Source organism: Dipteris shenzhenensis, chromosome 14 (genome assembly GCF_047967505.1).
Source record: "Dipteris shenzhenensis isolate YYH24624 ecotype China chromosome 14, Dip_SZ_1.0, whole genome shotgun sequence".
In the NCBI taxonomy this organism is placed as follows: Eukaryota; Viridiplantae; Streptophyta; class Polypodiopsida; order Gleicheniales; family Dipteridaceae; genus Dipteris; species Dipteris shenzhenensis.
Genome location: NC_141609.1, coordinates 34,456,006 through 34,528,094, shown reverse-complemented (window position 1 = coordinate 34,528,094; position 72,089 = coordinate 34,456,006). Strand labels below are relative to the sequence as shown.

Sequence of the window (72,089 nt, the reverse complement as noted above, 5' to 3'; positions counted from 1 at the left end):
TTGTGTGTGTGTGTGTGTGTATTTGTGCGCATGCCCACACATGCACCAATGTAAGAGTGTGTGTCCGTGCATGCATGCATGTGTGCATGTGTGTGTGTGTGTGTGTGTGTGTGTGTGGGTGTGTGTGTGTGTGTGTGTGTGTGTGTGTGTGTGTGTGTGTGTGTGTGTGTGTTTGTGAACATGGGCATTGTGATGAAAAATTTCAAGATGAGGAATAGAAAAAGTCAATTTTAATAACATGATTAAAAAATCCAACTCTAAAAAGATGAATGTGGCCAATCAACTTATAAAATGAAACAACCGAGCGTAGAAGCAAAATGGCAGGGTAGAAGGAAAACCTTATGACAAAGTCATCGATCATCCACATGCTTTGGTGGCTTACTCAAAGTAGTCATAGCCTTCTCTAGCCTCCACTAGGTACTACTGAGATTGCAACTTCTTTAAAGCATTTTGAGCTCAACTAGACCCACTGCTTATCCAATGTTACATGGCTTATTCATTAAATAAAGTAGGTCCTAATGGCCAACACATAAATTGAATTGCTTTGTAAGAGGATAATGACTGTACCCCCTCATTGCATAGATATTGCTGGTGGTGTATGTAGACTTCGTATCGAGAGCGGCAGAGCAGAGCGACTACCCCATGGAGAGGTGCATATGCACATTGTGTGACATGCAGGAGGTTGAGACAGAGGAGCACTTCATCTTCACGTGTCCTATTTACTATGAGATCTGAGGGCGTTTCTACTACCTCTTCAAAGACAGCTATGGGATTTTGGCTCGATTCCTCTCCTACCCAGACCAGTGATGTTTAGCGGGTTTCATTCATGAGGTACTCAGACACCGTGAGAGGATACTTTGAGCATGGAGATAGGAGTAGACTTTTTCCTTGGCTGATCCCTCTCAGAGCTCTATCATGGAGTTTTTTCAGTCATATCACAACATGGACCCACATGAGACGAGGCCTTGACATGACCAGGACCTAGAGCTTGTGACCCGCCAGTTCAAACAGAGGGTTGACACACAGATCACACTTGGGGACATCCCCTACCTGTTTAGAGTAGGATACACATGGTATAGGGAGGGCAAGGGAGTGCATGGATTTGGTGGCATAGTAGTTTTATACATATCATCTCTCATAGGGATGATCCTTGTGGAGAGAAGCAACCCACATGCCAGATTAATCTAGATCAGGATCGAAAGCACCTGCTCTCCATATATTTTTATTGCAATTTGCTACTTTCTTTTGAAGACACCACATGTTGCTAGGGAGCTTCAAGAGGATGGAGAGATATTTCAATACACCATCCTATACCAGGATATCATGGATTCTTCAAGTCGCAAGGAGTTCCTCCTTCTTGGAGACTTCAACGCTAGGACCACCAACCACCAGGTGCCAATCATTTATCTTTAGCATGACTTGATTATGTTTCTTGACATCGATATACATGAGGTAGCTTTCTCACACAAGTATCTAAAGATCGTCAATCCCCAATCATCTCATATGGGCATGCTTTTATTGATATGGGGAGGATGCATGATTTGATCATACACAATGGTCTATAGAGATGGCCATTCTCTGGTGGGTACTGCGAAGCTGTCTCAGATCGAAACGCTAACCTTTGCTAAAGTGTAGCATCTGACGACTCCCACTACAAATGCAATGTCCGGTCTAGTAGCTATCATAGCATACATAAGACTCCCAACCGATGATGCATAAGGAACCTTGGCCATCATGGCTAGATCCTCATCTAATTTGGGACTATCTATCTGACTCATTTTCACATATGGAGGCAATGGAGTACTTAATGCCTTCCCCCCCTCGATATTGAAACACTGCAACACCTTTGCAACATACTTCTTCTGTGAAAGACAAAGAAGTTTCCTATACCGATAATGTGTGATGCGCATACCAAGAGTATGACCTACAGGTCCCAAATCCTTCATGTCAAAGGACTCAGGCAACTTGGCCTTCAATGCATCTAGCTCATAAGTGTTCTTGCTAGCCAATAGCATATCATCCACATTAAAATGCCAAGAGTATCAGGCTATCCTCCTTAGCCCTTTTAGTGTAGAGGCAGTGATGAATCTCACTTCTTTTGAAACCATGGGACCGAATGAAAGCATCAAACTTTTGATACCATTCTCTAGGCGCTTGCTTAAGGCTATAGAGACTCTTTTTTAGCTTTCAAAACAAATTCTCTTTGCCCTTTTCTTCAAAGCCTTTCGACTGTACCATGTAAATTTCCTCATGCAAATCCCCATGCAAGAAAGTTTTCTTGGCATCCATCTGCATAAGCTCCATATCCTCTGTTGCCCACAAGTCCAAGTACACATCTAAGTGAGGTCATCTTCACAGTTGGAGGAGAAGATCTCATCAAAGTCCACACCCTTCTTTTTCTTTAACCCTTTAACAACCAAATGGGTCTTGTACTTAGGCATATCATCACCTGTGACCATCTTGTAGACCCATTTACATGGCAATGCTTTCTTTCCATGTGGTAGAGAAACTAAGTCCCAAGTCTTTAATTTCACGAGTGAATTCATCTTTGATTGCATAGCACACTCCCACTTGTGTTGATCCTCCCGCATCTTACCCTCTCTATAGCAAGAAGGCTCCCCATAATCAGTAAGCATCACATAGTCTACCCTTGGAACAAATCTCTCAAGCGATCCAAACACTCTAGATGATCTTATCAAGGGCATTTCAGCTTGATGTCCCACCTGCATATTAGCCACATTTGGCTCATCATTTCCACAATAGATGATCCATCATCTGCCCTTGATTGTGTACCTGTGGGATTATCGGGTGGCACCATTTTCTATAGATTTGGTACATGGACAGCTTGCTGTCTATTTGCTGTCTATCAACATGTGCAGGTGGATTCACATCCTGAAAAGTGATTCTCCTCATTTCCACATCCCTCATGGGTGTCTTATGCATCTTCTTCTCATTGAAGACACATCATGGCTTCATATGATCTTATTTGCTTCTAGATCCCAGAGACGATAGCCCATCTCTCCACTTTCACCATAACCCAAAAAGATGCATTTTCCAGACTTAGGATCTAGCTTCTTCCGAACCTCTATTGAAATATGTGCATATGTCTCACACCCAAATATATGCAAATGAGAGTAAGAGGGCTTCCATGCCTCTTCAGAAATACCACCATCCAAACTCTTAATAGGTAGTCTATCGATCACATGCACTGCAGTCTTTATTGCCTCTACCCAAAAACCACCAGAAAGACTTGCATTGGAAAGCATACATTGCAACTGTTCCTGAATAGTGCGGTTCATCTATTTTGCAATTGGATTTTGTTCTGGAGTACAAGGAGACATGAGCTCCCTCTTGATCCCACGTGTATCATAGAAATGCTAAAAGTCATGAGCAAGATACTCTATACCATTATCAGTCCATAGGCATTTATTTTAAGTGTTCTACCTAACTGATTTTTAAGCCAGCCATTTCTAAAATACCTGGAACACATCACTCTTTCGAGCTATAGCAAAGCCCATACTTTCCTAGTTGCATCATCAATGAATGTCACATAGTATTTAGTCTCGCCTAATGACCGTGTAGGCATGGGACCGCATACGTCTGAATGCACCAAATCAAGAATTTCAAGCTCTTTCTTTTTCCTTCTTTTATGGGATGATTTAGTCTACTTCCCATAGAGACAATGCTCACAAAATTCAAAGTTATAAAAACTTAAATGCGGTACATAACCCAAATGACATAAGAGTTTCATTCCATTCTGGCTCATATACCCCAACCGGCAATGCCATAAAGAAGTACTTGGTTGCTTGGTTATTGCAACAGCATGATCAGACACCCCTGATACATGTAAGGGATACAATGTCCCACACTTGACACCTCTTGCTATAAGCATAGAGCCCTTTTAAATTTTCCAACTTTGAAAACCAAAGGTGGTTTGAAAACCAGCATCATCTAGTTGACCCGCTGAAATAAGACTCTTGGTCAGCTTAGGCACATGTCTCACATTTTTCAAAACAAATGCAGACCCATTTGCAAAAGAAAACTTTATGTCACCTGCTCCCACTATGTCACATGCATAGTTATGTCCAAGATGCACACAACTTGTCTTTCCACTATTATAAGTGGAGAATCATTCCCTATGGGGAGTAACATGGAATGAAGCACCAAAATCCAAAATCCAATCCTAGGATTATGAATCATCTGAAGTGGTAAGGAAGTCTATAGGTAGACTAGACATGAAGAGAATGTCATTGTCACTATTATCAATGAGACTACATTGATCTTCTCAATCTTCACTTTTCCTTTGTCCTCCCTTGGACTCTCTTTCTTCTTATTTTCACCCCAATTTGCATTCTTTTTCTTATCCTTTTTCTCTCTTTTCATCTTGTAGCAATCCTTTTTCATGTGGCCCTTCTTGCCACAATAGTAACACTTCAATGCTCTATGCCCTGGATTTACTATGAGACTTTCCCATTTCTTGGGACTTCCCCCTAAACTGTGATCTACCCCTTTGTGCATTTAAGGCTGCATCTTGCTTGTTGCCATCCATAGATTTTTGTCTCATCTTCTTGGCCAACAAGCTACCCACTCCACCAAGTGCAGAGTTACTGATAGCTATACAGAAGGTATCCCATGAGGATGGCAATGAACATAAGAGGAATATTACCTTAGTCTCGGCATTAAAACTCATCTTTGAGCATGAAGCTGTCTGAAAATAATATTGAATTCATACAAGTGAGAAGCAGTGGAGACCCCTTCCTTCATCTGTAGCTCAAACAACCTCTTCATGAGGTAAACTTTATTAGAGGCAGTTTCCTTCTCATAAGTGGCACATAATTTCTTCCACAAATCTTTCGTAGTTTTCTCATTTAATACTATGAAATAGACTAACTCTACAAGATGAAGTCTAATAGTAGACTTTGTAAAATGCATCCAACTCATTCTAATCATCCTCAGACATATCTACAAGCTTAGCCTCAATCCCTGACAAGGGTTTAATCTACTTCTTTTGAATAAGCACATCCTTTATTTGTTCTTTCCCACAAAGAAAAGTTTGTCCCATCAAACTTTTTAATGCTAAAAAAATCCTTTTTAGACATAGAAGAGGATGCCATGATGCAAATGAACAAAATCCCAAATGTTAGTACCTACAAGAGAGAAATCACACCAAGAGGATGCCATGATGCAAATGAAACAAAATCCCAAATGTTAGTCCCTGCATGAGAGAAATTGCACCAAATATAAGGTGCACTCAAATGTGTATGCCAAAATGGAAGGTAATATCACCAAACCTCAAAGGCTCAAAGCATAAAAATGCATCTGACTCATGTGCATATACTCTACATCCATATGAGCAAATATGGCCCAAAAGAAAATGCCAACTACAATGGCAAAACAATGGCAATCCCAATGCCAATAAGTGCCAAAATGCCTCAAGCATAAATGTTGTCCATGAGCATATGCATCAATGTTGTCCTCAAGCATAAAACATCAATAAAGCATCCCACAAGGAAATCTAGGCCTATCAATGCATCCAATAAGAATCGTAATGCATCCAAATGGCATGTAAAGCATCCACTACAACCCAATGCAAACCACAAATGAGTGCATACAGCTCAGACTACAACTAGAGTGATCTGCATAAGGTATATCCAAAGAATCACAACCTTATAGCAATGACCGCTAGTGAAAATAGAGCCTCGAATGCCTCAAAGTAGGGGCATCACTGCATGATCAAACTCAGCAATAAAATTTGCAAATATCTCTCTTCTTCCACAACTCGAAAATCTCATCCAAGAATGGAGTAAGAGTCAGTCAACCCTTGCATTTACTTGCAAAAATGAACCTTAGGAAACTTAACCTTAGCCAAAATGCCACGTGGCATTTGTGTAGAAATTTCAAGAAATCTACAACAACAGAGAAGAAGAAGGTCGACTCAAAGAATACTTCACCAAATCGCTCAAGAATTTGCAGATAACAGTTAGGGCCCGTCCCCATTCCACCAAAATAGACAAATCCAAAAATGGTGGCCTGTGCGAGCGGGTCTAAACCACGGGCATCCAGATGTAGGAAGAGCTTAAAGAGACAAAACTTCTCCAAATCTCCATAGAATCGGAAGTAGCTTCACAGGTAGAAGTTCCAGACCACTCCAAATCCACCAGGAGTGTCGGAACTACAAATAGTGGTCTCTATGAGCCGGCCCATCACACGAGCGTCGAAATATACAAGAGGATCAGAAACTCAATACAGATTGTTTTCTTGCTCCCAACTTAATTAGTTGTTGCTGGCTACTCATGCTGCTGCCCTCCAAGTGCAACTTGTTGCTTATAGCAGTAGAATCTCTCCAAAACGCAACTCGTTTTTTGTCTTTTGAAGGCCTAAAAACAGCAAACCACAAGTTGGAATCATGCTGTAGCAAGTCGTTTTTGCTTCCCAAGGGATAATAGATCACCTCCCGCTCTTGAATCAAGCCACAAACTATTTGGAAAGGAGGGGCAGCTTGTATTATACACAGCAAATAGCAAAAACGACCTAGTATATGTCAAAATACACCTCCCACGGGCAACCCATGGGTAGTAGGAGACTCCACGTAGCAACTACAGGCAAAGATAACCCTTCTTGGGCTAGAAACAAGCTCTAGGAAGCAAGCAATGGGCTAAAAATCACTGCTGCATCAAGAAAAACGAGATTCCTTCCTCCGTTGCAAAGCCACAAGCGAGTAGAAGCTCTCCCACAAGCTAAAGCAAAGGGTGGCAAGAGGGCAAGGCTCTGATTCCAATTGAGAGTGCTCTCAACGGAAGCGGAATGGAAGAGGGTGAGACTGAGGGAGAGCCACACAAGTTTTTGGTGGGTGTAGAACACCCTAATCTTCTATGTCATCCATATATATATATATGTGTGTGTGTTTGAGTATTGTACATAAATGGTGTTAAGGCAAAGTGGCCTTTAACCCCCACAGATGGTTTGTAGATCATCGGGATACAAAAGGATAGATTGCCACCATTTCAATATAGCCTTTAGGCTCCATCCATTCTGCTTGCATGTCACGAGGTGAACCAAGACATCAAAGGGGATCTCTTACATCTCTATACATTCAAGAACTAGTTAGAACCTACTGAGTTTTTTATGAAACTTAGCTTTTACAGAGATCATTTCTTATAAATCCCAGAGGATGGGTTCATTGAACTACCATGCTACACCCACATTCATCTCCCACATGCATTTAGGATCACGGTTGGTCAGTTTCAAGTATCTTCACATATGCTACGGGTTGAGACAGGATGATCAGAAGGCATCCCATGCAAGAGATAGGCTTGCACTTTATGTAATATGCAAGAGACTGAGACTGAGGATCACTCTGTTTTCAGATGCCCTATATACTATGAGATTTGTGGATGAGACCATTGCCTTTCTAGTCCTAGCTTCGGCCCAGTCAAACGATGGGTGGCTATTTTCCTCCTTGAGGCAAAGAGACATAGAGATCAACTCATATAAGTACAAAGGAAAGCACATGAGGGACCAGCCAAGCCTAGTCAAAACAATGTGAAGGGTCTTTTCTCCAGTGGCCCAAGCCAGGAACAGTAGGGAATCTGACGCAAAAGAGAGCATACGACATGACTCACCAGATCTAACTCTAATTGCACACTCACATGAGGGCTGCATACACACCTCTCTTTTTGACATGGGGAGATGGACCATTGGATTTCACGATACCACTTGTCAGTAAGAGAGCAGAGGACATGACTCACTAGATTTGACTCTACTTGCACACTCACATGAGGGCCGTATACACATCCTCTCTTTTTGACATGGCGAGACAAACCACTCTATTTCGCGATAGCACTTGTCAGTAAGTGGGCCATGTCATGGATACTATAGAGGAGGAGGACGGATGGACTAGACACAGACCGAGCGATAACAATGTTCTATCAATGATTTTCTCTCTCTATGCTAGCCTTCGCCAGATCCAGAGCCACTATCAGACAAGCTCCCTTATCTCTCCTCAGTTGTCATGTCATGTTGGTCCAGCACACAGCATACACAAGTCCAACCATGCAAGGACCGGTGACAAATTGACCTGATGACTCAGGATTCCCTTTGGTGTTTACTCCCCCTTTGTGGGTTTCATAGCCATAGCACGATGTACTACTTTTATTTATAGGGGTGCCTATTTTAGTAGCCCCACCCTTAGGTTTGATTGTATGTGGCTTCTTTTAAGTCTCATAGACTTGGGTCTTTGTAGATGTTAATAAACTCTTTCTCTCTCTCTCTCTCTCTCTCTCTCTCTCTCTCTCTCTCTCTCTCTCTCTCTCTCTCTCTCTCTCTCTCTCTCTCGATCTCGATCTCAATCTCAATATCCATCCATCCATCCATCTCTCTCTCTCTATATATATGTGTGTGTGTGTGTGTGTGTGCGCATGTGCACACGCTTGTGCGCCCCCCCTCCCCACACACATGCACACAAGCACACGCACACGCATATATGTATACATATATGTATATGAATGTGTATGTGCATATGGATGTGTAAATGTATATGTATTGTATATGTATATGTGCACGTGTGTGCATGCGTGTGTGTGTGTGCGTGCGTGCATGCACATGTGTAGTATATATCATCTCCTTGAAAGAAGGCATATTTAATCACATCTACTGATTCATATTTCTTTTATTTCTTTAATAAAAGGGATACCTAAATATAACAAATCCCATAATTGTGTACTCAATCCAGTTTGTGTTTGACATCGTTCTCACTCTCTCCAGCAAGTAAGCAAAGGGTTGCAAGGCACATATCTTAGGAATAGGTAAGCTTGTTGCTCATTGAAGACCCTTATTGCTAAGAAAGGGTATTAGGAAGACAACATAGGAATGTAAGGCTTAGGAGGAGCTTCTCTATAAGATTATGGATTGTTTTTTTTTTCTAAAGATCATGGATTGTTTCTTAGGTGCTTGATCATCATTGCAAGGAACTATGCGGACCTTTTTATTTGCAAATAAAATTGATGCAAATAGATAGTTATAAAATTCACAAAGCTACATCCATATTAGGTGCCATGATATCTAGCTTCATTGAGGTTTGGTGGTCTATTGAAAACAAATCACAAGACAGAGTTAGTCCTCTTATTTGTTTGTTCTAGGCAAAAAAAGTTTTGTGTATTATGTCTTAAAAGACACGAAGTATACACTTGAAGTTTTGATTACATATGGTTCAAGTAGTACATTTGTAAAACTAAAAATATACGAGAGAAAGAAAATGGAGACCATACATCACCTTTAGACAAAGGGCCTATTGATTTAGCTTTGAAGTCCTTGATCAATTCCTTACCATCTCGATACATAGCCCTTTTTCCTTCATTTCTAGCCACCTTCACCTTTGCAAACTTTGAGGCTTTGCTCTTCAGTTTTTTTGTATTATGTCTTAAAAGACACAAAGTATACACTTGAAGTTTTGATTACACATGGTAAGTAGTACATTTGAAAAGCAAAAAATATACAAGAGGAAGAAAATGGAGACCATACATCAGTTTTAGACCAAGTATCTATTGATTTAGCTTTGAAGTCCTTGATCAATTCCTTGCCATCTCAGTAACTAGCCCATTTTTCTTCATTTCTAACCGCTTCACCTTTGCAAGCTCTGAGGCTTTGCTCTTCAGCTAAGTTCTTCTGAGTTCCTCTACAATCCACACTAGAAGTCCTTTCAACTTATTGGATTGTCTAAGAATCCATGTTCTTTCCTCTCTTGTGAAAAATTTGAGAATCCCATGAGATCCATTCTGTCTAGTGTTAGGCAGGGTTGGTGCTACAGTTACAACATAGGAAAGATGCTACTCTAATTTTTTGCATTGCAAAACAAAAAATGATAGTCAACAGGGACCCCCCCATTCTTGCGATGCTAATGGCACCCAAACATAGAATTTGTTGGGAGGGAAATTTTTATATTATCTTTTAAGGAATGAAATTGATTTTTAGTTTGAAGTTATCTAAGCAAACTTCAAAGATTTATGATCAATTCTTTGTCTGTGAAAAAACTAGTCTAGAGCAACAACCTAGTAGAACTTTGGCTAAAGATGCACGTCGGCCAAAGGGAGACCTTCCATGGCTCATTCTGAGTAAGACTAGCTTGTTTGACACTCTAGAATTACGTCTAACCCCCTAGGCTGGACGATGGAGTTCACTCCAAAGGGGGACCTTCTACAATCTGAGTAAGACCAGCTTGTTTGATACTCTAAAATTGCATCAAATCCCCTAGGCTAAGCGATGGAGTTCAACCCAATAGCTAGGAGTGGGAGCACAAGAGGAGCAAAAGTACTTTGAGTTAGTTCGATGTATTTTTGATGTCACAGTTCGATCAGGTTGATTTAATGTCTCCTTTTCATTGGTTCTAAGATGCTTACTTGGCTGATGATTTTGTTTAACAAGAGCATGAAATTGTACTCCTCTCATGTCCATGTGTTTGGAAATAGTTGGAGCTCAATAGGGTCTACGTCATTTCTATGGTTATTTGTATATTCCCCATGAGAAAAAGGTGGAGAAACAAATGTATTTCTACAATTATAAACAACAATATAGTGTGTAGATGGAGTCTAATAGCTCTCTTTTTCACTTTTGAATAAACCCAATACATCTCAATTAAATAAAATCTTGTGGATTTATATGACTGATGATTCAATTTGTTAAAAAGGCATCGATGTGGTTGTAGAATGCGTGGGAAAATTGGTGTTAGTACACATGGCTAGGGTGTACATTCCTAAATAAGAAAATATAAACAATATCCAAAAGACGATAGAAAAAAGACATTCTTATGAGCTAACACTTAGAAGTGCCTCTGTATTACGATTCAAGATATTAAGTTCGTTCTCCTTGCTTTTTCTTTTTGCTCTACCACTAAAGAGGATTTTGGCCAAGCCCAGGCCATTAACCCAAGCGGAGGCCATTAACCCAAGCCGGTAATCACATGGATCATTGGCTACTTTGTTAACGGCTGCTTCAACACCTAGTTCAGATGTCGATCAACAACTCCACACATTCCTCGCATATCTCCATCCCTCACCACGAGGTAGAATTTCTCAGGCTCTAATACCAAATGAAAAACAAAAATCAATTTTTTGTACAACCAAAGAAACTTCACGAGTGATTGCAGCTGATTATCCTCCTAGCCAACATCTACAGAACCATATTCACGTTACAACACAACAACTCGATTTTGGTTCACGTGGTTTCTTTCTGCAAACCCCTGATTTCCTCAATGAGTCCAAAATGCCACATGTTGAATTCCTAAGGCCTTTCTTTGATGCCCTTTTACCCCTTCTTACGATATTTTAAATCATTTGCCGCTAGGCCCAATTTGCAAGTGGGATCACATGTGCCTTTGGCCTTTAGACTCATCTAATTACTGCAAATCACCTTCACTGATGACCTTGACATTAAAACCCTTTGACCATATACATTAAGAGCGATACAAACTCTTTTCAATTGTCGATCCTCTAAAGGGAAATGTGCACTGACCTTCCGTGGTCATGTTATCTCAACTTAAGCATAACAAATGGATGTGTGGAAGATGAGGTTGGTGACAAGAACAAAGCCAAACATAATACATGGCATGGTACCCTCCCTTCTAAGTTTCCACCATTATCAGGACCATGGAGATGATGCTTGGAGCTTAAGATCCTTCTTGTGTCTAGGTTGTGGCTAAATTAGCCTCTGTCTTTGCTACTCTAATCCAAATTAGAAAAAAGAGCAAAGGATTGATGTTTTAGTGCTCATGGTGGACTTGCTAGAGCATTTTGTCACCATACACTATCTAGGTCCCAACGGATGTTGTGGATCTCCCATCAAGATTGAAAGGAGGCGAGCCATGGAGATGTGTTAATCACACTTAGACTAGCTTACAACAGAACACTTGAGTTATGCTCACTATCTACTTTTTTATTTCAAGCCATGGAAATCACCAACTTTAAAGCAGATTCAGGCCTTGATATACGGCTAAACGCTCCTCACGAGCACCCAAGAAAATTGGCTCAATGCCAAGGACCAAATGATGACAACAAGGATGGTGCCACTAAGAAAGGCGGCCAAGTTGGCCTCACAACCTGTCACCAAGCCTAACTAAGACCATTGGTTCACAGACCACGAAAGCTAGGAGTTTGCTTGGATTAGCATATTACTATAAAAGACAGATTCGAGTATCCAAAGACGACTTGCAGTGTTTGAAGGCTTGTCTGACTGCCGCAATCTAGACAGAGGAGTGTACCCAAACAACTTATAGGGTACTTCAAGCTTTGACCGATGTAAAACATACACTCGGAAAGACGCCAACGATACGCGGCCAAGAGAGAAGAAGACCTAGGCTAAGGCAGGAGGAGTCAGCAAAATCCGGCTATGAAAGTAGGAATAGAATCGAAGCTAAGGATAGACAATCGACAGTGATAAGTGGGAGTCGCACAGGCCACCCAACAACAAAGAGCTCAAGGATGAAGAAGATCTAGCCACGTACATGACGATGCGCAACTGCATTAGGAAAAATCAGAGCTCATTTTGGGACCCTAAGAGAAATTGCTAGATGTCTTTCTTTTTTGCTTCAAAAATGAATAATATCAAAAAGCAAACTCACAAAGTACGTGTTCTAGGTAGACGTGCATTCAATGAGGATATCTGAGCTAGTTTATCATATCTGATGTAGGGTACAGAATTTGGTGTTTTTGCACGTCCGGAGCGGGCCAAAACTTCCAAAATGACTTTGAAACGTTGAAAACGGACAGTCGGAGGCCCGAAAAAAGGCCAAAAAAACCAACTGCGCAGAATAATGTGATTTGACAGGTCCCCAACTTGTCAAATTGCATTGTTCTACACAGTTGGTTTTTCGGGCCTTCGGCTATCTGTTTGCAGCATTTCAAAAGTAGATCCAAAGGTTTTGTCCCGCTTTGCGGCCGCGCCGATGAGGTCAAAAACGCCAAATTCATGCACCCTATGTCAGATATAATGAAGGAGCTTAGGTATGCTCATTGAATGCAAACTTGACGATCTTTCTTTTTTTCTCCTTTTTTGATTTTTTCCAAAGTTACATTGGCCCTCCATTGATTGGCAGAGGGCTATTTTCCTTCTAGGCTAAAAGGCCCCAAAATGAGCTTTGATTTTTCCTAATGACTACAACACTAACATTAGGAGCGAAGTAGTCTTGAGCTTGATCTGAGATGTCCTGAGGGACTTGACATGGAAGAGTCTTCGAGGCGGTGGTATGACGAATCTGAGTGTTAGTCCACAGAAAGTTAGGATTTTTAGCCATCCAACGAGTCCATCCATGGATCGAGCCACGAGCACATTCATCAACATAAAAGACATGAATCGAGTCCTAAGGATATACGTGCCTCGAAGCCTTAAATTATGAAAAAGAAGGCTTGCCCATGCTACAACGGTAAGAGCAAGGATCAAGCTACACCAACCGAACCACATGCTACAAGTTTTGCTCTATATTGGAGGACAAGCAATAACCTGTAATAGCTCGACCTCGTAGTGCCGCAGTAAAAAGTCGAACGCACGGCGATCATGTTCACTCATAGGTTCTAGCATGGAGTAGGTGGGCACCTGGCCCCAGTTCGTTGTCGAGCCACTAAAACCTGAGCGGTGAGTCCTATCTGGACCAGAACAATGCCACCACAACCCAAAAGTCCACTTGTACAACCAAATAGTCCCAAACTTGCCAAACCCTCAATTGGAGCAATAAGATCAATTTTTTTAACTTCAACTGTTGGTCGCACTGTTCATAGAGCCAAAACGGGGAGACCAAGACGAAGGCCACTCAAATCGGTAGATTTTGAACCAGCAGATGTGGTGCCGAAGCGACGACTATTAAGGAAAAGGCAACACAAGCAATCAAAGTGAAATTCTAGGACGTAAGGAAGCAAATGACGAGGATTCTTATAGCCATCTATAGAGATTTATGCGATTATGTAACATCAATGGTGCACCAACCAAGGAGTAGTATTACTTCCCTTATACCTTGACAAAGATAGCACATTGATGGTTTAACCGATTTCCAATTGCTTACTCCACAGACTGAAAAAAGATGTCCAAGGCTTTCCTTAGAAGGCTTAGACGAGAGATTAACGAGGATGCCCAAAGTAGGAAAAGAATGAGTCTATTGAAGCATGTGTGTTACCCTCATCATCAGCTAAAAAAACCACTGTGGATGACAAGTCAATGTACACTTGGTTAATCACAGGTTGCACCTAGGTGGATGTCTGATCCCCCAAAGATTGCCAACCCGACCAGAACGAGGAGAGTCATGAAGAAGATGCTTCATCCAAGAAAGACAAGATGAAGTCCAAGCTCTTGTAGGAACTAGGTATTTAAGGCAAGCCTGATCCAAATGAGAAGTGGTGCAACAATTGTTCTCAGTAAAGACATACTAAGGATAGCCTTAGACCAAGCATCGCAACACCTGTACCAAGATTGGACATGATGAGTCCGAGTGTTAGGACAAAAAAAACCGCATTGTGGATGTCCACCAAGTGACACAAGACACCAAAAGCCGAAAGATGAACACCCACAGAGGCCTAAGCAAGGATGCTGAGATTCATCCATTCTCATGTTTTCTATCCGAGTATGTCACGTTGAAGAAGAGCATAAATAACATTTCCTAATCATACGTTGCAAAAGCACCATTGGCTTATGAAGACAAGGTTGCAATTGACTAGCTCATTGTATTCTAAAGGAACTTCGACCAACAACTATAGACAATAAGCGACAACGGCCAAGCACACTGTAAGTTCGACCCACATCTTTTCATGATTCACCATCGGTTGGTGACTAGAGAAGTACCTTGGTCAGGTGCCTTGGCCTTCAAAGGACGACCTGGGCTCTCACTTCTTACTCTCATGGACAAACCAAGATCATTGGCCTTGGATGTAGAGAACTAGTCCACCTGTCCACCGATCCTCCATCTTGTCAAGCAGGTTCCCGACCCCACACCTCCTTCCAAGCCGACCCTATCTACTTCTAAGACAATCCCTCCTATCACCAAGCCATTCGCTCGTCTCTAAGCATGCCCTACTTGTCCCCGAGCCTGTCAAGCTAGTGCCAACTACCAAAGAGCCAACCAAGCCAATCCCCCTATGTCTGAGCCAAGTAAACCTCCCTCCAAAACTAAATTTATTTTTAACCCTTCATCATCGTGGTCTGTGCCTCTTCCTAGCTCCCCCCACTTCCTATGCCCCTACTTGCTACCAAAGAAAGCAATGTTGCGACTCCCTCGCCTATCAAGGAGAATATTGTTGTTTCAGCCCTCCAACTGAAGAGATTGCAGAGGAGCCTCACACCCCTCCGGATAACAACCAAGAGCCCAACAAGAATACCTATGCAACTGCAGAGTAGACCACAGAGGAGCCAACAGATGAAACCCTAGCCGAGCAAACCAAGCACAAGGGAGAGCAACCAAACAAAGTAGTCACCGAGCAAGGTTGCAAGGACATTGGAAAGGATACCAGATAGCAATCGGTTGTGGAAGCATCAACAGATCGTAAATGCAAGAAAGTGGTGTTCGAAGCCCACCTTGAGACTAGAACCCAATGAGCAACTGCAGGCCCTAGCTATTGTGCCTGATGTGAAAGGCAAGAAAATCCTCATTGAGTTGCCCGAGCTACCAGGCACAAGTCTGAAAGCTGCAGAGCTGAGCATTTATGGAGCTGAGCCCAAGACCAAGCAACTAGGTGACTCAAAACCTTGTTGGTTCCCTAATCCTCACGCAGTAGTATGGTTGCTTTCGCCATCTCGAAAAGTTCTTGCAGGAGAGGACATAGATCAACTATACTATTTCGACGGTGACTCCCTCCTAATGTCATCACGGCCAATTGGGGCCAGCTTCGTGAAGGGACTACTGCTTGCACCCTCCGACATGTAGTGAAGAACTTGGTTCCATCACTTACAATAAGTTGCGATAGTCCCTAGCATAAGCAAGTGGGTCCAACTTGTCCCCTACGTGCACTAATAAACCACTTCACTAGACAGAGCCCGTAGACGATTTACCACCTAAAATTTCCATTTATGATAAGGCCTGTCATAATTAAATTGATCGAGCAGTGAAGGATAAGGCCCAGCGAGACTAACATTCAGGGTTGAGCACCGAGCCATCATTGACAAAATCCAAGATTGGCCCAACCCACGATGGACACACTACCTGTATAGTAATTTCGAGCAACCTACAAGCGGGTTGAGAAGTTAACGGGCTTGGCAATAACAAAGGCCAATACTTACTAGATGTATGCAAAAGTCCTGGGGACAAGTGGATGAAGCCCACTTCCCAGTTCAAAAGATACAGGTACAAGTTCAAGGAGCTACGTATAGTTGATCTAAAGGTTGACCCAATCACTAAACAGTGGTCCAAAGGCTACCTCCAACATCCCGAGCGGGGACTTAGTTCACTTTACCCTTGGTCACCAGCACCAACACCTGGGCCCCCAGACTTCTTACGCAGGTTGACCTTGCCAAGTTCTTGGAGGTGCCTTGACCTTCTATAGCTCCAACTCTTCAAAGGCCCCTATTGTCCCTACAGCAGCGGGGCGGCCCCAGACTCCTAGGTGGCGCAAAATACATTCTGAGCCTCGCCATTGAGAGCCAATGATTTGGCCTCCGAGTTTTGGGCAGAGATTGACCTATGCAAGCTTGCAATCCTGAGGATTCCGATTCTAGTGAAGCCGAGGTGAAATGTTGGCCTCGAGTTACCCGGCCAACACTAGTTACGCCTGAGCACCCCAGCACCAATAATCCAAGTAATGTCACCGAGGAACCAATCGGAGCAATCTTGAGCACCCAGGACAAGCAAGCAAAGGCCACACATGTGGCCAATCTGTGGTAGCGTTTTACAAGATTCAAGGACCTAGCTTGGAAGCGGTTCTTGGAGCCGTCATCTAGAGTCCTAGGTCATTTAGGTGTTGAGTTTGATGTAGATTCATGTTGAATGGGCTTTTACTCACCCTCCTTTTGGTTTCATAATTCAGACTGAGTGGATCCAGGTTGGCTCACAGAGAGTGTGGTGCCTCAAGCCAAGGCAAGCGTCTGTGTCTCAAGTCATGAGTAGACTGCAGCTACAGATATTTGTACTAGATTCAGGCCTTTTTGTAATACAAGTATTAGTTTGGCATCTTGTTGTCCATTGAATTCTTGTAATGACTTGTATTTCCTTTATGCATGCTCCTCTACCCGTCTTCATACAATTTCGCCCACGCAACACAAACTCCGTGTTAGTTCTCAATGTCTAACTTCTACACCCAAGTAGGTCCCTCACACCAAGCAACCCCGGGAGTGTAAGGGAAAGCATCTTCCACCCAAGCACTAGCACTGTTTGCATTCGAGCACTAGGTTAACTAGTCAACTAAGGGGTGAGAGGAAATGACCGTCAACATTCTAATTGTCCCTCATTAACAAGGCTGCATACAACAAGTCTCTCCCTTAATGAGAAGAGGGTGGCTACTGCGAGCTGAAGAAGGGGGGCCAGAGTCCCTCATGGCTGACTTATGTAGGGGCTACAAGGGCTGCACTTGGAAGCTGAACAGCTAAGAATATGCTAGAAGCTGCTAAAGCTCTTGATGGATAGAATGGTCATTTAGTATGCTGAAACACTTCAATGGTCAGACTGGTTGGCCTGGTTAGCTTGTCAAAGGTCGCATTGACCCAATTGGTCAAAAAGCCAACACTGGAATAAATCAACACGTTAACTTTTTGACCAAAAACTCACCTCTGCATTGGACTTCATTTGTCGTCTACTACATTTGTAAATGCTACTGCTGCTCCTGCTGTATCACAGCTGCATACTCTTGGTGATGCGGCTCCACATCTATTTGCGCATAGTCCAAATCTGCAAGTGCATGATCCAGATCTTCAAGTGGCTATGGCTATACTGCATCCTGGCCATATGGCAGCCCTAGATCTATGGTAAGTTGCAGACAAAGGGACACAACATTATACATGCCCTTGGCAGAATAGTTGCGATTTGAGATACATAATCATTAATTGCATGTCCCAAAATTTGGCTGGGGGGCGGGCACGGTGGGGGGGGGGGGGGCATGCTGCTAATGTGTGGGACAAGGTCTTGGGGCCCAACATATTGGATAGGCTGTGGATACCGCAATAGGCTCACCAACTGAGGCTGTGAGAAAAAGAAGCCTAGCCAGGCTAGGGCTCACAATAATTGCACGTGGTCAGACTGAATGGGACATCTGCCTTCAAACTTACTTTGTAGGGCAAGATTGATCTGGTTCTCTCTTTTCTTTGCCTATGTTTGACTTCATACGTCAGGAAGGCCAAGTAATCTGTACCTTTCCTCATCTACAGCCACAGGGAACCTTTTTTTCCCCATCACACAATCATCCACATTTATTTAAGCAATCCTGTTCCATGCTAGTAATTTAATCATTTTGCTAAATTTGCATCAGAGCAGCCTTCAGACTTCCTTTTAACTATTATGGCTAAGTCTGACTGCCCCACTCCCACAAAACCACTTTCATCCTTCCCTGTTTCTGTTAAGAAGCCTTGTAACGCAGGCACCGGCCCCCAATCTAGTATACAGAATCCAAGTGCCTTATATAAAATTACAGCAAATACAAACTTCAAGATCTCATAAAAAAATTATCCAACATAATTCTAACAGAAAGCATTACCAGACATAATCATAAACATGAACAAGCTTACAGGACTGACGTCAGCCCCCCTTGGAGAGAATCTTTTCTTCGCAAAAGTTTACAAAATTTATGCTATCCAAAGAGAGGAAGTTTTTGGACAGGAGAATTGCAACAAGAGCACCGAGTCCATGCAACAATATTGACAAAAAGACCCAAAATTGATACCTTCTCCATGCAGAAACAGAGAGAATTTGTCAATGTACATATGCTCCAGAGGAGAGGTCCGAGTATTCGAAAGTGATTCTTCCTTCAAATGTGGCATAGCTTCATAATCATTATACTGCAAATTCCAGTGTGACATGGAAATCCTTCTAGAACCATTCAAAAACTCCCCACAACCGTAATTTACCAAGGTCTCCTTCTGGGGCTACTGTTCCCTCCATCTCCACATCAAAATCAACTCCAGGCATTCCACATTTAGGATTAATTTTCCTGAATGGCTTATTTATGTGCAAGTTACAGTAAGAAAATATTGTCTAAGGAATGACTAACGTTTAGGAATCAGTTGTCATCTGCAGTCATATGGCCAATGTATCTGATCTTTGGGCAGATTAGGATCGTTTTCAATTTGCAAATACAAGGCAAAAGAAGAAACATACAAATCAAGAGCATCACTACAGCAGCACCGTGAAAAGATGATGAGCAAAAGTGCTAGGAAAATCAAAGAATGCAAGACGAACACAAATTAAGAGGCTTTAATGTGATGCCCAAGACTTTGAGATGGCACTCAATAGGGAAACTGATAGCTCTCATAAGGGAAGGCTGAGTTAATTTGGTTCTTATCGAATGTACATTGTGATGCCTGTAAGAAACCCATCACTGATATTTTTTAGCGCTATGATGCGGAGTCTCTTGGGAACTTTTATCAGCTGATTGCGAATACTGGAAATGAGAGCAACTTGTCAATGCATCCAGTAATTCTGAAAACAAGAAATACCAAATCTGTCATGGAGGAACATTTAAGTCTACAGTCGAAGTTAGGTAAAGCTATTTTGAGTGGAACATGTGGGGACCTCTCAAACATGTGGCTGCTGACAAAAAAACAGCAAGATTTATTTATTTATTTTGTCTCTAAGATACCCACAAAGGAAATCAAATCTATGAGGAACAGGGTGATCATCAGATAGACAAATCAAATGAACTCAAAAGAAATTTTTCCTTTTCAATAATTTGAAATGCATATAATATATTTTATTCTTTACAGATTTACTTCCTTAGACATGAATAGTAAAAGAATTCCGCTGTTTTTATTTTCAATTTCTCTTTCACAGATTGATCATGCCAATTTTGCATTGCAAGGATTAGACTTTAGGGGTATTGGAAAAAGACAATGTCCACTGGAGCAAAAGAAGTACTAATTAAGAGTCTTCTAGATGATTAAACAGGAGGTATTTTGTGGTGGCTTGGATCATACACAAAAGTAACATTTAATAGCAAGGGATTAGAGTATACCATATGGTCGCTTTAAACAAACCAAACTGTCCAGCTTTTCGAATCAGACTTCATAAGGAAGGCAAATCACTAGGAGAGAAAAAAAGAAAGAAAGAAAGATATATTAACGTCCGCAGGAGGCCTCGCAGGCCTATGGGACAAAATACAAAGTACACCAAAAAGGTAAAACTCATACAAGCCTCAATGGGCTGGGGCAAAGGGCGTGCTAGAGGCGCACACACACACACACACACACAGACGTAGTAGTAAAAATGGGATGCGTCTTATTTGTTAACGAATAGAGAGTTGCAGACTACTGCAAGAACATCAATTAATATAGCTAAGGCAATGTCGAGAGAGTTTTAGTGGGACAAAGAAATTTGCAGTTCTGTCCATTCTTATGAGAAAATTCAAAGAGGCAAACTATGAATGTGGAAATCAGCCCTGTGAAATTTTCTTAAAGACTTAGAAAAGAACGCCAACCAATCTACGGAGGGGAAGAGGTACAGCCAAACAACATCAACAGTCTTGTATATGATATACCTTTGGGATGGGCCACGTCTATCTCAGCTTGTAAGTTATCATCATTATCAAGTACAGAAAGGATCTTTTTACATTTCACGCCTAGGGAATATCCACACAAATTTGAAGGAATCAATAGGAAACTTCATAAGAAGATGTGATATAAACACAAGCATTCTCATGTTCCTTTATGAAAAATGAAACGGTTGTTAAGAGATACATAGCTGAGTCATGGTAAATTGGTATTCCTACTTCATTTTGCATATATATATATATATATATATATATCCAGGAACATGCCCAAACTCATCTTCTAAAAACACAACATAGTGCAGTTTCAATCTCATGACAGTCACTCATAAGGTTCAAAACCATAAGCTCCATCACGCATAAGAGGGACTAGCTACTATGACATCCCCACTGACGTCTTCAACGCCCAACAATGGGTGTAGACCGTAGTATAAACATATGCTCTCACAAATACAAATCACCCACCACCACATACTTGAGCATCCATTTATACAAAGCCTTCGTACTGAGTTTTTGTCGGCACTCTAGAGGTGAAGGGAAGACTCATCCATGACGAAGGCTAGCACTAAAGGAGAAGGCTAATCATAGTCCAAAATCTCTTCACTCAAGCTATAACTGCTTGTAAAGACTACATGATTTTATTTTAGTCTCTCCCATACGAGCATCTAAATCTACTTCATTATCCTGATGTACTTTATAAACGTTTGATTCCTATGTTGATTTATGTTCATGAAACACAGTATGAAAGCCAAAAAGACAACCTTATTGCATTTTGTAGAAAGAAAAAGAATCACTCATATGACTTGTTATTTACATTATATGTGGGTCTCCGGCCTAATGGATTTGATGATATTGTGAATGTCTTTCAAACTGTTGAATTTGATACATTGCAAGGGTGGTCATAGCAAATGCTTTACATGAGAAGTTACCATGGCTTGTATTGGTTGTCCAATGCACATGCAATAGATTTACTGCAGACTTAATGCAATTCACAAAGCAATTGCTGAAGGCCATATATTAAAGATTGTTGATCCCCACAAACCATTTTTCCTAGAAACCAATGTGAGTGATTATGTGATAGAAAGGGTTCTACTTCAAGAGGGAAGGCCAATAGCATTTGAAAGCTAGAAGCCTTCTCCCTCTCAAAGAAATCAGCCAACTCACGAACAAAAATTTTATGCAGTGATACATGTTTTAAAAGCAAAGAGACATTATCTTTGTGGTTTTATGCGGATGTTGATCACAATACTCTGAAATATTATTGTAAACAACCAAACTAATTAGGCCACTAAGTTAGGTGGCAAATTTCATGCAAGATTTCAATTTGATATTCGGTACCAAGGTAGAAAGGATAATTTAGTTATTGATGCATGGTCATGCATCATGCATAATATGAGTTTTGCAGCATTAGAGAGTGCATTAATGACTTGAGTAAAAGAGTATTTGCCTTTGGCCCAAGGCTATTGAGATTAAATCCAGCATTGTAGATGACCTAGCATCTACAAACGACCATAGTTGTGCAAGATATACTCCCTAGATGATGGTATGCTTACAAGAAAGTGGCAAGAAATGCAAGAAACTCAAGGGAAGGCATCATGGACATTGGTAAGATTGAAACTGCTAGTCAAGAGTGATGAGGAAAAGGAGTTCTGAGGATGAAGCTTGACTCTGATGGAACAGCCCGACTTCTCCACCCTTCCCATCTTTCTTCCCTTTACCACCTTCCAGAACATCTGTTGGATGAGACTACCCAAGTGGATACCCATCATGAAGAGAATCCTTTGTCCTCCTCTTGCTAACCTGATTTTCCACCCTGATAAGACTTCACCTATCTCAAGATTTGAGAGCTTGAGGTCTTTGAGAAAATCATTGGATTCCCCTCCTCTTTTCAACAAAAACCTTCAAGATCATGGAGTCCTGCAAAAGAATGTGGAACAGCAAATGTGAGAAGTGCAGCGGTAATGAACAAAAATGGAGAGAGAGAGAGAGAGAGCACACCTCACACACACCACACTGAGAGGGAGAGAAAGAAACACGAGATTGCAAGTGATCTCTAGCAAAAGCCCTTCTACACCTAGGGGAAAACTTTTGCACAACAGGCTGCTCAAGAGATCCACAAGACTGCTCAAGTACCTCAACCACGAGATGCACACTGGTGTGGAAGAACTGCTCCACAACCCTGCTCTAGGAGATGAGAAATGAGGGCTGAGGGGGCCTGCCCCTCCCTGGTCGGTCAGGAAGAGAGGGACCCGGCCAGCCGGCTAGTGGGCTGACCCACCAGGCCTCCTGGACAACCCTCCTCCTAGCACACAAGGGGCTGCACAAGCCCTATAAGAAGGGCACCCCTCTCTGCCTAAGGAGCCAACTCAGCGACCCCCTCTGCCATCTATAAGGGCTGACTTCCTGCCCCAATTGGGCTGCTCCACCTGGCCAACTCCACCTTCCCTCCACAAGGGCTGCACACGAGCCACGCAGGGGCTGATCCCCTGCCTATGAGCAGTCTATAGATGGGCGAGTTGTCATTTATTGTGACAACATGAGCAGTATACACTTGGCAAATAACCCAATCTATCGTGCTAGAACAAAGCACATTGAGGTGCATTACCACTATGTACGGGGGAAGGTTCTAGTAGGTTTTATTGACCTAGTTTATGTCAGCACAAAGGATCAGGTAGCTGACATATTCACGAAGGCATTGGGTGTAGAGAAGCTACGCAAGTTTAGAGACCTGCTTGGTGTGCAGGAATTGGAATTGAGCTCGAGGGAGAGTGTTGAGATATCGAGCTCCACTCACATGAGGCCGTGGATATATTGAATGCATTGTGTGTGTATGTGCGCACGCGTGTGCACATGCATGCATGTGTATGTCTACATGCACACCTGTATTGGTGTGTGTACACACACACATCCTCTGTGCGGCCGTGTGTGTGTACACACACTTGTTTTTGAGTTCTTCTATCGGGCTCTCTTTCGGAGTTCTTTGCTAGTGTGTGGGAGACTTCCCATATTGTAAATTTATGAGGATATAAATACAATGGATTTTACCAAAAGAAGTGTGTACACACACACACACACACATACACACACATAGATAGAGAGAAACATCGTATTCAAAAGTTTTGGACTTGTATAAAGTCCAATTCCAAAAATGGACTAAATACAAGTCCAATGTGTTTGGATATCATAGATTGGACAAACGTAGACACAAACACAATGAAACAAATACAATTGCCCTCATGGAAGTTTTTGGTAAGCCGGCAATTTTCTAATGATAAATATTTAGCTCCCATGAACTCCCCTTAAGATATAGTCGTCACTTTAGAGTGAATGGACAATTTGTGTTTAGCCTCTAGATCAGTAGTCAATCATTCCAAGATAGGCCACTACCCATTTCTCCCTGAAGATCAGCCCATCCTAGCTCAAAAAGGATGCACCATACTTCTTGAGGGTAAGTTTTCACTTTGCTAGACATTCACATGGGCTTTGAAGTTCCATGAAGGATAGATGAAATTGTTTCCTTGATAAATTCAAGGATAACCTAAGCAAATGGAGATGTTTCCATGCCAACCTTGCAGGGAGGAACTTCGTGTTAAATCATAGTATCGATCCCCTCCCCCACTAGATTGACCAAGTTCACTATGCTTTGTAGATCCTTCCTTTGGGGCCACCCCCATAGGAGGAAGATTTCTCAAGTTAAGAGGTCCTCCTGTACAAAACCTAACATTGAACAAGAGCCACAGGTGCTTGAAATTCACTTACACTATTTCCTTCATGGATCATTAAAGCCGTAATTAATCCAGACTATATTTCAGCACAACTATTACTCGAAAACTTTAGTACTGATAGCCTCTTAGAGCCCCTAAGTGGATGGAAGAGCTATTCAATGCTTTCCACTCTTGGCAATTACAGCAACCACTCTAGCAGTAGAGAGGTATTTCTTTTGTCCACGGATGCGGAAAGATATACATCAATTTGTTACTGAATACCTTACGTCTCAGAAAGTGAAGTATGATAGACGGAAGGCACCTGGCCTACTTATGCCTCTTCCTGGGCCTCACGCACCGTGGGAAAGTATTACAATGGACTTCATTTTTTATTTACCAAGATCAAAGTTAGGGAATGATGGGATTTGGACTATCATTAATAGATTCAGCAAGCAAGCTCATTTCATTCCGGTTCGCAAAACCATAAAGGCAGATCATATGGCTAAGCTCTTCATGGCACAGATCTTTAAGCACCATGATATGCCTAAGTCCATTGTCAGTGATCGAGATCCCAGAATAACCAGTCTATTCTGGAGAGCTTTATTTGATAATATGGAGACGAATCTGAATTTTTCTTCTTCTTTCCATCCCCAGACAGATGGTCAAAGTGAAGTAGCAAATTCTACAGCATTGGATATGTTGAAATGCTACGTGGGTGACCAAGGTTCAGACTGGGAAAGGTATCTACCATTGGTAGAGTTTGCTTACAATAATACAGTACACAGCTCTACAGGGAAAGCCCCCTTTGAGGTCATCTATGGGAAGGTGATTCTACCACCTATCTTGAGGACCAAAGACAAAATATTTGCAGCTGACCAGTTTGTGAGAGACCTCTAGACAGCTTACAGCCAAGTCCGGACAGCAATTGAAAGGTCTCAAGAGAAGCATAAAAGAGCTGCAGATAAGCATAGAAGACAATTAGATCTCAAAGAATGAGATTGGGTACTTTTAGAGTTCGAGAAAGCTAGACTCCGCAAGTTTAAAGGCAAATAGAAAGTGTATGCAAAGTTATCTCCCAGGTACTATGGCCCTTTCAAGATTACAGAAAGAATAAATGAGGTTGCATACAGGTGAGCATTGCCACAGCATTGGAGGATTCACAATGAAACCATGTGAGTCTTCTAAAGAAATTTAAAGGGCAAGAGCCTACAGAAGCAATATCAGAGGATCCACCAAAAGTGGATGCTGGAGGAGGTCCTTCAGCCAGAGCAGATTGTGTACCATACCGTACGCAAAGGCCCTCAGGGCAAAGAATTTTACAGGTACCTCGTAAAATTCAAGAATTATACGGGTTTGGATGCCAAGTGGATGGATGAAGACATGTTGTCCGATCATCCACAGCTTTTGGACGTTTACAAGGAAGCTTTTCAATTGAGGTCAACTGAATAGAAGCCGAGGGGATGTCACCACAATGTAAATATCCTAACTCAAAGTACAGTTGACCATTTATTTGATCATAAATAAAGAGTTTTCCATCTAGATTAATTATGGTCAAAATAGTTTTTCTATTGGTCAAAGAATTGACTACGGTCAAAGATACTTGACTTCAGTCAAGTAAGCCTGATCTTGGTCAGGAAGACTTGGTTTATACTAAGAAGGTTAACTCCGGTTAACCAAGATGTGCCAACTTCGGTTGGAGAGACTTGACTATAATTAAGGCGCCTCGACCCTTGGTCAAAGCCCCTTAATTATGATCAAGAGCGTTGACTCCGGTCAACTAGAGAATAAATATATGTTTTTTATTTGTTATGTGTGCACATGTGTTCAGTGGGGACGCCCACCGTGACTAGAATTAGTCCACAGTGTGTTATTTTCATGCAGAGCGCTAACAATTAATGGGTGCCATGGTGGTGTGCTTTCATTAATTGTTACAGGTACTAGGAAGAGTTATTTTCCTAAGCGCTACGAGAGCCTAACAAGCATCTAGGAGGTGGTTCGCGTGAGTTGCCCTTAATGGCATGTAATAGGACTTAGTCTAGATTTTAGACAAGTGGCATGTTGCCAATTTGAAATGAGCTTGAAGCTCTTGTAATATGGATTCACGTTGGATTTTGTATAAGCAACTCTACGTTGAGCTGTGTACTCACTTTCTCTCAAGAAATAAAATACCTTCGGGGGGGTCCAGCACAACATGTTGTCCTGGGTCCTAGCTGTCTGGAGAGAGAGAGAGAGAGAGAGAGAGAGAGAGAGAGAGAGCTTATGAGAGTGTTTCTGCAGTAATTTATAAGCGGGAGGTTTCAATCCATGATGTACTGAAAGGAGGGGAGCCTATCCATTTGGATACCGTGGCTATCAAACCATGTGGACACTCGCGCATACCATGTTGTATCAAAGCCTCTCTCTGCCAAGCGTCGGGATGACTCCAATGCCAATCTCAGTAATCTCCACTGAGGTAGGGCCCAAACTGTGTGGAGAAACGTCACAGTCTGGAAGAGGGCGTTCACCTGGAGCAATGCCATGGCGAACTCTACCTATATGATCTGATGGGGAATTAAAGGCTTACTCCAAATCATCCTGGATCCCATGATCACCTGTAGCCTCTCAAATCCCTTCCAGTCAGTAGTAGCTGAAAGGTCACTCCCCCAAAAAGGTGTTGCATACATGAGAGTGTCAAAGAGCCAGCCCTTCGTCAGTGGATCCTGGAAATGCACCGGGAAGCATTGTCTCTCTAAACGGGCCAGGGCCCCCTTCTCTCATATGAGTCACGCTCTAGCGGCATGGGTCATCCTGAAGCCTGATCCCGTGAATACCGCCCCTAGGTACATGTAAGACTACAGTATCTCCACTGGCTCCCCACGGTATGTGAAACTATGTTGACGTCAATGTTGATGAAGCACTACTTGGGATGTGTTGAAGATCATAACCTTGGTTTTCCCAAGGTTGACTGTCAGGTCCCTCTCTCTACAGAACATCTCCAAGGGGGCAACCCTGCTTCACCCCTATGGTGCTCTCAAACCAATTTGATAACCCCCCAGAAACACGCACTCGCCTCTGACAAACTCGTATAGACTCATCACTCCCAAGATCATGACCTCTGCGAGATGCAGCCCCTATAGTCGGCCTGATCAAGCGAGAGCAGGGGACTGTGTCAACAGCCTTTCGAAAGACAAAGCAAGTATAGACCTTATGGCGTCTCAACTTCGCCTCCTCGATGATGGCTCTCAAGGTAAAAATATGGTCCAGTGTGGAGTGCTGTCTCCAAAAGCCTACTTGCCCAAGAGCCCAATGTCCATGATCCTCTGTATAACTACTAATTGCCCTCTCCAACATCGATCCATAAATCTTAGCCAAAGTGTGACCAATCATGAGTGCGGTAGTTCCTAGTATCCATAGGGTCCCCTACCTTATGTATCGGTACAATGGTCGTAGTGCTCCAAGTAGATGGGAACCCGTGACATACTGCATGGTTGAACAACTGCGCTAGAACCAGGCCAAGACCTTATGTCCATGTGCAAAGTGCTCTGTACGTAGCCCCTCATGGTTTGGTGCTCTCCAGTTGTGCAGACGAAGGAGGGCATTCCTCACGTTCTACGCAGTGAACAAGTGACAAGTAGTGGGTCTGGGCATAGAGGACATATCTGGTGGCATTTGACCTGGGAAGTCGTATAAGGAGCATGCATATTTGTGCCAAATCTCTAGGTCCATGATGGGAATCAGCCGCTTCCCCTCTGATAGGAGTCCCTAGCCAATAGTCGGGTCTCCTCCTCGAAAACATCAGACCACCTCATCAACCCTGCGAGTGAGAAAAGTCCGCTTCTTACGTCGTGTCATCCGACGTGAGATGCGATGCGCCTTAGATGATGTCAAGTGTCCGAGGGCCTGAGAGAGAGAGTGAGTGAGTGAGTGAGAGAGAGAGAGAATAAATCCATCACAACCCAACCTAACCCCAAAAAAAAAATGTAAAATGTAAAAGAAGAAGAAAGAAACAACAACTAATGTTCTAACACAAGGGAACAAAGACAAACCAACATACATATAAAAAACAAATGAAACACTGACACATACACAAGGAGACAATTATTATCATTATTTTTTTAATTAGTTCATTTTTTGTTTTAATAATAATAATAGATAATACGATAAGGTAGTGGGAAGAAAAATATTAAAAACAAATATAAATATACAAATATAAACCTATACAGGTCAGATGAAAGAACTAAACTAAGAACTAAAAAGAAAATCGGCTATGAAGCTCCCCACTTTGGATTTTGATTCTACGGTCAAGGATTCTAAGGGTACCCAAAGCCAAAATTCCGAAGATATAATGACTACAACAAAGGACAGAGCGGAATTTCTTCATTACTTTTCTTGTATTATAGAGAGGCATTCATGCATCTTGATTCTATTTCGGTTTCTTCTCTTTTCAAGAGCACTACCTGTCTGTTGCTAATCTAGCAGAAGCTGGTCCTTTGTTCAGAGAAGGCCTTTAATCTTTGTGGCAGCTTTGAGTAAAGGCCCATTTCAAATGGAAGACTTGGACAAAGATTAAAAGAGAATTCTTCTTATCCAACAATGAAAAAGATTTGGTTCTAAGCAGGATTTCTCTCTGTTGTTGGAAGGGAGCATTCAATGGAAAGGGGGAAGCTTTTTAATTTGAAGGTTTAAAGTGGATAGGAAGCCCACATCTTCTTCCTATCCACACCCCTTAAGTTGATGCCAGTGACAGAATCTGGGTGCTAAACCATAGACGGAAAAGGGCCAATAATTCCCTTTGTTGGAAGAATAGATTCTGTAGGATGGCAGAAGAAACATTCTTGAAAAATGTCCACTCTACTATGGCTCATTCTTCAGGGATGGCATATGCAGAAAATGCCCTACTCACAAGGAGGACATCTTTCATCTCTTATTTTATCCTAGGAAAGTTGGAAAGCACTTCAGATCCAAACAGCAGAATCCACTAGTTGGGTTCCTATCTTGCTTGGAATGTTGCTAAAGCAAAAAGTTATCACTAGACTTACCTAAGAGCCCATGCCTTACAGTTTATCTTGAATACTGAAATGTTTTTTCTGCAATGGATGGACAGTAACACGAAGCACTGAAACATCTTATACACAGTCTAAAATCCTCAGCTCTCCCATTTGGAATGTGGTCAAAGAATTCACTAGCATTCAATGCAGCTGGAATGTTGATTCTGGAATTACAGCAGGCTCCTTCTCAAGTTCAGCAGCTTATGGACAGACAAGTTCTAGGTTCTGGTTTCTGGTGTTACGAGTTTTTAGGTTCCGGATTCCAACAAGAGAGTTCTGTTTTCCGGGATTCGCATTCCAGCGAGAGGGTTCCAGGTTCTCAAAAGTGTGTTCTGGGTTCCAGGCTTTGGGTTCATGGGTTCCGAGGTTCCTAAGTGTTAAATTTGACTAAAAGGATGGCATGTTCCCTTATTACAACGTCAAGTAGCATAACTAATGATAAATCCTCATCAATGATACATTGGAGGTGCACATAAATGTAACTAGACCTAGAATATACTCTAAAGCATTCTATTGTCGGACTCCTTGCCATCGAACATGCTCCTTTCATTGCAGGCCCGGGGGTGACAGCATGCCCTCTTGATGGAGACCGCCTTCCAAGAGTATGTTGGCAGCAGCAGTCTCTCACTCTTTGTTGGGCAGCTCCTAGGCCATGACCTCTACAAATGCTATAGCCACTAGCATGCGTATAGGAAGCCTTGGGGATATCTAGTTCTCTGGTATGCCACACCAAGAACTTCAACAATCAATCTTTGACCATTCTATTCAGTTGTAAGGTCATAACAAGCCAAATCTTGGCTCACACATACTAGATATACTTAAGTACCTTAAAGCAGTTAATGGTCTTCTAAAGACCTTTGTCAACCTATTCATCCAATGTCATGCCACATTCTAACCAAAATGCAACATTCCTTCCCTCTTCGAGAACCAGTATCCTCAATGATAAAGTTGGGGAATGCTCTTCATATCTGTTTAACGGATTCCTAGACAGCCTTTGATAGAGGAAGCGTAGTTGCCAGGGAATGCTGTTCCCTCCATATGGAACTGCCGGAACTTCCTTCTGCTCAAGATGAATATTGGGAATACCTGGGGAATGTCAAGCATACGGAACAGCCAAGGGACGTCTAGGGAATGCCTAGGGAATGTGTAACTAAATGACAGTTTTAAGCTTTGTAGGAGCCAAGGAGTTCTCCTTTCTTGTGTCCAATGCTAATTGGTTGCCTTTTGAGGCCTTTTCTTAGTTGCCTTATTGTTATATGCCATTTGGCAATCCATCATCATTATTTTTATTTGTATTCTCTTAATTCGTTCATCCTCAACTCCTTCATTGTTGATGATGTGGCATTTCCATTCCATTCCCATCTCCTTGGAGTCTCGTTCTTGTTCGGGAGGAATTTGGCCTTCTAAACAAAACTCATTCCGGGCAATATGAGACGGAGTCGATGCTTCATGTTTCTTGGTTGAAGCAATTTTTGCAACCAAGTAACTCTCTAATTGAGCCTTCATGGCATCGACTCCCTCTCATATTGCCCGGAATGAGTTTTGTTTAGAAGGCCAAACTCCTCCCGAACAAGAACGGGACAACGAGTCTCACATCATCCTCTATCTCGTCAATTAGAGAGTTACTTGGTAGCAAAAATTGCTTCAAACAAGAAACATGAAATATTGGATGCACCTTGTAATCCTGTGGTAAATGCCAACTTATAGGCCACCTTGCCTGTTGGTTTCAAAATCAACCATGGCTCACAATATTGAGGTGATAACTTAACACATTGTTATATTCTTAAGGAGTTGGTGTGTGCAGGAACTCTACTCTGCAAAAAAACTCTCCTTAAACTCTCTAAAGATCTATTTTTATATGTTTTTACTATATCCATGCCTTGGCAGCTATTTACTTTCACAAGAGCTAACATTTCTTGCGTTTGGATTACACAATCCCCTGGTTTCTGTACTTATGGGGCATTTCAATAGTACTTAGATTAGTTGATGTATAACCATAATTCAGTTCACATACACTCATCCTCATAGATGAATGTTTTATTTGATTATTTGCAAATTCTAGTAATTTCAACCGCTTGTTCGATGTACTTTGCCTTGATGAAACATATTTTTTCAGCATATCTGTAGGAGTTCGGTTGACTCTCTCAATTCGACCATCCATCTCAAAATGATTTTCACCACTCATTCCAAGATAGTTGTGTGTGCATCGAACACTGTAGTCTAAAAATGACTAGTCAATCTTGAATTTCTATTCGACGCTGGATTTAGGTAACCCATGCAAACAAAATATGTTACTTATAAACAATTGTGCTACTTGTGGAGCAACAATTGATTGCTTGGGTGGAATGAAGTGAGTCATCTTGGTATTACTTTCAAACACAAGAATGGAATCATATTCTTCTTGTGTCCTTTGCAGATCAACTATGGGACCCATGGAGATGCTCTCACATCTGTCTATTGCTCCACCTTATTTATTTGATACGGAAAACAGTGTCACATATTCATAAATATAAGTTTTTCAGCTTTGTCTCAAAATAAATCACTCTTTATAAGCTCGTATGTCTTCTTGGCGCTTGGATACTCGGTGCATGGGCTGTCATGGCATTGTTGAATGATCTTCTGCATGTATTACCATCTCGTTGTTGCTTCTTTTAATTTAAAAACATAAAAGAGTGATTTTTATTTATAGGTAAAACTTTTGGCTCACTTATACAGCTGGACAGCCAATAGAGACGAACTTATGTCCAAGTACAGACGAAAATAGATGTTGAATTTATGTGCATGACTTTCTTTTGAGAGAAAACACTGACATATTTGGACCTCCACTTCGATCAATGAATAGCAAGACTACACTAATAAGTAATGTAAGAAAGAGAAATGTTTTGAAGCACAATATGCGAATCTCATCTAGGAGATATTGCTAACAAAAAAGAAATCTAATCAATAGCTACAAAAGTTCAAGTTGCAACTTTTTATACGTACTCTCAGCAAGATCAAATTTTGTAAGATCTGTAACCATCCTCTGCAGATGTCATGCCTTCATCCCAATCCCCCAACTGCTTGCCCCCAAAGATTAGCTCTTTAATGCCTACATGACTGTTGCATACAGTAATAAATTAAATCTCTCTCTCTCTCTCTCTCTCTCTCTCTCTCTCTCTCTCTCTCTCTCTCTCTCTATGGAGTCAGTTAGAAATGCTGACACACCAGATTCTAGTATATACACTTTCATAAGAGTAGCATATATCGAATCTTACAAATTGAAATTTGTTATTAGAACAAGTGAAAGAACAACGGAAAAAATAGAGTTTTAACTCTCTCTCTCTCTGAGGAGTCAGTCAGAAATGGTGACACACCAGATTCTAGTATATATACTTTCATAAGTATAGCATATATCGAATCTTACAAATTAAAATTTGTTATTAGAACAAGTGAAAGAACAACGGAAAAGATAGAGTTTGTAACAGACTTTAGACAAAAAAGAGAAAAATAAAAAATAAAAGTAAGTTAGTAAGCAGAGCTATGCTTATGTTCTCATTAGTACCCAAGCATAATCTGCCATTTGGGTTTCGAAAGATTTTGAAATGCCTTGGGTGAATCCAGTGCCTGCTAAGCTTTGCAGTCCCAACCTTTGATGCAAAAAGGAAGAAACAAAGCAGAAAAGAAGCTTAAGAAATGCGATGAGAGAGAAAGAGAGAGAAAGAAAGAAAGAAAGAAAGTTTATTAAATTCTTCGGTAGGCCGATGGATCTATGAGACTGTGAAAATCTTAGTACAAGCGAGTTGTGAGGGTGGAGCTACTAAACAAGCATCCACACCAATGCATAATGCAAAAAAATGCAGAATGGTAGTACCAAGTACTAAGTACAACATAGTCATGTCGGTGGTTGACTACATACCAGTCACATCATCATCATCAAGACATGCAAAAAGGAAGAAACAAAGCAGAAAATAAGCTTAAGAAATGCGATGAGAGAGAAAGAGAGAGAAAGAGAGAGAAAGAAAGAAAGAAAGAAAGTTTATTAAATTCTTCGGTAGGCCGATGGATCTATGAGACTGTGAAAATCTTAGTACAAGCGAGCTGTGAGGGTGGAGCTACTAAACAAGCATCCACACCAATGCATAATGCAAAAAAATGCAACATGGTAGTACCAAGTACTAAGTACAACATAGTCATGTCGGTGGTCGACTACATACCAGTCACATCATCATCATCAAGACATCAGGGGTGGATGAGGCACTGGAAGCATGAAATCAACGATAGAGTGTTATCGACCATTCGAGGGTGCGGCCCTGTGACGTCAACTGGTCATAGCTCTGTTAGAACTTAGCCCTAGTATGAGTCTTGTGGGTCAGGTCAACTCTAAGAGTTGACTTCTTTGGTCAACCATATGGTTGACCTCGGGACCATATAGGCCACCCTTTGCATTTTCCTCTTATCCATTTGAGCAGTACTACGTTTTGCTCCAGCTTGTTGTTTGCTTCTCGCGCTCCACTCTAGTTTCATTGCTTCATGTACCCAACAGTGGTATCAGAGCAGGTTCTCTTGCTCCTACCCACCTTCCCTCGTGCTCTCCCATTGCTCGAAGACGAGCATTTTTCGAGCGAAATCTTCCGAGCGTCCATCTTCCTTCTCCCTTTTTGTGCATCTAAAGGCCCCTCCTGATGTGGAACTGTAGTATCTCGGGCTGAAGCAACATCCACCTCTGGAGTCTGGAAGACATCTGTCTGAACAGGATCAAAGGTCTCCTCCTGAGGTAAGGGAGCGGCTCTGATAGCTCTCCACCGTAGTACTAGGTGTGCCACGGGCATTGGGCGCTCTGCTGTCCCTGGTGCTCCTGAGGTGCGTGAAGCGGGGCACCCTGCTGCTCCAGGGTGCTGGGGAGGTGCAGTCGGGGTAGTAAGTGAAGGAGCCGCACCAGAAGACCTCTTGGGTCTTTTTCTCTTCCTTGGGCAGTCTCTAGCAAAGTATCCAAGGGTCCTACAAATCCTGCACTGGTCCTGTCTACATGAAATCTCGACTCTCTGTCGAAAGAGAGAGTTGTCTAGACATTGAAGCATGATGTGGTCATCTGAGATGTTAGGATCAGAGACAATGACCCTAACACGAGGAACTCCATCTGCACTGACTGCATCTGCCGAGGAAGAAGGGTGGCGATCTTAGTGACCACTCCGAATGTGGCTTTGATAGTAGCAAGCAGTCGATAGTAGACCTGAGGAAGACTAGGAAATCTAATGAATAGTGATGTGACTTGCCAGTCCTCCTCGACCGGATCGAAGCCTAAGGTGTAGGGTAAAAGAAAGATCCTCCTCGAACCCAAAGCCAGGGGATTAGCTTTGAGAACAAGGGCTATGGACTCGTGGGAGTCGAAAATCACTTGGAAGAATCCACGTCCCAGGAGTCGAATATCCCTAAGGTGTGGGGCGAGATCTCCTGGTAACGCCGCCAGCATCCAGTCTCTAGCCTGTGATCTGGAGGGTGTGACCCAAAGATGCGGGCGAACAGTGATGTAGAGCCCTCGAACTCCACATCTTTCTTGAGCTGCTGCAACTCGTCTTTTGAAAAAATGACGATTCTCGTGGCCGGTGGAAGTGGACGGAGATTGGCTGAATGGGGATCCATTCGCCAATCGAAGTGAAAAGGCCGATTCCAACACTGAGAAAGCTCCGTCCATGAAACTACTGCCCAAGACGCCCTCGAACACGGGCGCAGCAAGAAGGAGAAAGGAGAGGGTAGGAGAGCGGGGAAGGTAAGGAGATAGAAAGGGGGTGGGGGAGGGGGAGGTTGCAGGCGGAGAGGGAGAGTGTGGGCAGGGGAGAGGAGAAGAGGGTGGGGGATAGGAGGGAGGGAGGGGGCGGGTTAGGAGGGAGGGAAGGGTCTGGCGGGGAGGGAAAGGGAAGGCAGGGGAGAGGAAAGGAGGGGGCGGAGAGGAAGAGAAAGAGGGAGGAGGGGAGAGCCGGGGAAGGGTGGGAGAGCGGGGGAGAGCGGAGGAGGGGGCGGGGGAGGGGGGGAGAGCAAGGGAGGGGCAGCGGGGGGGGAGAGGGAGGGCGGGGGAGGAGAAGGGGATGGGGGAGGGGGCGGGGTAGGGGCAGCGGAGGGGGAGAGGGAGGGCGGGGGAGGGGGAAGGGGTAGGGGCAGCGGGGGGGGGGGGGAGAGGGAGAGCGGGGGAGGGGCGGGTTAGGGGCTGTGTGTGTGTGGGGGGGGGGGGGGGGGGGGCGGGGGGAGGGCAGGGGAGAGGGAGAGCGAGGAAGGGGGCGGGGGAGGAGAAAGGGGAGAGAGGGAGGAGGGAGGGGGGGGAGGAGAGGGAGAGAAGCAGCGAGGGGAGGGAGAGGGGGGGCAGCGAGGGAGAGGGAGAGGGAGGGGGCTGGCTGAGAGAGGGGGACGAGGGGGGGCAGGTCCTCACGGGGAGAGGAGCAGCTCGGAGTGTAGCTGCGTGCTCTGAGTCCTATCCGGTGCCTCATTTCATCGCCAGTACTTGCCATTTTGCTCTAGCTCAGTCCGATGCCTCATTTCATCGCCGGAAACCTGTTTTTTTAGCAGAAAACAGTCCAGCGATTGTTTTTTGACTTTTTGAGATCAGATTTCAATGTTTTTTGAAATTTCTGAGCTGCTCCCATACAAACGACCTTGTCCCGCACCATTTCAGCCGGGAAAAATTTGTCAATACAATTGTAGAGACGCCCGTATGGCCATATGGACAGGTGCGCGATGCTGCTAGGAATCCATAAGGCTTGTCAAAAGTTGATTTCGAGCATTTTTGAATAGTTTTTTGAGGTTTTTGCTCAGATCTGGACTCTTTTCAGTCATTTAGGCCTTCCTCTACGTGCTCCAACCTGTTGTAGCACCATTTGAACGGGATTCTCTCCCTCTTGACTTAGATCTTGCCTGGTACAGTTGGATTTAAAGCTTTTCATCCTCTTTTATGTCAGGCTTGCACACATTGCAATGACATTGAGGTGATTTTGCTCTAGCGATTGGGGCTTTTGTGTCACATTTGCAGATTTGCAGTGACATTTGCTCCTTTTGGTCACATTTTGGGGCTTTTGCAATATTTGCCCTATTTTGACTTCATTTCCACTCCGACACTAGGGATTTTGGATCTACTGCTGACAGATTGCGGGATATTTTTAGATTTGCAGGTTATTTGTCACATTTGCTTTATTTCAGCAAAATTTAGGGATTTTGGTCATGTGCCACAAATTTGACAGTTTTGCCTTCCAGAAATTGGGAGTTTTGTCAATTTTGTTGGAATGGTACTGGAGCTAACTCATTGTAGTAGAATTTCTTGAATAACTCCTTAGATAATATGTTAACACCTGATCCTCCATCAATCAGGACATCTAGTATTCGTTGCCATTTGTATTTAACATTAATTGTGGGAACTCTGTAATCCACCTCTTCTATGGTTGATGTATAGATATCTGGAGACTCCTCTTCATCTTCTTCTATCACAGTCATAGGTCCCTTGGGTTGGTTCTCTCCTTCCAAACCTTGAAAAAATTATTCCTTGAATGCTGGTACAAGATTTAATAGTTGGTCCAATGTGATTTGCACTTTGGAGTGTAATAGCTCTTTGAAGTAATTATCAGCCTGCTCTATGCCTTTTGCATTTTAGATGGTCTTCTTCCTCTGAAGTAGAGTGTCGCTATGCACTTTAGAGATATCTTCTTCCTCATCATGATGTAGTTGCTCTTTGCTATACTGCATTCTAGTTGTTGGATGGTATCCGATTGGATTCCGACTGGAATTTTACTATCTGCCTGAGGAGGATATGTTGTCGTGGTCACGCTCTGGCTTTCATTTGGCGCATCAAATATGTCTTGTGCTTTATTGCCATCCTCTTGTTTTTCTGTAATTCTTTGCCACACATCTTTCTGCTTGTAGTCAGAATGCCACACATCTTTTTGCTTGCAGTTGGAATGCTATCTTGATGTAGCCGGAATTGATTTGGCTTTGCCTTTTTTGTGTAATTGTGCCTCTTTTGCCTCCTTGGCTTGAGTAATTTTTAGTACTTGTTCTAGAGCTTGGTTTCTCAGTTTTGCTTGCTCAACCCAATCAATTGGTTTGATTGTATTTTTTGGGGTTCCTCCGCCTCCTGCTAGGGTTTTTTCTCCCTTTGACCTTGTGATTACCATTGTCTCTACAGTTAGTTGCCTTAGATTCTTTTACCCAGCTATGCTACTCCCAGATGTGCAATTACTTTGTACTCCAGGATATAATGTGTTTTGCTTAGTAATTCTTAGAATTATTGTTATAATTTAGCAGTGACCAATGTAATGTAATAAGTAGGTTAGGGGCACTTATCCCTCACTTAGAGGTTTTTCCCCCTAACCACTGTTAGTTCACTAACTACAGTTAGTGAAGGATCAGGTTTTGTCACTTAGACAAAACCTATCACTCTATTCAGTTGTAACACACTCATCCAATTACAACTATCGTTTTCAGCTCTCTCCCTCTCCTACTCCTGCTCTCACACTTTGCTCTCTCCCTACTCTCACATTTGGTATCAAAGCAGGTTGACCCTGCTCCCTGCTCCTTGTCCAAAAGCTTCAGCCCGCTCCTTGTCCATACATTGTACGGAATGCTTCTGTACAACCTTCGTCAGGAGTCCGTACATTTCTGCACCTGCTCCGTACAGCTACTTCCTTAGCTCCCGTCCGTACTGCACCAGCGTCGTACTGCCGTACGTCGTACAATTGACAGCAGCGCCGTACGCCGTACAGAGTCTCAAGTCTCGCCCATACTGTACTTTATGCATCGCCGTTCAGCCGCCGTACAATCTGCGTCGACTGATTCCGTACCAACCCGTAATGTACCTGCACCGTACATGTCTGTACCAGCTCTCCGTCCGTACTGTTGTCCTTGCTTGCCTTCCGTACAAGACGTACGGACTGTTCCGTACAGTCTTCATACCTTCCGGACATTCAGCATACAGCTTGGCCGTACATTCCATACTGTTTTGCCATACAACCTGCAGCACACAGCTCGTCCGTACAGTACCGCCATCCGTACCTCTGTCGTACAGTCACCGTACATGCCGTACATCCATACGTCAGATGTACTGTTAGTTTTATACTAACAGTTCCGTACATTTGCATTTGGCCTTCTGAGCAGGTTTCATTCTTGCAGGCATTCTTGCAGTTGGTCGTCTGGTAGACATTTCTTTATAGATAGCCATTGTTTGACGTAGTTCTTGTAGAAAATTTGGGACATTTTGTATTTGCGGGCAGACATTGCAAACACTTTGCAAGTGTTGAAGAAATTTGGAGCTGCACTTGGAGCAAGCATTGCAGACAAATCTGTAGATCTGGTCTGAAATTTGGGGCTTTTGCTCAGAAATTACAGATTTGGGGCTTTTAGTAAATTTGCCCCTTTCTGGTTCCAATTTCAAGCCACAAATTGGGACTTTTGTGTTGGGAGAGCAATTTTGCAGGTTTCAGTTTACACTACCTTTCTGTGAGTGTTTTGAAGCACTTTTGACAAGTTTTGGGAGAGATTGGATGCTCTGGTAGATTTCTGACAAAGACATTACAGAGATTTGAGTTGCATTTTTAGCCAGTGTTTGGCTGTGTTTTTTTGGGATTTGTGCACTCCATTCCCAGCAAGGGAATTCAGATTTGCATTTGCTGTATTTTCTTTCTCAAACATGGCCCAACAAAATCAGAATGATTTCGGTTTCAGTGGTCTCTCACAAGAGGATAAGCTGGATGGTACCAACTACTCCCTCTGGAGTTTTATGGTACGCAATATTCTGATTTCTCGTAATTTATGGGACTATGTAAATGGGGATGAGTTCTGGCCAGCAAATGTGGCACCTAATACCCCTCCCCAACAAGGAGGCAGAGGTCGTGCACAGGGTACAGTTGCAGCACAAGTTATTGGTGCCGTTATACCTACCACTCCAAAGCAAAAGAGATGGGATTCACGTGATGCTTTAGCTTTGTCGTGTATTTCTCTTTCAGTGAAAAAATTCATCATTCCGCATATCCGGTCGTGTAAGACCTCAAAGGCAGCATGGGATATTTTGGAGAGCATGTATGCAGCTCGGAATGATGCCAGGGTGTCTTTTTTGAAAAGAGGATTGTCTCATACACATATGGAAGAGGGCGACTCCATGTCAGTGCACCTCACAAAGCTACAGGATTTACGAGAGCAGTTGCTGAATATTGATGAGATCATTCCTAATTCAGAGATGATTACCACTACTCTGAATTCTCTTCCTGAGTCTTATCTCAGCTTTCATACCTCGCTGAATTTGTCGTTGAGGGGAGGTGCAAATCCTCTCACTTTTCACGAGTTGATAGGACTTCTGTTGCAAGAAGAGCAGACCAGGAAAAACATGGCTTCACGAGCAGGTGAACATGCCATGCTTTCAAAATTCAAGCCTAAAGTAAAGTGACAGGCAAAGACTTCAGCAAATCAGCCTTCCAGTGGTTCAGGACAGCCTTCTCAAAAGGCTAAGGGTGATGCAGGTAAGCCCAAGAAGAAGGGAATATGTCATTACTACAAAAAGCCAGGTCACTACATTGGAGAATGCAAGAAAAGGCTTGCAAAAGAAAAGAAAAACAGCTCCAGTATGGCTGTCTCAGATTCAGCTCCTCATGCATCTGACAATGAGCAAGCTACAGCCAACTTTGTGGAGCACGACTATGCCTTCTTGTCTTGCATTTCAGACTCTCAGTTGGCTGCTCGGGATAGTACAGCCACTTGTAATGATGACACTTATGCTTTTCTAACACGCAGTTATGATTCTTCCAAGGATGCATCAGCTTTCAGTGTCAATGAGACACAAAATACATGGTATTTTGACAGCGGTGCCTCAAAGCATATCACTTCCAGGAAGTATCTCTTCACATCTCTGCATCCACCACCTGTTGATAAAAAGGTCACATGTGCCAACAACTCCTCCTATTCAGTCCGTGGTACAGGAGAAGTTGAACTTACAGCCATTGATGGCTCAACATTCAAAATTTCTGATGTCTTGTATGTGCCTGGTATCACAAAAAATCTACTTTCAGTGTCCACTCTTAACAGAGCTGATTTCAGGTCATTTTTGAAGACGACAAGTGTGCAGTCCATGACAGAGAGCATGACTATGCCTTGACATTGTCTGGCACTTTGTTACGTGGTCTTTTTCAGCTTGACATGTATGAGAAAAGACCAGCACATGCTCTTGCAATTTCCACTCCTACTGCTGCTATGCAAAATGTGGAGTTATGGCATGCCAGATATGGACACATGCATTATGGCAGCTTGATGACGCTTCAAAAACATGCCATGGTTAATGCATTGCCTCCTCTTAAAACACCTCCTCCACATGCCTGTGAAGGGTGCATTCTTGGTAAAATGCACAGATCTCCTTTTAAGAAGGATGGATCAGTAAAAGCTGTTCAAAAATTACAGCTTATCCATAGTGATGTCTGTGGTCCCATGAGGACTCCATCATTGGGTGGTCATCTTTACTTTGTCACTTTTATAGATGACTACTCCAACTACACTTGGGTTTATGGGCTAAAACGCAAATCAGAAGTGTTTATGGTTTTCAAACACTTTCCAGCCATAGTTGAGAATGAATCCGGACTCAAGATACAGACATTACACACAGATAGAGGAGGGGAGTACTTATCTGATAATCTGGTGGCTTTACACTTGAAATATGAGTCAAGGATTCCCTAACTGCCTCAAACACCTCTTTACTCTCTGTCATCCATTTCAGAGGCTTAGATTTTACCACCTGCTGAAGAGGATACAAAATCTGAGATAACATATGAATAAATCTCGACAGATACTTCACCTTCTGAAGAAAGGTATGCAACTGCTTGGTATTCTCAGGAGAGGACAGCATAACTAAAGCTTTTACTTTACCTGGATCTGGCTCAATCCCATTCTCAGATACAATATGTCCCAATATTTTAATACTAGTCTGAGCTAGCTGAGTCTTCTTAGGATTTAATTGACCACCATTATTATCAAACTCATAGAATACCTGATCCAGCTTGCCACAGTGCTCCCTTCTTCAAAGGCTTGTAATCAACACAGACTCTCCATTTGTCCACACCTTTTGGCACTATGACCATAGGACTTATCCAATCAGAGTGAACTACAGAATAAATTAATCCTGCCTTGAGAAGCTTATCTACCTCTTCCTTTAGCACATCTCTCTGTTCCGGGCTTTTAATCTTCTTATTTTCTGAACAACAGGTTTGGCACCTTCCTTCAACTCAATCCTCAGAGGCTTCCCTTTAAATCCCCTGATCTCCTCATAAGACGTGATAAACAAATTGGGGTATTTCTACCAACATCTTCAAATATTCTTCTTTTCTCCTCAACATTGAGATCAGGATTCAATGATTGCTCAATCAACACCTAGGTTGATTCTTGAGAGCATTTGGGCTGCATTGAATCCTCGATAACCTCAAACCTATTCACCTCTTCCACACTGAACCCTGCTGACCCCACAAAATCTACATGTGAATCCTTATCTACCAAATCCACCAATGCTATTGTTCCTTCATCACTTTCTGAAGTCACCGAGCTCTCATCGTCACTACTGGTTTCACTTCCCTCTTCCTCTTCACTTGCTGAATCTGAAACTTCAGCCCTGCTTACCATATCAAAATTCAATTTCTTCCCATTCGTATGTACAGAAAAGATTCCTCCTTGCCAATTCTGAATTGCACCTACCTTCCTCAACCACGGCCTTCCAAGAATCAAAGGATAGGCTCCCAACCCCGCACGCATCACATGACAATCCACTCGACATGAAACACTGAATGCCTCAACCTCCAGGCCAGGTACTATCCCTAAAGTCTTCACCTTGGAGTGGTTTGCCATTTTGATGCGATAACTAGAGGAGCGGGATATCTTCAGTCCTAATCTCTCTACACAAGCCTGGGTAATCACACAAATCTGTGCACCCCCATCTATATAGGCCTCTCCAAAACTCTTTCCTTTATGCAGGCTTCTAAAGCAAGTAAAAGATCTGGCAACTATGAGACAGACATCAGGTAAATTGTACCTTTATGAGAGTTCTTCTTTGTTGGATTTACAGCCCGCCTCCATTCTTTTTTAAGCTTTGGACATAGACCAATCATTTGGGCAAATGTAATGTCCGGTTTCCTCGCTGAAAGATCTTCCACCAAATCATAATCTCCCTGCTCCTTCCCCATGGGATAATCTGCAGTTCTATACTTCCTTCTGGGCTTCCTGCTCTTCTTCTTTTGGTAGGTCATCATCTCCTCAAACTGCTTCCCCTTCTTTGCACTCGGACCAACCTCCTCTTCTCTATCTCTTCCCTAATGGCATGACATCTTTAACTTCCTCCAACTCCAACAAATGTAACTGCCTCACCTTTCCCTTTCTCTTCTGCAGTGGCTTTATGGATTCCAGAGGTACTAGGCTGACCTGCATCTTTTACTTCTACACTATGATCATTCACCCTATTATTTAACCTTGTTGGCAATGGATAAACATCACCTCCAACACGAGGAGGCTTATCACACCGTGTGCTGTAATGTCCCCACTCTCCACAATTAAAGCACTGGACACAAGGTGCAAATGACCCTTGACCTCGTCCTGCCTGCCACGGGCCTGAATTATTTGAAGAAGGCACGCTGTCTCTACCATAACCACCCGATGATCTACCTCTTCCCCTACCATTCATCAAATTCAAACTCAAACTCTTCATAAGTTCCGACATTTCATGAATTTCTTCTTTTATATTCTCCTCCTTCCTGACTTCAGGCTTCTGTATTTCTGGCTTCACATGAGAGAGAATTTTAGGCACATGCTCAACCATTGGCATCTCCTGCATCATTTGTGACAATCTTATCTACTTCCTCTCCTTCTCTTTTGCTACCCTGAGAGCATCCTCATAAGTGACCAGCTCTTTACATTCAATCTTTATCCTAATCTCCGGCTTCAAACCAGCAACAAACCTATCCTTTTTTATGACTCTGGGAGGAACTTCAGGTAATAAGGCCACCTGCCATTTATTCCACAACACAGTGAACTTACCGACATACTCATCCACTAGCTGAGTCAGCTGTTGCTGCAATAAACATAGCTCTCTCCAAATGCCATCAGGACCTCTAACACACATAAACCTGTCCAAGAAAGCTGTCCTCACCTCTGGATAAGTCGGGTTTCTGTGAGCACCCTGATCATCACGCATCCTTGCAGAGAAAGTCTGCAGCCAAGTTCTCGCTTCTCCCAACAGACAAAAGGATAGAATCTGAAGGACTTCTGGAGCATTCATGTCTTTAATAAGAGCTGTGAACTCCAAGCACTCTAAAAACCTCTCTGGGTCTTCATTGGGCAACCCGTCAAATCAAGGAAATTCATGAGCCATCTCTCCTCTTGACTAACTTATCTTAAACATGCTCCCAACCAAAAATACCACCCAACCTCTTCTGGGAAGAAAACAAAGTGATCACTCTACTGAAGAAAACTTACCCTGCATCTGACTGGCATTCTTCTTCCTAAAAGCAATCACTTTCAAAGCCTTTTGAACCTTAGCACGGAGACGTATCACCAGAAGTTCAACATCAAGTCATCTATCTCTCGTGTGTCCACACTCCCCACACAACTCACAATGAATCACTCTCATGCGAGGCTTTGTCTTCATTGTTTCAATCCCTAACCACACAGAAATTCAAGCAACATTCCCCAACCAATCTTCTGGGCCATTTTGTCTTGAGTACCCAATCTCAATTCAAAACTCCTCCTGTCCCCAGCAGGATCGCCAAAAAGATGATAAGGAAAAAAAAGGAAAGACAACCAAGAATTATGTACTTCACCACATCAAATAGCTGAGACTTCATAGGGATCAGCTGCAATGTGGGCTCGTACGTGATGAGCTTATGAACCAGGTTCCAGAGCAGGTGTCTTTGTATTAGGCACCGAGACAAACCCCCCACAAAAACTGACTGAACATGGATCACACAGACTCAAAGAGAGCCAGAAGACTACACAGCCCAAAACAAAGAAACTTAGAACTGAACCTCCCCCCAAAACTCAGAGAACACTCAGCCTCAGAATACTATGCACCCACAGCCCCCACTCCTAAGCTTCCATCAAGGACAACAGCACGTAACTCTCCCCAAAGCTGCAGTGCCACCTCCTCTCCTTCTCTATCAATACCCAAGAATCTCCCACGATCAAATCAGCATAAGATCACAACCACGTCAAAGAAGCTTCCAAATCCTTTAGGATAGCTTCACTTCCCTCACAAAGCAGAAGATCAGTGATCGACGAACATCTGCAGCAAGCATCAATCTCACGTTCTTCCACGAAGAGTGCCCAGCTCCTTTAGGACAACCATCATCGATGAAAGGTCACATTCCATTTTGCCTTAGCCTGCAATTCCTTCATCCTTCTATCTCTTTGCATACGGAGTTCATGAAGTCTCTGTCGCTGAGGATACTCCATGCTGCATAGTAGCTCTACCACCCCCTCTTCTCTGTCTTCACAAGAACCACAGCCTCTCTTTCTTTGTTGCTCACAATGCATGCTCTCTGTCACTCGAGATATTCTGCCCAAGCCTCCATGGTAGTAGCGACGCTTCCCCACAAAAACTGAGAACCCACCGTGCTTTATGTTTATCCGTCGCTCAAAGTCCTTTCTCAAGCCCGCATCATCTACTACAGCCAAGTCTTTACAAGACTTCAGTAAGCGCTGACTGTACCACATAGCTCGTCATCACGGAGCACTTGGAATCCATCTATGCCAAGCATGCAGTTGAAATTCCTCATCCCGTCACGTACGTAGACCTTTACACAGCCTTTCGCCTCGTAGATCCTTCCAGCGTAAAACAGAATCAGCTCCCAGCCGCCATCTTCACGTAGCTCCAGCTCACAGTCCAAAAGCTCCGCTTCATCCTTTCACGTAGCCACCTTGCATGTGCAGGATGCCTTCCCAATCAGTCCAGCCACCTCAGCCTAATTTTCCACCTCATCAGTGACATTTTACCTCTCCCATTTAAAAAATGCAAATATCCCCCCAAGGCACACTAAATGCACATTTTGGACCTTTAGTCACACAATTCCCACACACATTAGCATGCACATTAAAGCTTGCATGCACCCCTGTACACACACATGAAAAGCCCCTTGACGTGGGCACCAAAACATGTCAAATTCCCATAGCATGCAAGTGCACATTGACTCAAAAAAATAAAATAAAGAAACCCTTCATGACTTGATTTACATGACCCCAAAAACATTTCACTTGACCACACACTAGACACCCTTGCTTTGGAAGTCTGGTACAACCACATTGCATTCAATCATTTCCCATGAAGTCCCTGCAAAACATACTTTATTGTCTCAAAAAACTATACATTAGTCCATCACGCTTGTGAAAGAAAAATCCACAAATGCCAAAAGCCCATACCTACCCTAGATGTGTACAACTATGTGCCTACCCACAGCTATATACAGTGCTCAAAACTTGATACAGACTTTGTCCTATCAACGTTAGCCCCGATCCTAGCAAAGCTATTCAAGGACACTATTTGCCTTGGCTTCCCCCGCACTTGGACACTCAACACCATCACCCCCATCCACAAGGCAGGAGATCCCATGGACCCGGGTAACTACAGGACTATCATGATTGGACATGTGATGTCCAAGATCTATGCAGCTGTATTGGATGCGTCGGTCAGCCTGTTCTGAGAGATGAGAGGGCTCAGAGCAGAGGGTCAAGCCGGTTTCAGGCGAGACCATGGGACTATGGATCACATACTCACACTCAGGAGTGTCATTGAGGAGGCCAGATCACGAAAGGAGAGGGTATATTGCTGCTTTGTGAATTTCTGCAAAGCCTTTGACACAATACCTCGAGCTCGTCTCATCACACACCTACAGACACTCGGATTTGATCATGAGATCGTATGGGCAGTCATGGCACTGTATGAGAGAGTCTCAGGCCAAGTTTGGACAGGCGCAGGGTGGACAGATGACATCTTGAGTACCATAGGGGTCAAACAGGGTTGTCCCTTATCACCGACCCTGTTTGGCCTCTACATCGATGAGCTTGAGACTTTCATGGGGGCGTTCGGAGGGACCTGTTGCTCACTTGCCAAGATCATCATGAGGATTCTTCTTTATGCTGATGACGTGGCACTCTTGTCGTCCACACCCAAGGGGCTCCAGCAACACCTGGATGCACTGCAGGCTTTTTGTTTATCCCATGATTTGGAGCTCAACCTTGGCAAGACCAAAGTCATGATCTTTCGAGCAAACATGCAACGGAAGCAGTTTACTTTTACTTTCGGTGGGTCACCAATTGAGATCGTATCCTCATACACTTACTTGGGGGTCATCTCCGATCTTCACGATGAGACCAACGATGCAGGCCAGACTGAGCAGGGGATATACCTCACTGGCTCGGCTAGAGAGACAATGCTTCCACTCCCACTTCCACCGTGCACACTAGCATCATCACTCGTCTCCCTTTGCTGCCAACCTCATGGAGGAATCGAGAGCCAACCCTGGCAACCTCTGTCTCCCTGATGTGCAGTCCCCATATGAGCTAACCCGGTGTAGATATGTGATGGTATGAAAGGCTGCATCTAGCTGGAGTAGAGAAGCACCAAACTCGGTCTAAAAGATGTGACGTGGTACAGACGGTTTCCCCCGGATCATCCGTGAGAGCACGAGGATCTGCGGGCGCTCCACCCGTTTCCACTCTATCTTTGACATGTCAGGCCCCCAACAAGGGCTGCCATACATAACGGCTGGTCGGACCAAGGAGTCGAAGAGAAGAGCCTTGGTCCGAGGGTCCACTCACAAATGGTTTGTGAGACTAGGGTTCCACATTGATAGGATACCTCCTTTTAAGTACAGTTTAGATGCCCCTCCGGTACTCCCACCCACCATCCCGATTGGGCCACACACCAACCAGGTCATTCGAGAGGATCTCCTGCAGCTACACACCTTTAGGACCTGGTTGGAGCCGAGGGAGCTTCCAGTGAAGCTAAGTTTCTACAGAGATTACTGTCTTCGTATTTCGGAGGAGGGATTCATCACACCATTGGGGTACACTGAGCTTCAAATGCCTCACTCACTACGGATCTCCATCTAACAGTTTCGGGTATCATCACACCGCCTCCGCATAGAGAGCGGCAGAGCAGAGGAGATTCCTAGGGAGCATCGCTTATGCATATTGTGCTACTATCAGGAGATTTTGTGCGACTATCAGGACGTTGAGTCGGAGGAGCATTTTATTTTCAGGTGCCCAGTGTACTACGAGATGCGAGGTCACTACCACTGCCTCCTCAAGGACAGCTCCGGGCTCCTTTTCAGATTCCTCGCCTACCCAGATCAGAGATGCCTCGCGGTCTTCATTCACGAGGGGGTCCGACACAGAGAGTACTTACTCAGGCGACGGGGCTTGGCCACATCATCAGACACCTTTCAGAGCAGGATCACAGAGTTCTTCCCATCGAGTGACATTAATCGTCTAGTCTCTAGCCGCAGACGTGACAGAGACCCCGACCCGACGACTGCAGCACGACACACGAGACATCGAGGAGACACACAGGTCACTCTGGGGGACCTCCCGTCATTGTTTAGACCCTGGATACGTCCCACGGGAGTCACGGTGGCTCTGGTCTTGTGTCGAGCCTCGTCTAGGAGACTGAGATGCACCGCACCCCTTGACGGGCGCTAGCGTCTCATCACCGGCTATGCACCAGCCAAGGCAACATGACATACGAAGGATTCCGCTCCGCTCCAGTCCTTTTCTTTTCATTGTTACATCCAAATGTATTTGATTATGTATGATCAGACTTAGGATTCAGCACGGGTGATGATGCTCATTTCAGTAGCTCCACCCTTACTGTGATTTGTATCAGGTTTTCTTTCAGTCTCATAGACCCATCGGTCTTCCGAAGACTCTAATAAAATTTCTTTCTTTCTTTCTTTCTATCTCCTGAAACAAAACAACACCCTCGATTAGTGAGTCACCTGCATGCAAAAATTTCTTTAAACGAGAAATATGAAACACTAGGTGCACCTTACAACCCTGTGGTAATTCTAATTTATAGGCCACCTTGCCTATTCTTTTTACAATTAACCACGGCCCACAATATCGGGGTGATAACTTAGCACACTCTTCTACAGTCAAAGACTTAGAGTGCGAAAGGAACTTTGAGAAAAACTTTTTCTCCTTCCTTAAATTCTCTAACGGATCTGTTTTCATCCGCATACGCCTTGGCTCTATCCATAGCTTGGCGGATGTTAGCTCTCGCAAGTGCTAGCATCTCTCGCATCTGAACCACAAAGTTCGCGGCACTACGCACTTTCTGAGATACTCCAACTGTAGTTGGATTTGCTAGTCTATAACCATAGTTCAGCTCAAACGGACTGAAGCATGTAGAGAAATGTTTTCTATCATTGTAGGCAAATTCTAACAGTGGCAACCACTTGTCCCATGTATGTTGCCTCAATGACACATATGCTCTAAGCATATCCTCTAAAATTTTGTTGATTCTTTCTGTTTGACCATCCGTTTCTGGATGATTCCCATTACTCATTCCCAACTCAGTCCTTAGTGTCTCAAACACTGCAATCCAAAATTGACTGGTAAATTTGACATCCCTGTCTGACACAATGGATTTGGGTAATCCATGCAAACGAAATATATGTTTAATAAACAAATCTGCCACTTGCGGGGCACTAACAGACTCTCTAGTTGGAATGAAGTGAGCCATCTTGATAAGACGATCAACTACCACAAGAATAGAATCATATCCACCTTGTATCGTAAGCAGACCTACAATAAAATCCATGGAAATGCTCTCCCACCTACCTAGTGGTATTTCCAAAGGTTGTAAAAGTCCGAGTAGCTTCACCCGCTCTGCCTTCCTTACCTGACACGAAAAACGTGTTACATATTCATGAATATGTTTTTTCATTTTTAACCAAAAGAAATCTCGATTCACGAGATCATACGTTTTCTCGACTCCTGGATGTCCCGCACATGGGCTATCATGGCATTGTTGAATGACTCTCTGCCTAAGATCATTCTGATTAGGTACTACTACCTTGCCATTTCTTTTAAGCATACCATCTCTTATGGTATATCTTGCATAAGTTTGGCCTTTCTGGATGCCAGGTCACCCTTTTTCCCAGATTTGAATACATGAGCTTTAGGCAAAAGGCTCTGGAAGAACTCATCCACCTTTTGAGTTTCTCTAATCTCGGTCTTTAGAGCACTCTCTAATACCGTGAAACTCATATTATGCATAATGCGTGACAACGCATCAACAACTTTATTATCCTTCCCTCTTCGGTACCGAATCGTCAAGTAAAACTCTTGCATGAGTTCTGCCCACCTAGCTTGGCGGCCTCTCAAGTCAGCTTGTTTACAGAAATGTTTCAAAGTATCATGATCAACATCAACATAAAACTCTGATCCATATAAATAATGTCTCCATGTTTTCAGAGCATGAATAATAGCATACAACTGTAGTTCATCAGTTCGCCAATTTCGTTGAGAGGGAAAAAGCTTCTTGCTTTCAAAGGCTACCGGCCTTCCTTCTTGGAGGAGATTTGCTCCTACCGCAATGCCACTTGCATCAATTTCAAGGAAAAACGGTTTCTGGGGATTAACTATTTTTAACACCGGTCCTGAGACCACAGCTTGTTTTATGGTGTTAAAACTCTCCTGTTGATTCTGTCTCCACATAAAAGATACTTTATCTGAGGTCAGATCAGTCAATGGCGATACTATTTTGGAATATCCTTTCATATGTCTTCGATAAAATTAGACAAATCCCAAGAATGATCGCAAAAAAGCAGTCAAACTCTGAGGGATAGGCCGAGCCAGTATCGCAGCCACTTTCTTTGGATCCAATTTTACCCCCTCATTAGTAATAATGAATCCTAAATATTCAAGTCTTACCATACACAGTACAATTTTCTTTTTATTTACATAAAGACTGGCATTCCTAAAAGTATTGAACACTATTCTTAAGTGTTCGTGATGCTCAGCAATACTTTTGCTGAACACAAGAATATCGTCAATAAAATGTACTACAAACTTTTCGATATACGGACGTAGTAAATCATTCATAAGCATGACGAATGTAGCTGGAGCATTGGTAAGTCCAAACGGCATTACCAAAAACTCATAATGTCCAAACTTGCTTCTAAAAGCGGTTTTATGCACATCCTCTGCTCTAATACGGATCTGATGGTAGCCACATTTAAGATCTATCTTACTGAAAATTACGGCCCCATGTAACGCATCTAGCAAATCATCGATCCGAGCCATCAGATACCTGTGCTTCATAGTGATATTATTCAATGCTCTATAATCTATACAGAGGCGAAAAGTATCATCTTTCTTTTTTTTTAATATCACTGGCAAAGCAAAAGGTGAGAAACTGGATTGAATCTGCCCCAGCTTGAGGTATTCTTCTAGTTACCTCCGCTTCTTCGGTAAAACTTAACCTATAGGGAGGTCTATTTATAGGTTTTGCCCTCGGGATTAGTTCAATCTTATGCTGAACATTCCGCTCTGGAGGTAACTCATCCCTAAAACAATCAGAGAACTCCTCTGGTATTTGATCAGCCAACTTGACCATCTCTCCATTTTGGGTAACATCAGTGCTAGCCGAAGGACCATCAATCGGCTCTACCGATGCTGGACAAAGAAATAAAAACTCTTCTTGAGCTTTTCAAACTTCCATTACGGAAACCAACGGTCCTTGAGGTATATCTTTTTCACCTCGTAAGACATACAGCACATCATTCATCTTGAATTGATAAATGTGCTTTTTCCAATCTATGGCTAGATTCTTCCTAGAATGCCAAGCCTTACCCACGGCTATGTCTGCAAGCTTTGTCATTTCAAAATCAAGCTTCTCAGCATAGTCCTGAATTCGAAGTTCCAACCGGGTAACCCTTTGGTCTCATACTTCAATTGAACTTCCATCTGCCATTCTGACTGTATATGCATAGTCAGATGGGCTAGTCTTTAATTTCAGCCTCTTTACAAGCTTGGAATTAATTACATTGTGCGTTGACGTTGAGTCAAACAACACAATGACATCATGATTGGCTACTTGCCCTTTCATCTTAATTAACTCCGTATCGTTAAAGGCTGTATACCCCGTTGCTGCAGGCTTTGACAGGACATTATTAGGTGCACTAGTTACTGGCATAGTAACAGACACACATAACAAAACAGGTACTGACCTTTGAGAAGATCCTGCTAGCTGAATCTGCATCTGTTCTGCTCTGAGACTTCGCTCCATTTCCACGTCGCATTCTGAGATCACCATCTCAGCCATCCGACGATCCTTGTTTCGTGGACAATCTTTCCACTGATGAGGCTGAAGGCATCCAAAACACAATCCTTCTCTCCTCGCTTTTTCTCTTTGCTCCGGGTTCAAAGAAGACTTCAACCAAGCCCGGGCTGCCATTGGTGTTACTTTTCTTTTCATTCCAATGGTGGTACTTGGTTTAGAGTCTCAACTAGCTTCGCCTGCTTGGCTTGACCACTAGGCTATGAGACACTCCCTTTGCTAATCCACTTCTTCTTAAATCCAGTTTTCTTCGAGTACTCATACTGAGTCCCAACCTGCACAAACCCACTTGGTCTGTTCCCTTTGGCATCCTCATAGTTCAGGGCTATGGCAATTGCTTCATCTAGCGTGTTCGCATACTTAGCCCGAACTTCCATCTTGATCCGATCGTTCAATCCAAAGATTAAATCTTTTACCTGGATTGACTGAGGTAAGGTTCATAAACTTTCATTACACTTTCTCTGAACTTATCAATGTACTCTGCCACTGATAAATTTCTTTGACGAAGGTTTCAATATTGATCCCAAGCTCGAGATGCTTCGTCAGGAGGTAAGAAGTGTTTTCTAAATTCTTTTTTAAACCCCTCCCAAGTAGTGGATGCCGATCCGCAGCCTCATTAAATATATGGGTGGCCTCGCGGATTTTCTTCATATCATTCCTGATTTCACAAATGGCGAAGGCCTCGTCCCATTTGTGTAACCAGGTCTATATGATATCGGAACGACGGTCAAACATCCGACCAAAATACTTTTCTGGCCTATAATTGGTAATATTAGGCACCTTAACCCTCCTAGGCTCGATCATATGAACACTGGATTCAGGCTCCATTCGAGCTTTACCCTTCTCTTCACGAGATGGTCTAGTAGACATACTATGAACCATTTTCCTGAGCTCGGATTGCCCTACATTTGCTTGTAACTGTTGCACTAAAATCTATTGCAAGGCATCCTCCAATAATGCAATTCTACCAGATAGTGTATGGCCTGCTAGGCGCAACACCTGCGGGGTCGGCCGGACTCCCGATTCTACGGGATCCACCCTAGAAGCTTCTTCTTCTACTTCCATTTAGGTCGATGGGGGTGTTTTTTTTTTTTAAATAATAAATAGAACACCGCCTAAAACTGTATTTACCAACTGCTTTTTCAATCTCATAACCACACAACGTGTCTAAACAGGCGTAACCATGAACTGAAAATAGCTGAGAACCAAGATGAATATATTTTCCCTATACTAGGGAAATATTTGCAATCTCAAATAACTCAAACACCGAGGGCAAATAAACTAGCATATACCCCAACAAAACTTTAAAGGCATAGAAAGCTCCTTGGTCATATTTCTGCTGCATGAAGAGATCAACTAGTCCCTGTAAGCCACGAACATGCGGGACTGTCTACTCCTTTCCACGAGCTCACGCACCAACAAAACAAAGTACTTCGACCAAGTGCAGTGCCTCTCCAAATCCTAGTTACATTCTTAATCCCACCAAATGTGAGCAGGCCCACGAGACTAGCCTCTTCTCACAATCTTGACCCTTGTTCAGCGACTAAGCCCAACCAAGCTCCCTCAAAATTTGTTCACAGCAAATGCACGTAACTCTGCGGTGACTCTGCGGGCTACAAGACTCAATAGCCAAGCCCACAACTAGCAAAGCCATTTGACTATTGTAACGCACGAACTTTGCGAAGTAATTGACCCACGATTCGAACACCAACAACCATATGATGTTCTGCTCCAGCCTTTGGTATTACCCAAAGCTCCGCCATCCAGTCACGACGCCATCTAATAGACTGTGTGCTCCCGCGATCTTGCCTAATGACCGCCGTCAACCCATAGGTCACATCGATTGAGTTACTAGACAGAATTATATGAACTGCTCACAGACTCTCTAATTGCAAATCTAGCCTATGCTCACAAGCTCCTGCAATCTCGTCTTCCACGCCTTCAAATCAATGAAGAAAGATAACACCAAGTCCCTAGAATCTCAATTCATCGTCAGTCTGTCAACTCAACGTGCAGCTCCAAACCACGACAATCATCAAACACTGTGCTCTGATACCAAAATATAACGATCACTATCTTTAACTCGCTTCACATCATCAGTTTAACAGTCTATCACGGGGCAGGCACACAGAATTTCCTCCCAACCAACCTCGGTGGTAGCAAAACTCAGAATAGTCCACAACGTGAAGGCTCATGCTTGCAAATTCCACCGAGCCCCAAATCCCTAGATGGATCTAGTATGCCACATGTCTACATTTGAGGGCATCTCCTCAATGCATCATTTACCCCTCTCTTGGGATATCATTAAAATCATTTGCCCCTTGGCACATTTAATGCATTTAGACTCCTTAGCCTTAGATCCACCTAGTCTTGTGCCATGTCACCCTCACCAAGGACCTTGACCTTGATTCCTTTTTTATCATTTACGTGAAGCCCAAACAAATATAATACAAACATTAATCCTTTAAAGGAAAATGTCATACATAGCTTTGAATTCCATTTGGAGTTGGACCTACACTCGTAATGGACATTAAAATAAATACACTTTACTCTCATCTTGTAAATGAAGCCTAAGAAAAGCATTGACTATTCAAATTATCCTTAGCAAAAATTTCAACCTCATCCACAAGGTTGGAAAACTTCACATAACAGTGACTCCCACCAATGTCATAGTGCCCAAATGTGAGTGCAGTCCAAATGCTCAACCCTATGCAAAAGCATGTCCGCATATCTATTAGTGTTTATTTACATAAAGGACTTCATAGCATATTTCTATAAGCACTCTGAAGGCGAGAGGCACACTCAGCTACGATGAAGCCCAGCATTTAAGGGGGAGGAAGATGTGCTCTGCTAATACAAAGATGGCGAGCATTCGCATCACAACTTCAAAGGCTGAAGAGGGGTGCTCAAATTGGGCTAGAACTACAACTCCAAACATAGCTCGCTCAATTTCAGAAGTGGCTGAACACCCAATTTAAGAAATAAGGGATAAAAGATGCTTGTAGTCTTAGAAGGGTGGTTTCCTTCTCGAAGTCGGCCAAGTCCGTCTAGTTGAAGTCCTCCATTGACCAAGTTGATCAAAGTCGAAGCTTTGACTGTTTGACTAAAAAAACAACACATTCACTTGTCAACCAAAAACCAAATTTGCATATTCCTAGGTCCTAGCGAATTTTTCACGTTTATGGCTTTTGCTAGAGTATGCTTAAGTCCAAAACTCGTATCTTAAGCTCGAGTTTAATCCCTCCCTACTCTTGGATGAATATAGACCATATAGCATGGAACAACAAACAAACGATAGAAAAGTATTAGTAAAATCTAGAGACATTGTAGGTCATACATGTGTCACACTTAGAAGGGGGAGTGTGTGTGTGTGTGTGTGTGTGTGTGAGAGAGAGAGAGAGAGAGAGAAAGAGAGAGAGAGAGAGACACACACACACACACAGAGACATTCTCTGTGTGTGTGTTTGTGTTTTTTCTTTTTGGGGGGTGGGGGGGGAGGGGGGAGGAGAGAGAGGCTTTATTAAAAGTCTTCAAAAGACCAAAGGGTCTCTGAGACTAAAAGAAACCTCATATAATGATCTGAGGGGTGGAGCTGCTAAGCAAGCATCAACACCCATCATCAATACAAAAAAATGAAAGTCCATGATCATGATCATAACGGCACCAATACATAAAGAAGCTCTCTGAGGCGAGACATCAATCCTGAGAGGGGGTGTCACGATGAGAGGCTGTTGTGGACCGTGGTAAGGGCCATTGTCACTTCTGTGGGTCAAGTCTCCAGTCTAGTGAGCATGGAGGGATGGTCCCCCACTATGATTTGTCCATGCTACCTAGCTAAAAAACTCAATGATCATGCTCTAAGAGGAGTCTGGCTATGTACTTGATCTCACCTAGGCCCTATGCCACCAGTGCCATGCAAGAGGACAAGGCCAACCAAGGAAGCCTACGTTGCCCTGTGCTGCAGGAGCTATACTGTCTAATGCGATAGAGATGTCACTCCTGATAACCTGAAACGCTACATCAACTTGTAGCGAGGATGCTCCGAACTCAGCCAGGACTATGTGATGTGGAAACCTAAAAGACCAAAGGGTCTATGAGACTGAAAAAAACCATATACAGAGATGAATGGTGTCTATGTGGGCGTCTACACCCAAGGCAAGTGCACCAAACATAGTGCAAAGTGTAAAGTGTCTAAGCCCAAGGGGGGGGGAAGGAAGCAGTGGTGTGGCGCTAATTTGACGACCCTCTGAATCTTGGCAAAGGAGTCAAGTCCACGGGAGGCTTCGATGATGTACGAGAGCATAAAACCCCATAAAACCCGTGATAGAGCACTCGTGACAATCAATATGTGTGGTCCGCTATGGTCTCCTAGCTATGGTCCTGCACCGGTCAATGTCACTGTCACACCTAACGATCGTGCCTCTAGTCAAGTGAACATGGAGGAAAGATCTCCAGGTCTGATCTACATTGACACAAGGATAGGTCTATCGTATCTCTCGCTCTATGCACTAGCTATGCCATCTCCTTGGATCATGCCATTTGACTAATAAACTCAGCGAACACACTCTGAGTGGAATCTGGCAGGACACCCTGATCGACGCTGGACTTGGAGCTTTCTTTGTATCAAAATAGTGTGGGTGTTTCCTTCTCTAGACCCACGTCTAGAAGGAAAGAGATTTGTGTGAAGCCAATTGAGTGGTGGGAGACATATGGCTACTCCACTCCTCGAGTGCGGAAGTTGGCTCTCCGGATTTTATCTCAGGTGAGAGCTGAGACATACATCTTTGGCATTTGCTATTCCTAGTTTGGTAAACTGTAAATATAGATGATGATTATCTTGATTCTCACTCCTTTAATCTCGATTTGTAAATGCCAATCGGGATTTGGAACCAAAAAAAATGTGCAGCAGGAGCATGCGAGAGGAATTGGAGCTCCTACTCTTTGATCCATACGAAAATAAGGAACAAGTTAAGCACAAGGCAACTCGAGCGCTTAGTATACTGCCGTGCAAACTTGAGGCTTATAAGAAAGCTTAAAAACTTGGTAGGTCAAATGCAGGTAACATTGGTAGCTTGAGTCTATTGTAACATGTTCTATCATCTATGATTTCGATTCTAAATATATCTAGGAAATTGAAATCACAACAATGAACATTGAACATACGCTTCTAAATGTTATTGCAGGTGGATCCTACACGCATTGACATGACCAAGTTGCCTACTTATGCGAGAGTTGAAGCTGATGAGGAGGAGATATATCCACAGCTACATAGAGAGCTAGAGACCATAGATAGACGAGTCACTCGTTCATGTCGTAGATCAGCCATTGCTATTCCAGCACAGAGGGACACAAGTGAGGGCAGGGGCAGAGGCAGAGGCAAAGGCAGAGTCAGAGGCAGGAGTGGTGGAAGAGGAGCACGAGGTCGTGGTTGTGCCATCCGACGTGGCCATGGGAGAGCCATGGCTGTGGCCAGTACCTCGTCAGATACACCTATGTGGTCTGCCTTGGACGAGGAGGAGGAGGAGGAGGTGCTTGAGGAGCCACAGTATGATAGTGAGGGTAACACTATCACTGATGGTGACTTTGGATCCAGTAGCTTTACTGCAGAATTTAGACACAACAGCACTAAACATTTGTGCCATGGAAAGGCCCCATTTGAAGCAATGTACAACTGCAGAATGAGATCACCCTCGCAATCGCTGATATGCTGTTACAATCAGCAAAGAATGACTATTTCTCTTGTGCTGCTGACATATAACGTATCCATAACATGTACAAAGGAAAAGCCAATGCCATATGGGTACACAATTGTTTGGTTCATTCTATGTCTTATTAAGCATTGAAAATCAGCATATCAGCAAAAGATCAGCAATCTGCTCACAAGAGTTGATAATCCACCTGACATTCAAAGACACTTTGCTCCAAGAAGCGACGAGCTTGGAATTTGGAAAAAGGCAAACAAGAGCAGGAACACAAATCATCAGAAAGAATCGGAGGCATACTCTGAGCTCACAGCAGCGAGAGAATTTATAAAGACATCCAAGGCAAGCGGATCGGCAGTTCCAAGGTCCACCCTACAGGGAAAAGCCAATCTTCAGCATAAATAAAGCCACGATTCATGAATAAAACTTGAATGACAATAACTACACTCATCCTAAAAGGTGTAGAAAATAGCCCAAACCAGATTCTTCCCCAATTATCTTGGAACTCCAACAGTCCAATATTATGAAAGTATGCAGATAAAACTTCGTCCTCTGCTTTCTCAGTATAGCTGAAGCCCTGATTGATTGGAGTCTTTGAGATCTGAAATATCCAGCATCATATTTATATATTACATGTCATAACTCTGACAATATGTCCACATATTTGCAATGAAACCGGTTTTCTATTTTTTGAAACAATTCCTACGTTTGGATATAAGAAGTGTTTTATGTGCTGCAGCCTGCTCTGTAGGATTGCGTTGTGCTCTCAAGCTTTGAACTTTGTAGTGTTTTAATGTTTGCAAGTAGCATATAAATGTTGCTTTCCACTTTATGCAAAGTTTGTGCTGTTAGGTGTCAGAAATTACAGGTGACTGATCCTGATTCTTGGAGTTGGAATTGAGCTGAGGTGCTTTCCACTTTATGCAAAGTTTGATGCCTTTAGGTATCAGAAATTACAGGTGACTAATCCTGATTCTTGGAGTTGGAATTGAGCTAAGGTGCATGAAACCATCCAATTTAGGACCCAGGCATATGTATAATTTGAGTCGACGTGTATTTTTCCTTCCTGTGCACCAGGCCCTGGGACAACTTCGAAATGAAGCAAGTTTGGAAAATGTTCCAGACATTTGGAAACATTTCCAAATGCCTGGAAACTATGCCCACATTATCATGTAAAATAAACTTGATGTTTCAAAAGCAGCAACAGGAGATTCTAGACAAAGAGCCATTACCTCAAAAATTTATAAAAGCATTTGATGCATAACAACAAATGATTAGTCTTAACGTATGATACAGTAATTAAATTGCTGATTGAGGCAGTGTAATCATCTGGGATACTGTAGAAAAGGGGGTAGGGGCAGATTTGGAAAAAGGGGGATAGACAAGCAGAAGGGGAGAGAGATAGGGGAAGAAGGGAGGAGAAGGGGTAGGAGAGAGAGAATGAGGTAGGAAAGAGAGGGAGAGATTGAGAGGGAGTAGGGAAGAGAGAGAGAGAGAGAGTGAGTGAGCATAGGCAGGAAGGAAGAAGGGAGAGTAGATAGGATTAGATGTCAACATCAAAAAGTACATAGTAGGTGGTGGATGGAGAATTATATAGTCCCTCCACATTTCCCACCTAAAGGACCTCTAACTTGGCCCCTTTTTCCCATTCATTACAGCCATCCCTTCCCATAGAATTTTGCCCTCAAAATTTCACAGCATGGCTGTCCAAAAGTGCAGCAGACAGCAACTAGTAATCAATCCGGTAGGAGTTAGGGGTGGTCCTGGACAATGCTTTCTGGCTGCCATGAATTTTCATCCTCAGGGAGTCCCCGCCACTTGACAAGATACTCTACGTAGGCTTTGTTCCGGAGTACATGGTCTCTGAAACCCATGATGCGCTCCAGGACATAGAGGATGTGGCCCTCTTCATCCATAAGCGGCAACTCTGGGAGAACATGGACATGCTGTCCAACATGTGGTTTCAGCAAAGACACATGGAAAACATCATCGATCTTGGAGGTACTGGGTAGCTCCAACTGATATGCTACCTCTCCAACCTTGCGGATGATCCTTGCTGATTCTAAGTAGCCTCATCACTGTCATGCAATATCTCACGAGGGGCACACTTCGTTGGCATGGTGACTGGCCCTAGAGAGAGGAGCTCGAATGTAGGCAAGGAGAAATGGAAAGCAAAACCCTGCGTATGAGCACCTGAGATAGTGCGTGGAAACACGAAAATGTCGATGGAGAGGCTTAGAAGAAAGGTCGTCGAAGAAGCTTCAAAACGGGGCTTGAATGAGCCAAAATAGGGCTGTGGAGAGCCCCTAAAGAGGCTGGAAAATTCTGAGTTTTTGCCTCTCTTTTTTTCCTTTTCTAGGGGGGGGGGGGGGGGGGGGGGGGAGGGGTCCCTAAGTCACCTAGGACACCTAACCTAAAGACTGGTAAGACAATTAGGACACTGACTTAGCGTAACCCAACCCAACCTACTAATTGAACCTAGTTAGGTTAACATAACTGACCAACTAACCTAACCTAGCTAACTAGACCTAACTCCCACCCCACTAACTAAACCTAACCAACCTCACTTGACCTATTGACTAAACCCTAGTTAGGAACCTTAGACCTTAGTCTAAGGTTGGCATCAAAAGTGGCATCGTGGTGGTGGCGCACAAGCGCGGACAGCGGTGCATGGTCTAGGATTGCGATGGGCTTGGCACAGACAACGGCTGACAGAATTACTACTGGCTGATGGGATGCCGGCTGAGGATACCACAGATGACGGGCTATTGAGGACTTGGCATAGACAACGAGTGGCGAGGGAGCTACTGGCTGACGGCTAACCGGAGCTACCGACTGACAGGATGCCTTCTAACGAGCTGAGGATACCACGGCTGACGGGCTGCACCTCTGCTAATCGAGACGTGTGACAAGCAGTTAGGTGAATCTGTTGGCCTAGCGCTTGTCGCTTGGGTCGAATCTAAAAGATCTTGCTGGAGAGTCACTTGTTGTTGGTGTATCTATCGATGGAGCTAGTTTGATCGTCTACTAGCTGGTTTGTCTGCAAGGAGCCTTACATTGGCGGTAATCATTGTGAATGCATGCGCTGGTCATCCTCCACTGTTGCTTGGTGTTGGTTGTCTGCGTCAGGTTGTAAATGTGAGTTCTACAAGCCTTGAAAGCTCGTGTAGTTCTGTTGTACACTGTTGGCGATAGCATAGCAGCTATAGTGAAGGGTGAAAAGGGTGGAAGCAAAGGTGCCAAATTCGGAGCTCTAATACCAATGTAGAAAAGGGGGTAGGGGCAGATTTGGAAAAAGGGGGATAGACTAGCAAAAGGGGAGAGAGATAGGGGAAGAAGGGAGGAGAAGGGGTAGGAGAGAGAGAATGAGGAAGGAAAGAGAGGGAGAGATTGAAAGGGAGTAGGGAATAGAGAGAGAGTGAGTGAGCGTAGGCAGGAAGGAGGAAGGGAGAGTAGATAGGACTAGATGTCACATCAAAAAGTACATAGTAGGTGGCGGATGGAGACTTATATAGTCCGTCCACATTTCCCACCTAAAGGAACTCTAACTTGGCCCCTTTTTCCCCTTCATTACAAATACCAAAAGTAAAATATGTGTCTCATGTAAACAGGCAAAGTACCACAAGATTTTATGATGCCCAACCTACTATAAGATCCAAGGGACAGCTCACCACCTCATTTTGAGATGGCCTTGAACTCATGCCTTGCTTCTCCATGCATATAGACCAGCGGTGCCTTGTTCTATTCCTACAGGACATACGTTGACAAGAGATCAATTACTGAGAGCTGAGGCTTACCACCTCTTTCGTCAAGATGAGGGGCAGTCATATGAGGAATATCAATGCAAAAGGGGAGACCCTAAGATAAAGCCGAGATAAACCACGGCACATACCAATCCATTAGTCATACATGTGGCTGAGATCTCCTTGCTTATGGGATCTTCAGACCCGACTATAGGTGTCCGACCAGCTACATCTAGAGATTGGCGGCAGCTAGACATCTGAGGCCTCATAGTAGATAGGGGACTTGGACAGCCAGTGACACGTTACCAATGTCCTATGTAGAGATAAACAAGCTACACAGGCCACATATCCTCCCCCTAGCTCAGAGAAGCTGCACTCTATGATACTTGACAAGGACAGAGGTTAAGGAGCAGATGCCCAAAAAGTGATTCTCCTTAAAAATTAATGGTGATTACAATTTACTAGATATTGATCTATCTATACTTTATTACATCTCAATGTATTATGGCAATGGTATGTGAGGGACCGCTCTTGATTGGTTAGTCCTAGACAAGGGCCCATTGACACATTTGCTTAGTGAGGCAGAGTCTATGAGACTGATAGGACGGACGGAGACCCTGACCTGTACCAGTTGGAACTGTAATGCAACCTTATGGTCAGAGCCCGGGAGCTTCTCAAAGTCATACATAGGTCGAGAGATTGTCTTATTAGAGCCCAGAGTACCCACGACCACTGGCCTATGAGTACACATCGGAGTCAGCCTATCGGGACAAGACAAGAGAAACAAGAGAGGAATAAGGATCGGGCAATGTCACACTCTATACCAATCATCTCTCAATAGTATGATCACTAAGGAGTGTCGTGACCCACACACCAGATTCCTTTGGGCCCAGATTAGGAGCACAACCTTGCGTGATACCTTCATTGCAATCTGCTACTTTCCCCCAGAGACCTCACACTTTGCTAAGGAGCTCCAAAAGGAGGGGCTGTATGTTTGCCCTATATCTAAAAGTCATGGACTTCTCATACAGAAGTTCTCCTACTTGGTGACTTGAACGCCAAGACTGCAGACCGCCAAGTGCCGATCATTGATTTCCAACACAGCTCCATTCTATTGCCTGACATGCATTGAGGTAGGCATCTCCCAAGTTTTTGCAAACCGACAATCCCCAGTCACCTTATATGGGCATACCTTCATAGACATGGAAAAAATGCATGATCTGAATATCTGTAATGGTCTCGAGAGATGGCCTTCGTCAAGTGGGCTTACATGTTTCCCACATGGAGGAGAGTCTAGTGCACTGACTACCTCATGGGATCCCCTGCCTTCGCCTCTCACATCACAAACTTCTCCATCCCACCACCCCCACCTAGAATTGAAGATACCTATCTTTTTTTTTTGGCTTAACCATCTCACTCCCGCCACCGAGCACATCCCACCCCACACCTGGAATTGACCATCTCACTCCCACCACCCCCACCTAGAATTGACCATACCTATCTTTTTTATCTTTTTTTTTTTGCTTAACCATCTCACTCCCACCACTGAGCACATCCCACCCCACATACACCACTTATCAGGGGATTCACTTTGATCACAAACTAGCCCCGCCTATGCTGCCCGCCTCTCTCCTATGCATGTTGATCTCAATGATAACCAACTCCTTCCATGATGCTGCCCTCCAGTGAAACCGGCCTTCGGAATCTCCAAAGGGCGGTGAACTATTATTAACCGCCAAAAACCATGATTACAATCACTTAGAGAATCATTACAGCCAACCAAATAAATAACACAAACCAAAATCAAGAGCTAGATTGCCCCTTTCCTACACCAGACATTAAAATGGCCCTAAACTCACCACCCCTTTCGGTACTTCTTTATCATTTATTCAGAAGGCATCCAAATACAAGAAAAGCATTGTCGTGCATCAGCTACTTCGTCCTATTATGCATGAGTTTCAATCTCAAAAAGGCATCCCAGTCCAATGCAATATCCCATGGCAGTCTTTCTTCCAATTCTGCTTGATAGTTCTAACCTGGCAGCTCCGATACCCTTCAAGAGAGTACTTGCAGGAGAGAATATAGCAGGCCTCCGAAGAGGAAATATATAACTGAATGTATGAATGCCCAAAAGGGCTGGCTACAACTGTATGAAGGGATGAAACCCTCACTACAAAACTGCACAAGAATAGACACTGTAGAGAGGAGGTGAATCCTCACTGATGCCCCCTTTAGGCCAAGGGCTACGCTGCTGGTCTGTTGCTGGGGCTCTTGGCTGGCTTTGCTGAGCACTAGAAGGCCCAAGACTGGATGATGAATGAGGAACCAAGGGGCTGCTTTTTATAGGCCCCCTTGGGCCTAGGAAATAGCCGACTGGAGGGCTGCCTGCACCGACTGCAGCAGTCCTGCACCAACCTGCTGCTAGCACCCCAAACTGCTGACGTGGCACCCAACCAATCCACGTGGCAGTCCTGATGCCATCGCCACCATGTGGCAGCTCTTGCACTGCCTATGATTGCTCTTGCGCTTGCTATGTCTGCTCCTACGCCTGCTCCTGTCTACTGTCTGCATGGTAATCCAGCATGTCCAAAGGCTGTGGATGCCCGTGACATCCCCTTCTGCTGAAACTCAAACTAGGGGCATGGTAATCCAGCATGTCCAAAGGCTGTGGATGCCCGTGACATCCCCTTCTGCTGAAACTCAAACTAGGGTAGGGAAAGACCACCTTGTACGCTGCAAAAAGGTTTGGATAAATCCTCTTCCACCCATGGTGCTTCAAGGGAGCCCCTATGCTTGAACTTGACTGCATACAAGCATTGTCAACTGCTTGTCCCTCTTTTGAACCAATGAAGTAAAATCTACTCAGGTTCAACAACCTCAGCCTCATCAACTACTTCAGGCTGCTCCATAACTGGTATTGTGGTAAGTGCCAGACCCACATACGGTTTGAGCCATGCACATGAGATACTGGATGCATGGTCCATGTCAAAGGTAATTGCAACTTCAAGGCCACTTCATTCACAACTTTGATGATTGGAAAGGGTCAAAAACTCCAATTAGAAAGCTTCGGGCACTTCCTTCCAATCTGCTCGAGATGCTTTTTCACGATCCGAAGAGAGACCCTTTGCCTTGTAACTCGCATTACACCTGTGCTTGTTGGCTTGCATTCGGTAGGTCTCTTGGGCTACGGCAATGTGATCCTTTACTGACTCCATGATCTACTCATAGGTCTCTCTGATACGATCGGCTTTGTATACCTTCTTGAATGTCCTAGTGAGAAGGGACTTGAATTTCTTGCCGAAAGCTACTTCATAGGGAGTCCGACCCATGCTGGAAGAATGGGTGCCGTTCAAGATCCCTTGAACTAGGGGAAGATACCGTTCCCAACGGGACTGAGCATCTGAACATAGCACTTCCGAATGTCGAATGATAACTAGTTGTAGACTTATGTCTCACCATCTGATTGCGGATGAAAACTGCTCGAGAAACTAAGTTTGGTACCAAAGTTGTCGAACGGGGCTCTCCAAAAATGCCTGGTGATTTTAGTATCTCTGCAAGATACAATGATACGGCGCCACACATCGGATACCACCATCTGAGAAAAAGACCAGTTGTGTCATGTGCGTAGATGGTACCCTTGCATGGAATAAGCATGTCAAACTTGGTAAACCTATACACAATGGTCAAGTGGAAGGTCTGTACCAAAATCCATGCTAATCTTCTAAAAAGGCTGATCCAAAATCTCAAGGGGCTAGAGTAATCCTGGTAGCTTCCCGTGGGATAGCTTCAGTTGCTGGCACACCTAGCAATGAGATACATACCAATGAACATCACTGCATAAATGAGGCCAACTAGAACTCACTAACTGATTCTGCTAGTGGGAATTGTTAGAAGTGACGCATGTAATCACTAACTAGTAATTGGTAGTGCCATCATGGTGGCCGATTTCCACCATCATTATTATAAGTGTCCATGTCCCAATTAAGCCTATTGAATGCCAGCACAGTGGCCAATTTTCTCCAGCGTGAAAATCAATTGAGCATATAAAATTCCCAGTTACAATCTATGCATTCAATCTCACACGATAGTGCCAGCACAATGGCCAATTTACACCATCATTACTATAAGTGTCCACATTGCAAGTGCATGGAGCTCAAGTCTTTTATTTAAAGGTGATCAACAGAACCTTGTCCTTTGAAGAACGACCACCCGTCAAGTATAGCATAGTCGCTTGGGCATTCGTCTAGCATGACTTTGTACCACGGTGTCTAGAAATGTGGATGTGTATGGTACTTGCGCATCTCTTCTATAGAAGACTCCTATACTATGGAAATAGAGGTGACCATTCCTCGTCTGCTAAGGGCATTTGCCACAACATTATCTGATCCGGGCTAATATTCGATCATGCCGCCAAACTGCCAAAAAGTATGGCTCCATCTGGTCTGACGATCGGACGGCTGAGCGGTGGGCCCATTGCAAGGCCTAATGATCTGTGCGAACTATGAAATCCTGACCATGGAGAAATCCTTCCATGTCTTGAGGGCATGCATGATTGCACATAACTCCTTGTCATAGACTGAGTATCTGGCCTCTGCTGGAATCAATTTGTGTCCCTCAAATGCAACTAGATGACCGTTCTGCTCCATAACTGCTCCAATGGCAGAGCTAGCGCTCCCGGTCTTCCTTCTCTTCTCGAGCGGTACGTTCTCAGAGCGCCCTAGCCTCCTGAGCCTCGCGGTCCTGGAGTTCCTTGACTTACCAAGCCTCCTGATCACATTCTTCTTTTGCTTCCCAAGTTGCCCTCTCGGCTTCTCGATCCTCCCGATCGCGTTCTTATTTTGCCTCCCAAGCTAGCCTCTCACACTCTCTAGCGGCCTGCTCACGATCTTTCCACATTTCCTGAAGCTAGGTCTTGCGAGTGAAGAGAGCCTCGGACTGTTGTTGCTGCATCTGCATCCTAGCCTGCAACATGGCTATCATGGCAGACGTGGAAGTATCTGCTGGGTTCGGTGTTTGTGGGAGGTTGGAACCTGATCCCTCCTCTCCTCCTGTTTTGGACAGATCACTAGCACTCATGGTGTCCGTTCTGGATCTTGTCTGGACCATAAACAGTGGGGGCTGTCCCTAAACTGACCCTCCCTATCTCAGGAAAGAAAATTGCAGCTCCGATACCAATGTCGCAGGAGATAGACTGACTCACTCTCTCTCCTGCTCAACAATAATTGAACTAATAGATGATGCACTCAATACACAAGTGATGCTGTGGATGTGAGTGACAAAATCAGAGGGAGAGAATATAGCGGGCCTCCAAAGAGGACATATATAATTGAATGTATGAATGCCCAAAGGGCTGAATTCAACTGTATGAAGGGATGAAACCCTCACTACGACACTATACTAGAAGACAATGTAGAGAGGAGGTGAATCCTCACTGATGATCACTTTAGGCCAAGGGTTTAGACCAATGGCTACCCTGCTGGTCTGCTGCTGGGGCTCTTGGCTGCCTTTGCTGAGCACTAGAAGGCCCAAGGTTGGATGATGAATGAGGGACCAAAGGGCTGCCTTTATAGGCCCCCTTGGGACTGGGAAATAGCTGACTGGAGGGCTGCCTGCACTGACTGCAGCAGTCTGCTGCACCAACCTGCTGCTGGTACCCCGACCTGCTGACGTGGCACCCCAACCAGTCCACATGGCAGTGCTGATGCCATCACTGCCACATGGCAGCTCCTGCACCTGCTGCAAGTGCTCCTGTCTGCTGCCTGCGTAGCAGTCCACGTGGTTGCCTGTCGCTGGTGCTAAACTGGCTGCCTGCGTGGCAGTCCAGCATGTCCATGGGCTGTGGATGCCCATGACATCATCTGAGCTGTATGGACTGTGCGGACACAATATGAGCAGGTATCATGCAGAGTTAGAAGAGCAACTAGGTGGACAGAGGAGATCATGAGCACAATTGAGTAAACAAGGGTGTCCTCTATCAGCCTCCCTCCTCCTCGCAAGGGCTTCAATCCTCCAGACGTTGACTCAAGCTCTGAATCAAGGTCGTCCTTCAGCAAGGTCCTTGCCTTTAGGCTCCACTTCTTGTGAACTTCCAATCAGGGCTCTGATACCAAACAGAGGGTACCTGTAGCAGAAGACTGCCAGATAGCCCAGGAATTCACACAGAAGTGCTCAACTATGGAATCCAAAACTTCTTTACTTTACGTACTTAACATGCATGTGTGCAAGCCCAAGAGAGAGATAGAACCAACATAAGATATATTTCCATCCACAAAAGGACACAATACAAAAGAGTCCAGGTCCCACGAAACCGTTGGTCCTCTGTCCTTACCAAAAGTTGTCCTATTACCACCTTAGCACTTCTAGATCCCTGAGCCCACGTGCTCCTTGCCGAGCTTCTGTACAGTTTAATCAACTTGCCTTGATCCCTGTACCTTGCTGCCCTAACTGTCAGCTACGTGTGCAGCCCCCTCCAAGCTATGTCTACAGCTATTTAGCCTCCTCTAGACCTCCTGGATGTAGACCAATAAGAGCTGATCTGCTGCTCCAATCTGCTGGTTGCTTGCTGCTCCAGTGGATGTGGAATGAACCCTAGGGAACCCCTTTTATAGGGGCTGGTAGCCCCCAAACCAACTGACCCAGTAGGGGTCTTATTGACTGATGCAGCAGCCTGCAGCCGACCACTGAGTCTGTGAAAACCGACTGGTGGGGGCCAGAACAGGCCATACTCATGCCGTACTTCCTCCTGGACATGCCACATGGCATCGTGGCATTTTCTGGTAGAGATCCATGTCCTGCAACCTTGTTTGCAGGCACCTCCTTGCAGCCAGGTACTTGGCAGCCTGTGTGCTGCCCATGTGGCAGCCCCATGTGCATTCCTTTTCTTGCTGTGAGCTTGCTGCCCACATTGGCAGCCAAATCACTTCTAGGTTCACCCCCCTCATGCTCTCCTCGTATGGGGGCTTACAGATAGAGAGGTGACCATAAATCTCCAACACAAACCACTTGGAAAATAGCTTTTTTAGAAGCATGCACAAGCTCTTTGATTTGACCAAAGAGGACATTCCCATAAGGGGAAGTCATGGAGCAGTAATGATCAGTCCAACTCCAAAATCCTATTACAGTGTTGATCTTGAGAGAAGGTGTTGAAGAGCCATCTCAACACCCTTTGTGAATATCTATGTTAAGAATACAATAAGTACTCTTAAGGACATACAGGTCTGAACAGACCCTTAGCCACATTGTATGTGGAGGTGTGTAGTGTAAATACAACTTCTATTTTGCCACCATCCCACCAACAAAAGCAACTATACTTGGACCACAAATTCTCCAGATAGAAAACCTGACTAAACATGCAGGATTACCCTAAATGTTCATACTTATCACTGAATATCGGCAACATTCAAAATTTTATAAGGTTTTCGAACATTTGGTCCTTCCCCTATGCACATAACTTATTCTCGCATTCCGCTGCCCAAAAAAGGAGTAAAAACATTAAAACTTAAACCTGCTCAAAGAAAACATCCTAGAAAATGTACTTTGGCCAAACGTTTGGATCAAGAACGAAACAATTCTTCTCGAAACTATGAAGGAGCAGTCTACAGCACAATTCACAGTGTCTTCGTAAATTCTGGCTGCAAATCAGACGACCTAAGAGTTCATTTAGACAACCACTGAGCACAAAAGCACGAGAAAAGCACCTGCAAATTCATCGAGTTGAATCCTCCAAGTCGGCCCAGCAGATACCAGGACCGAATAACCTGCATTCAACAGTCAAGTGTGAATAATCAAGGTCAACAATCTCTACAGGTCTGCTCAAAGTCAAATTTTCCCCATCCACAACAAAATCGTTAAAAAGGTGGCAAATGTGCTTTGTCCAGTAAGGTTTATATAGGACGGCATAATACAATGTGGCACAAATGATGGCTGCAAACCAATAAAACGCATATCAACGCAAAACTGAGTGTATGCGCAGGAAACTATCAACAAGGAGTACTTACACTACCGATAATTTCTATAGCCTTGTCAGTAGGGGAGCTGTAGAGCTCCATCCAAATATACGAACTGGCAGAATCAAAGCTGCAGTTTCAGAAGCTCTGCAATTCAGCTTAGCCGGAGATACCTTCAGATGTTCATTGAGTGACAAACATTTTCGAGAGCATAAGGTAAAATGTTTGAAAGTTTTAAAGAGTTTACGGCATTGCAAAAGGACGTACTCTCTAAAAGTCACCTTCGTAGGAACAGCAGAACCAGTCTTAGCCTGCAGAATGTCTCGACCCTTTCTCCGTACCCTCTCCTCAACCTGCAAGAGAGACTTAGGTCCTTCATCAAAATTTTCCTACGTTTGAAGAACAAATTAACTTTAGAGTTGCGAACGACAATAGAGAGTCGACACAATCGTATGTGCCAATGAAGAAGAGGATGATGGATTTTGCAACGATACGCGTTTCCGCATCTCCTCCGGATTGCCCATGCTGTCCCCGATGATTTCGCGGAGCTCCTTATCATTCTTGCAAGCCGACTCCAGAATCCTGCCCCAAGCTTGTCCACTCAGACCTTGCAAGCTGCTCAATGCCTTACCCCCTTCCTCAAAAAACGAAACAAAACTCACACTCCCTGTTATAAAACCAGCCGAAAAAACATGGATATATGGTTCATCCTCCCGCAAGAGATGATTTCTCAAAATGTGATCCGTTCCTCTACAATCACCTACATTGCCCACTCTGGGTACTTGTCCTTGCTTGCTTCTCGGCGTCTCTTCTCTTCGTGAGCCCTCTGTAATCGTCTTTCTCTGGCGCCCTGACCCGACCCTTTGACTGCAGCCTCCCTGTGAACGTTGGCCTGTGCAAAAACCACTCTACGCGAGCCTCTGCGGCTTCTGAAGCGACCGAAACAAGCAGCGGACGACTTCCCGAGGGAAAATTCAAATGCTAAATGCTGGGCGAAATCAGGCGGGAGGACGCAATCGTGCAGACCACCAACGCCATTCGCAGATTTGATGTGGCGATTACGGGCAGAGATTGAACAAGGTAAAGGCGACTGCATGCTGGCTAGAGGAGGATAAGCGATGTCTCGCACATCGATGGGTACGACGTCCTGAGTTCAAGCGGAAGGGAAGGCAAAAGGAGCCATGGTTTGAGCAAATTCTTTGCTCGCCATAGCTCAAATCATTCTTGCTCTTTGATTCTTCTGCTTGATTTTGTCTAAGATGAGCTCAAAATACGGCATCTGCTCAATCAAAATCCGAGCTTTCTTTGCTTGCGAGAGAGAAGAGAGTGGAACTTAGAGCTTGAAAACTTTTTGTTACAGTATCAGTCACAAGATCTCACTGCACATGTGGCACGTCTACGTGTCAAGAATGCATTGGGGAATGCACCCCGGATGCCGTCGGAACGAGCTCGGCACATCGTGCTCGGCACTTTCCTTTCCGGTAAGGCCGACCACCGCCCCATTCCCCCACATGGAGGACCGTGGTGTACTGTGGTGTGGTGGAGGGAGGCTGGCAATGTTGATGAGTGATGTGGCATGGTGAGCAAGGCACGATGCGGGCAGGTGGTAAGGTGGCAGCGGGTGATGTGGCACAACATGATTGCCGAGCGATGGCGGCAACGTGGTGCAATGTGTCAAAGGCCAATATGCCAGAAATAGAGACTGCACTTTCAGATTCTGAATGTGTCTTGATCAGACATCTCAAATTTTGGAGGCAGGAGTGGTCACATTGTCTGTCCCATGCAGTTGGCACAAGCCCCACTGCTTCGGGTCGCCGAATGGATCTAACGAAATTGGACTAACTCATTCAAGCACCAGGCCACTGCCACCACCTCCTCCCTTGTATCTGTGAACTAAACAAATTGCCCACTCCCACACCCTGGCCCTTATCAAACACCCCCCAGAACACCGCACAACTTTGGCACATGAAATTGGAGTACACAACACCTAGGCCCTTTACACATGGCCGAGGGATGGGCAAGGGGACAAGCTTATGGCACTCCTCGTTTTGCTCCACAAATCCCCCCCCCCCCCCCCCCGGTCGAGGCGGCCTTGCTTGGGTGCTTGGTGTGTACCCACCCCTAGTCAAAATATCATTTGGCCAAGGCGATCAATTCATGTAATGGAGTCTTAAGTACTTGCTTTAGTAACGTTTATGATTTTAATATTTTAAGTTTTTCAAAATGTTACGTCTCCTATATATGGAATTCAGGATTCAAATAATCTAATGTGTCATGTCTTGAGTTTATCTTCTGCACTTTTATCAACATGAACTGGTTTACAAATTTACAAACTTTTTACTTCAAATAATCTTATGTTTCAAGATATGTGCTTTTGAGGAGTTATTTATTTCTTGAGTTGTACTTTTGTCTTTTTTCAATTTGATTAACACCAACTGGTTTGCACATTTTGTTCTTTATGCTATATAATGTTAAAGACCTAATAGCCAAGATTTACACTCAAGGACTCTGGCCATTAACTCGTATTCCCATGTTTCATCCACCATGCATCTGTCTCCAATTATAGAATTCAACTTCCTCCCCTTAGCTCGAATGCAAAATACCTTCCAAATTTTTGAAAGAGCACGCATGAGCTCATAGCATGCAACTTTGTTATGTGACTTTGAGGGCAACTAATGATTCCCTCTTATAAACCACATCGTGCATGTCACATTACCTCAAGAATTGCCTTAATTTTAGTATGGATACAAAAGTTATGCTCTCTCAAATATCATCACTATGGGGCCCTCTATTAGAAAACAAATGGGTGTCTGCGCACTCTATAACTATCCATCACCTTCCCTCTTGTCCATGCTATTGCCCCACTTCCCCAACCTTGCTTTCAGTATGCTTATATGCTAATATAGAAAGCAAAGACCAAATCTAAAAGGTGCCAACGCGTTGATTTGATTCGCCCATGTAGGCCTCGAAGGTACTATTAGGCAAGGCCTTTCATGGAGGA

The 72,089-nt window shown here is 43.9% G+C and overlaps 2 protein-coding genes across 4 annotated transcripts; one reads left to right on the top strand and one right to left on the bottom strand.

Annotated features, from left to right (window-relative positions):
- Nucleotides 1-19,083: 19,083 nt before the first annotated feature.
- Nucleotides 19,084-70,396, bottom strand: LOC147894523 (uncharacterized). Of its 3 annotated transcripts, none has more exons than XM_087384769.1 (9): nt 69,853-70,396; nt 69,583-69,670; nt 69,356-69,441; nt 69,140-69,218; nt 68,840-68,899; nt 57,879-58,000; nt 57,700-57,771; nt 32,368-32,481; nt 19,084-19,591 (listed from the first exon to the last, which is right to left on the bottom strand). In XM_087384769.1, exons 1-8 carry the CDS (start codon nt 70,182-70,184, stop codon nt 32,379-32,381), a joined length of 942 nt encoding a protein of 313 aa, XP_087240895.1. In that variant the 5' UTR covers nt 70,185-70,396; the 3' UTR covers nt 19,084-19,591; nt 32,368-32,378. The 3 variants fall into 3 exon arrangements, with proteins under 3 accessions (XP_087240895.1, XP_087240897.1, XP_087240896.1); XM_087384771.1 differs by having other exon boundaries at nt 19,084-19,553; XM_087384770.1 differs by lacking the exon at nt 19,084-19,591 and adding an exon at nt 22,155-22,571.
- Nucleotides 56,295-57,540, top strand: LOC147894524 (uncharacterized; the record flags this gene model as incomplete). Its single annotated transcript, XM_087384605.1, has 3 exons — nt 56,295-56,460; nt 56,595-56,755; nt 56,881-57,540. Coding segments are annotated over 3 exons (987 nt in total), but the record flags the coding sequence as incomplete, so codon positions are not given.
- Nucleotides 70,397-72,089: the final 1,693 nt, after the last annotated feature.

Excerpts from the sequence above, each read along its gene's own strand:
- LOC147894523 (XM_087384769.1), bottom strand. The coding sequence starts at position 70,184 with ATGCAGTCGCCTTTACCTTGTTCAATCTCTGCCCGTAATCGCCACATC. Across the intron at positions 69,671-69,852 it reads AAGTACCCAGAGTGGGCAAT|GATTCTGGAGTCGGCTTGCA; the intron begins GTAGGTGATTGT and ends AGCTTGGGGCAG. Across the intron at positions 69,442-69,582 it reads CGGAGGAGATGCGGAAACGC|GTTGAGGAGAGGGTACGGAG; the intron begins GTATCGTTGCAA and ends TCTCTCTTGCAG.